Raw genomic sequence first — 58,668 nt, 5'->3', positions numbered from 1 at the left:
CTACTGTTGGACTGACAAAGGCATTCCGTACCCCTTTGTTTGCACGCCTAGAATCACAACTCCAACAATTTTTTGTTTCACTGTACCTTATGCTAAGGCAGGCAACACAAAAATTCAGTCGCTACTTCTCGGTTCTGGACAGGGAATAATTCATCGACTTTGAAAACTGTCAAACGCATCGACTACAGCCTGCTTGCGGAAGTCATTGCAAGACTGCCGGTCGCGTCGGTTCATGGCGCGCGTTCCAGAAAGCACGTGGCGTGCGGCGTGGGCTTCCTTGGCGGGGCGAGGTCCTCGGTACGGCCGGCAATTGACAGCCTCCGAATTCAAAGGCACACAGGTTCCGGCTACACGTGAGGACACACAGTGCCTTAGGCTCTGCAGCGTGCTGAGTCGAACCGTTTATCCACAAACATCATTAATCCCGTCATACACACGCACAAAAGATCTGTAGCAAACGAAGGTTCTTCATAATTCATCAAGGAGGAATAGTATTAAAAACATTGCATTTTCGGTGCACAACACCAGAACTGGATGCGTGCCGGCCGTCGGCCGGAACTTCCGTGATGTGCGGTGTCGTGAGCCACGTGGAGTCACGAGCTTTCCTTGTGGGCGCACCGACTTCCAACGAGCTTCTGAGCAGAATGAGAGAGTGTTTGCCTATGGATGATGATGAGTGTGACGCGGCGACGTCACTGAATCAAGCAGCAGCAGCAGCACTAGCAGGAGCGGTGGTGGCGCGGGCCACACTGCCCTTCGGCTCCGTGGTGGCGGCGCGCAAATTTCGGCCGTCTCCTGGCGCGGCCTTTAGAGCCGCGGCAGCGCAGGCAGGCTTTCTCTTTCGCCGCTGCTGTTGTTGTGGGCTTCTCCGCCGCGGCAGGCACCGGTGCAGCCCTTCGGAGAGAAAGAAAGCGGCCTCCAAAAATAAGACGCCGCCGCCGCCACTGCGGCCGCCGGAGCTCGTGGCACAGCGGCAGCAGAAGCAGAGGAAGAAGCCGTGCGGCGGCTATATAGCCAGGCTGCAGCCGTGAGGAAGGGCGAAGACGCGAGAGGAACCACACCGCTGCTCTGGCCCGGGGGAACCGCCGTCTCAGGGTTCGTCGTCTCTTGCGTGATGTCACTGAGCAGCACCCATCACACACCGGCGGAGCGCGCGCGCGCGCGCCCGCAGCCGCCGGTGACGAGCATCGAAAGGGCGACCATTCGGGGCTTCTGCGTTTTGTTTTGTGCTTCTCTTTTCTCAAGCTTCAACCGCTGTCTCTTTCTCTCTCTCTCTTCTGGAAGAAAACCAGGAAAGAACGCTGAAAAAGAAAGGACTACGAGAAAAAGACGACGTGTGCAGACGTGGGATTCAGACGGCACGCGCATAGAGGCAAAGAGAAAGACTGGATGGGAGCGGGGAGAAGGAAGAGACGACTGTTTGCGTCACGGTCAGACTGAGACCTCTGCTGCCTCCCCTTTCTTCTCAGCTATGGCTTCTGCTTGTACACGTCGGGTCACTGACGTGAGACCGCCCCCGCGGTTGCACCTTCTTTTTTGTCGTCGCTCGCTCTCGAGTCGTTTTAAAGCTTTGCGCATCCAGCGACTGTCGCCTTTCTTTCACCCCCCCCCCCCCCCCCTCACTCTCTCTCCTCGCTTTTTTTTTTTTTTTTGACAGACCGATGAACAAAGTAGTACCTCTGTCGAACCCTCGGTGAGCCTTGAGGAGAGGAGATCCTGGAGAGCATCCTCCACTTCTGTCAATCCCTCAGCCTGCAGAGGCGTTCGTTTTTCATTTTCCTTTCTTTTTCTTGCGGGAGGAAGATGGCTCGGTTGCACATAGGTGCGCGGTCGCCGTCATGGTTACGGCACTGATGCTTCCGCGGAGCGAGCGCGTGACTTTCTTTCACCGATGACTGACACGAGACTGCGGGTGTATTTTTTCTTCGTTTCTCTCTCGTTTCAGCATGACGCGCTGCGCGGCTGATTGATGATCCGAGCGAGAGCTAAAGATTTTGAGAAACTCCGCTGCTCGTAGTTATTCACTCCGCCCACGCCACTTTTTTGTTAGTTTGTTTTATGTTGCTGTTTATTTCAGAGTCCCTCGCCGCGACGATCGCTTGAGCAACCTTTTTGGCATCCACCTAAGGTCTGTTCGCGGTGTTGTCATTAAGCATCGCTGCATTATTTTCACATCACACCACGTTTGTCTGAAACGCATTGATTGCTCGCTGTAAGCCGTGCTCACTCAAATTTGGTGTTTCACAGCAAAATTATTGCGCTAGCCACGTAGATCAGAGACAATTGGTTCCCGATCATACAGTACCAGCTATGCTTTTACTAACTGCAGAGACCGAGCGATTTATGAAATGCAGAGTTTCTCAGGTTTCCAAGTTGTAAACATCTATGTGTGCGGCTGGTGGCCAGCTATTATCATACGAAAGAAGGAGGAGACGAGGTTTTTCTGTTGGTCAAGCGACACTCTCGTCTTGTCTTGAAGTCGTACTGTCGGGCTTAGGCCTGAAAGTTCAGCAGGAGCTGACCGAAGGGCGAGGGCTGCTGCAAGATCCAACGAACTCCCGGAATATAGAGACGTCTCACAAATTTAAAATCCAATAAAGTATGTTCTCGTCATCGGCTCTAGAGGCGCGTGAAGGTGACCAGATAAAATGATTTAAGAAAAATAAGTTCGAATGTAAGTTCAGACACATTCGCTTATCGGAGCCCTTTCCTTTCAGAGACGTTGTACGCGTTATAGCTAATATGGCTGAAAACACAGGAAGTCACGTGCGGTGTAGGAATAAGACCATATGCAGAGGTGAATGAAGAAATCGTTCGCCACCACATTCCGCGATGCATCTTGAATATTTATTTGATTGGTTGAGTAAGTGAGTGAGCCAGCGAGCGAGCGAATGGATGAATTAATGAATGATCGTGTCAAGGAGAGATAAGGGGGCCGTTAATATGGTCAGCGAGCCTACTCCCTGAATCTCGCTATTCACTGGCGCACTAACGAATCGTGACTGAGCTCTGACGCGGACTGCGGAAGGCTGAACCGTCACCACCGAGATTCTAGCAAGGCCGTTGCATGACCTTCTCTCCCATCAGCTAACGTCACGACGAGTGGATGAATGATAAAAGATCAGCCAATGAATCTGCACGTACTGGCTTGGGTAAAGTGGCGAGAGTACACCCCGTGACTCCACTCAGATCAGCGCTCGAAGCTTCATTTGCTGGCACTTTATCGCCCATTCGTTGTCGTGACGTAGGCTGCTGGGGTGCGCTGGCCTTGTCAAAATCTCGGTGGTGACGGCTGAACCCACCACCTTCGCATATCACGTGCGTTATCTTTATCCAGCAATTTATTACAACTTTTTACACAGTACTATTTTACTTTATTCTTGAGTGCGCTCATCGGCATATATACATGATGATGCCGTAAATTTAAATACATTATGCTAGTTAACCGATGAGGCTGGAGTGAGATGGCGAGGAGATAAAAGGAATAACAGTCTTAAAATGCTTCAAATACTATCAGTCAGACAGTGTTACATTAAGGTTTGCATGTCGGCACTCAGTTCTTATCGAAGAGAGTCACTTTTTAGGCAGGAAGAGGTGTGTGACAATTTTATGCAACGCAGACTGGAGGAGGAGGAGGAAAAACTTTATTTAGCCCTATATTATTTGTCGGTTTTTGGAAGTCTTCAGAGATGTCTGCTTGTTGTATCCACAAGAGTCTTCTCCGTCGACTTCGTCCACTTTTTCACAATGGTCGGTTGCCCTCAGTCCAGGGCTCCGCTGGCTGCTGCCGCCCGTTGGGCTCGCTGTACCAGACCTTGCTGGCCTTCGCAGCGGTCGCTGGACAGCAGAGTCTCCCATTGCTCCGCACTCAGGTTTCGAATTTTGGGGACCACATCTATGTTTTGACATGCCCATCTGATGTGATATAGTGTTGGTTTTTCATCGCACCACGGACATCTGTCAGCGTATATGGTAGGGTGCATTTTGTTTAGTATGTGTAGGTTTCGGTATGAACCCGTCTGTAATTGTCTCCATATGACAGTTTCCTCTCTGGTGAGAGAACTGTGCGGTGGGGGATATCGCATTCTTCTTCCTCTATAGTTTTCTAGTATGGCCGAGTATGCCTTGGGTGCTGGCAAAAGTTCCGCGGACCCGTCGGATGCTCGAAAAGTAGTGTATGCTCGAGCTATCCTGTCAGCCTCTTGGTTCCCTGCCACCCCCATGTGCCCCGGTACCCATATAATTTTGTGTCTGGTCTTGTTTTCTTCGTGGTTTTTAATTCTGTCGCTTGCTTCGAGCAGTATACGAAGCGCGTGACGACCAATCCTACCATTCCTGAAATTTCGACAGGCTGTTTGAGAGTCCGTGAGTATCGTTAGCGACCGCCCAGCTCTATAGCCCTCCGCCACCGCTAGAGAAAGGGCTACTTCCTCGGCCTCTGCTGCTGTGCAGTGTCGGATAGAGGCGCTGGTCACTTCGCGTAGAGACGAATTGACCACCGTGGCCACTGCAATTTTGTTCTGTCCTCCTCTCGAGGACGCGTCTGCATACACAGTCGTGTCTTGAGGAGCGTATGTTTTTTGAATAAAATCGGCCCTTGCTTCTCTTCTACCTTGGTGGAGGTTAGGGTCCATGTTTCTCGGGATTGGAGCTACCTTGAGGGACTTGCGAAGTTCGTCGGGGATCGTTACCGTCCTCGCTATTTCTCGCATCTGCTCACAGTATCCGAGTCTCTGTAAGAGCGCTCTTCCAGTCGTCTGCAGCAGCCTGAGTTTTTGCGACTCAAGCTGCGCCTCGCGTAGTTCTTCGAATGTGTTTTGCAATCCAAGCGCCATGAGCTTTTCTGTAGACGTGTTGCGCGGTAATCGGAGCGCCGTCTTATACGCTTTGCGTAGCAGGGCATCCGCTTGTTGTATTTCACTGTTGTTGAGGCACTGGTAGGGCAGGCTGTACATAATTCGGCTCACTACCAGGTTTCTAACTAGTTTTAGTGTGTCCTCTTCGCGCATGCCATGCCGCCTGTTGGTGATGCGGGTGATCATACGTGTCACTTGTAGCGTTGTTGTTTTGAGCATGGTAAAAGTGTGACTACTGCGTTGGTTCGATTGAACCCACATACCTAATATTCTTATTGTTGTCTTTTCAGGGATGGGCATTCCTTCCAGGTAGATGTTGAGTTTCAGGTTCTCACTGGTTGGGACGGTCCGGTTTTGTTTGCCTCTCCACACTCGAAGCAGTTCCGATTTCTCGGTCGAGCATGCGAGTCCTCTTTCTCCGAGATATTTCTGTACACAGGAGGCCGCTTCCTGTAGTTTTTCTTCCTTCTCCCCGAGGGAACCGGTGTTCGTCCAGACTGTTATGTCGTCTGCATACATGGCGTGCCTGATGCATTCGATCTTCTCTAGTTTTCGTGCTAGACCTATCATAGCTATATTGAAGAGGATAGGTGAGATGACTGATCCTTGTGGTGTTCCTTTGTTTGGCGCGTGAATTTTGTTCGATCGAAGGTCTCCCATGCCGATGGTGGCAGTTCTATCTGACAGGAAGGCTTTGACGTACCCGTGGATTCTGCGTCCGCAGTCCAGGTCGTCTAGGCCTCTAAGGATCGCTTCGTGACTGACGTTATCAAATGCTCCCTTGATGTCAAGGACCATTATGACATTTTCACCTGTTCGGGGTACGTTGCGGAGCACATCTTCTTGTATTTGAAGCAGCACGTCCTGCGTCGAGAGTTTTGCTCTGAAGCCGCACATGGTATGGGGTGCATGTTCGTTACCTTCCATGAAATTTTGCAGTCTGAGCATCACCAGCCGCTCGTAAAGCTTGCCGAGGCACGACGTGAGCGAGATGGGCCTGAGATTTTCAATTTGGAGCTGTTTGCAAGGTTTAGATATCATAATTACTTCGGCGTGTTTCCAGTCTTCGGGAACAGTCTCCGCCTCCCAGTGTTTGTTTAGAAAGCTTACGAGCTCTTGTATGAGGTCGTCACTCAGGTTTCGGATCAGGGCATTGTCGATTCTGTTGGCTCCTGCTGCCGTGTTTCTGGTCGTATTCCTTATGACCGCATAAACTTCTTCCACAGTTATTGGGTGGTCGAGTCTCTCGTTTTCGGCTCCGCGATAGTTTCCTTGGTATCGTGAGGGGTTGCGATCACCGAAACATTTTTTTCGTGCCTTCTCTAAAAGGTCGGTGTCCGAACCCTCGAAGGAGTGGATGAATCTGTGGATGCTTTTATTGTTTTCTGATTTTGTTTTGGTCGGATCGATTGGTGCTCTTAGGAGATTCCAGGTTCTGGCCGTACCTAAGGTTCCCTTAAGCGAGTCGTTGAATTGTTCCCAATTTTGTCTCGCGAGTTGCGCTGCGTATTCTTCAGCTTTTGCCGTAACTTCTGCTATCTTTAGTTTTAGTTTCCTGTTGTGTTTTTGCTTCCGCCATCTTTTGGTGAGACTGCGTCTGGCTTCCCATAGTCGCAGAAGGTGCCCGTCTACTTCGGGCGTTGTTGTTGTTCGTCTTACACTTTTTGTGCATTTGCCTCGCGTTTCTGTCAACATGCCGCTCCAGTCTTCTAGTGATTGAATGCCGCCTTCAGATTTTTTGCAAGCCCCGCGGAACGCGTTCCAGTCCGTGAGTTTTGCTTGTCCGATCCGGCATCTTACCCTTTCCGATGCTATTCGCGTCCGGAGGATAAAGTGATCGCTACCTAGGTTTTCCATCATGTTTTCCCACTGTGACTCCTTGCTCTTCCTTACGAACGTGAGGTCCGGGCAAGTGTCCGTGCTCACACTATTACCGATTCTCGTGGGGGTCGCGGGATCTGTGATTAGCTTACAGCCAAAATATTCGGCTACGTCCGCTAATGTTCTTCCCTTGATATCTTGTTTCCGGTATCCCCAACTCGTGTCCATGGCGTTGAAATCTCCCACGATAATGAGTGCATTTTCTTTGGCTAGCTTGTGCGCTCCGTGGAAGAGTTCGAAGAATTTGGCTTTTCTTTGTCTTGGCGGGCTGTACACGTTTAGTACGAATGTGCTCCTTCCCTTTCGCTTTTTCGGAATGATTTCGACAAGCGCGTGCTCGATGTCCGTGTCGGCGATGGTATCGTGCCTGATTGCGGTGATGGCTTTGATGACTAGAACGGCTGCTTTACCTCCGTTTTGGCTCTCGTAAACATTGTACCCCTATAAAGAGGGCCTAGTTCCAGTCTCTTGGAGCGCAACCACATCGGGGGGTGTAAGCTGTGTGTTTATGTATTGTTTTAGTAGGGCCTGTTTTTTGCGGTAGACTGGAAAAATAATTTTCTGTTATCTGCCATATACACTCTGTATTTCTTCTTCTTCTTCTCTATTTCTTTTTTTAAAGATAAAGCCGGTCGCAACTTCCGTGCTTGCTCACCCGTTGATTGGTGTGGCTTTGCCGCAGTAAATCAATGCTTGCAGTGAAACACGTTTTCAGGAGAAATGAATCGCATGGAGATTGTGATGATGATGATGATGATAATAATAATAATAATAATAATAATAATAATAATAATAATAATAATAATAATAATAATAATAATAATAATAAATGGTTCACAGAAATGGAAAGGCGCAGCATCTGTCACACTTGTTTCTGTGGACACCTGAACCGCGCCGTAAGGGAAGGGAGGAAGGTGGGAGTGAAAGTGGATACAGAGAAAGAGGAGCCGTAGTGGAGGGCTACGGACGAATTTCGACCACGGGGATCTTTAACGTGCGCTGACATCGCACAGCACACGGACGCCTCTTCGTTTCGCCTCCATCGAAACGCAGCCGCCGAGGTCGGGTTCGAACTCGGGTACTTCGGCACAATAGTCGGGAGTCTTACCACTGCACCACCCCGGCGGGGCAGATGGTGATAGCGCAAACTGTTATTTGTGAATTGTTGAATGACAGCAGGATAGTCACGGAATAGTGAGAGCAGGAATAAAATTTATTGACCAAGAGTTTACGCGGAGGTGACCTTTTATGTCCAGAGTCACGACGGTGGTCCATGTCATTGAATTTGCGAATCTGACAGAGAAATGAATATTTAGTGACTAATAGAGCAAAAAGCACGAGGTCTAGGGGAAAACACATGAAAAAAGAAGCTGCAAGAAAATTTTCAGCGAAGCGGGACATGTAAATGCTGGCTCAGTGATGTCACAAGGTGTGCGGATGGCGTATGAAAACTGTGTTGCACGTATCATTTTGAATAAGCAGTTATCAGAATGCGTGCCTGTCTAGTCTTCAGTGCGGCAAGGTTGTTCGCGCTCAGCTCTGTATATTCGCTATTTATTTTGAACCGTTTCTGTTATCATTGATACATAATGACTGTGTCTGCGGTTTTACTCTCCAGTCTACGCAGGTAAAAGTACAAGGTCACTCGGACGATATTACCGTTTTCTAGTGCAGATCGAGAAAGCGTTAAAGAAGTGGTTCGAGTTGCAGGCGACTGCTGCAAAAAGACAGGGTGCGAAGTCAACTGGGAGAAGAGCATTGGTTGTTTGCACGGTGAATAGGATAATACACCGGCAATGTGCGGCGAACGACGCTTCCGGTGAAAGACTTGGGTGTACACTTACAGCATTATAAGAGCAGCAAAAAGTTGTGGAACGAAAAAAAAAAAAAAAAAAAGACTGTGCAAAAAGCGAATGGGTGGAAAGGGCGCGACCTCTCAGTGTTCGCACGTGCAAGTGTGTGCAATTTGTTTTTGATTACAAGATTTGGTATTTGCTGCAATTTTTATGTATCTCCAGCCTGAATGTGCAGACAATGCACAGAGTATTTGCAGTTTTTATTTGGAGCTCGAATTGGGAGTGAAGTAGCCGTACTAATTGATTTCCTCCCATAAAAAGGGGTGGTCTTGGTCTTTATAACTTGTTTCTGAGACAAGTTGTGTCAAGATTATTTTTTTTTTTTTTGCGCGATCAAGCAGACCATTTGTTGCGCACAATACTGCAGATGCGCTTAGGTAATGTGATACCGGACTTAGCAGTGTCTAGTTATCCGGCCAGACATCGCGCTGTCACTGGATTTTTACGAGAAGTTGCTTTTGCCTTACAAATTTTGCGTGCAATTTTTTGGTGGAGTAACTTTACACTAGAAAAAACTTGTACAAGGACTTGCTCAATGTCTTTATACCCGTGCCCCTATACCAATAGGCCGAGGACAAGATGTCCTAAAGAGAGTTAGGAATACGCCGCTTTAGCCGACCGTAAAATCGTTTTTCTTCAAGCTTCACTCTGGTACCATTCCTCTATAAACATGGCTTAATGATAAAGCTATATTTGGACCTTGGACCTTGAACTGCAAAATCTGTAAAAAAAAAAAATAAAAAAAAAACAGAGACCGTCGATCACATTTTTATACGCTGCTGGGATCCTGTTTTTCACTGGGATATATTGCAAAGAACCTTAAACAAAGAACTACCCATTAATCCTTACGGCATCAGGTTCCTACCCGTACAAAGTGACGAGGTCCTGTACGACGTGATTTTAATGCTGAGCCTCCACAGCATTTGGAAAACACTGATGGCATGAGGCACAGAGAACAAAATGTACGATCTGTCAGGGACAACTTCATTGAAAGTGTAACAGTTCTCAGAGATTTTCTCCTTGGTCGACCTGAGCAGCGTCAGTGGATGGATGTGATCGACAGATTTGTCAACATGAAAAAGGTTTAATACATCGCTTTAGCCAAAGGTAGGCTAGTGATTTTTATGCCTGTATGTTCTTTGTTGACCGGCAATAAAGAAAAATATCCTGGGCGTGGCGCAGTTGGTTAAAGCGCTCGGCTGGGGATCCAAGGGATTGAAATTCGATTCCCGGTGGAGACAGGATTTGTTCATTTATTTTTACCTAACTTCCTCAGTGTAGACTGCCCGATGACGTCACCAGGTCATAACGTCACAACCTCTCGGTATCTCGTGGAATCTCGCGAAGTGCTGACCCTTCTCGTGGCCGGACGGACAGGATCATGGCCGCGACTGTCAGCCATCAAAGGCCTTTGCCTTAAGAACTTTCTCTGCTGCCCAATTCTTGGCCGATCTCCCTGAGTGGGTATACGTCAAATATGCTTTTTTTGGTAGACAACAACAATAACCATGCGCGCCAAAAACGGCGCAAAACAACCTCACTTTTTTCGAAGGATCTGACCCGAGAAAGCACAAGGCCTCCTGGGTCGACCTACTGAGGAGTCCGAGTCAGACGCCGAGGGGCGTGAGGGTGCTTCAAGTTGAAACTTGAGGATGTCTCCATATCGACCTCCAGCATGTCCGACAACGCAGCACTTGAAGCGGACGGCAGAGATGCGACTTCGGTAGACAATTTTTCTCTTTGACAAGGTGTAATTTCTTCGTCGTCGATCACCAGACGATTCGGAGTCGACGACGATCATCTCCGGCCACTGCGGGAGCCGTGATATCACCAGCAAACAGCGAGACGCTCACCCCTCCCGGAGCGGCGGGTGGCTTTGCAGGCGCTGTTCGTAGCAGCTAGCTTTTCGGTGCTTACTGGGAACGTTTGCAATAGAGCGTCCGACGGATCTGAACCAGTTGGTAGGTCCGCGTCGCACGTTGCAGGCATCTTGTCTGTTGAGGTGGGCATTGCAGATGTCGGAGCCTTTTCATCATTAATTGATAAAAGAGCAGAAACCTGGATGTCTTGAAGGGCAGTCGTGGGTTCAGGAATGCTGTTGAGATCTTTTGAAACCCGGACACTGGGTGCCGCGACGCGTATTACCAAACCATATCCCGTAGGCGCATTTTAGCAGATGACGCTCTCAGCGAGTTAAACGGCGATTGTAGCTGAAAAGTGTCTCTGAATGCAACCTAAAAGTAACATACACTCGCTGAAGGCAGGTGTTTACGGGGAAGGTAATTGCTTAGTGTAACCGCTGTCATACGGGTTGGTACTGAAAGGTGTCTTTGAACGCAACCTAAAGGGCTAAAAAGGTAACATACACTCACTGAAGGCAGGAAATGATTACAGTGAAGGTAATTACTTAGTATAACTGCTGTCATACCGTCCCCTCGTGGCTCTGTTCACGGATGATTTTTTGTGATATTAATAAACAAAAACATCACATAATGCAACCTAAATGGGAACACGCCAGTTGTTGGTGACTTATTGAACGTCGTGAATTAAAACAAAAAACAATTTCGCAACACAGTATCAGTTGCTGAGATGAGTAGTGTTAATCCATTACGCCACAAAAACGACAAGAACAGTGGCCTTTAAATGTGTTCTCATTCGTTTAGAAAATATTTCCACTAAATGTCGCCGGTGACCTTGCTCCGAGGAATCACGTAGATCCCTCGATAATTATCGAGTGACTTTAGAATCACGCACCAGAGCGTACGCTTTGGGGACAGGTGACTCTGACTTCATCTTGATCTTCTGGGACGTACGCGATGTCATGATGCCTCGGTTGATGTGCAAGACCTTGTCGTAAAGAGCAAGAGCTTTGGAAAGGGCTTCGCTCGGCACGAGGGCCGGTAAGAAGAACACAGTCGCCTGAGTCACTTGTCGGCTCAGGGGAACGATGGAGACGCGTTCAATGACGAGTCCACGATGTTAGCCATAGCGGCGTCACTCTTGACGGTCACCTGGAAGTTGCGACCTCCAAAATGTTGTACGCAGAAGACTTCTACAATTCCAATAACAGCGGCCGTCACGTCCACGACATTCTCTGGACTAGCTTCCTCAGGGACAACTACACCAAAAGCCAGCTATGGCCTTTGTGGGAGACTGGCTTGCCATGTTGAGACACCTGCCAGCCAAAGAACGCCTTAACAGCACTGTTCCGAACTGTCCACCAGGCACCACTGGCCACCGACGCAAGCCATCGTTGGCCTGGACACTGCACGAGCTAAACGCGTCCATTCCGCACCTCAGCTCAGCATAGAAACTAGAAGTAATTTATTGAAATAAATTTGTCGCCGCTGGTGTCCGAAACCAGGCCCTCTGAATGTCAGGTCAGCATGCAACGTATAGCCTACAGAGAACTTTTTTTTTCTTTATTGGATTTATTACACAAAAATATGCAAACTGGCCGAATAGTTAGAGGTGAGACAGTTTGCATGCAACACATATAATATAAAATGTTCCGATTGGTCACATTCTCTAATACATTGATAAACTTAAGTACGCATGACTGAGTTTTCAAAAGAATTATCTTTTTGAAAGAATCCCCATAATACTAGATTCCTTTGTATCAAGTGTTTTAGTGAACTCATTGTGGTGCGTATGACCTACTCTGATGTTACAGCAATAAATTTAAAAATTTGATAATGTACAGTTTTTTTTTAATATGCAGAAAGGCGTTGTTAAACGTGCTATTGAGCCTACTCTTAAAGTGAAGCTTAAAAATTTGTGTGCTTGAGATTGCTCCTAAGCATATGATGTTATAAGTCAATCTGAAGATGAACTCCAAGGTACTCCAGTTCTACGCAGGCATTATTATAAATTGTAAAGTTAGCACAAATAACATGGATGAAGGGACGGATAGGAGATATATACAAAAGACGATTGCCAGGAGTTGCTACCGAGTTTTATTCCAATATGTCTCAGAGAATATAAATAAATATATCAGCATGCGCAGGCCGACATCGCAGACACACATATCGCACTCTCCAGAATTAAAAAAAAAAGCAGGTTGTACAAACCATGCCTGTTCCCATCTTCCATCTTTTCTTCTTTCTTTTAAAACTGTGAGCAGCTCTTGTTACTTTCTGTAATTTGCGGAGAGTGATCATCGCGTCTCTTATCAAATGCTATGCCTGTTCTCCCCAGTTTAGTACGTTCTGGAAGGTACCCCGAACTGTTTGAGGATGGGATGTAAGTAATGTGAAGTCATGTCCATTGCATGCTGTATGACAGGTCGTACGGAAGAAGGGGTACGTATGAGTTTGGCGCCATGAATCCAGCCTATTGGCAGCATTAACGGAAAGCACGCGAAGCGAAATGTAGGTGCAGTGCATGTAGTTTGTGAAGAGTAAATTAAATTATTTTATAGTGACAGCAGTAACAGTGGAACTTGGCGAAAATACCGGCATTGTCTGTTTGAAGCCTCGATCAGGGAAGTCTTCACCTTTTCTACTACACTCCTTTAGGTTTGAGGGCTGCAAACCCACAAATTCGCTCACCTCACCCTTATATTTCGTCTCCCTACAGGAGTACCAACCATGCTTTTCCCCTTCTATCCAATTCTGCTTTCCAGCGACCACGACATCGAATTAAAAGACACAGTGTCAAACCCAGCTAGTCTCCAGAAGCACCACTCCTACCCCTAGCAAGGAAGCCGTCCTTTCAACCAGAGTCATCGCCTCACTGTCACCATCTCCACCCCCATTAGCCATAGGATCCATTTTTTCCCCCATCGAGCCTCCAGAAACGTTGTTTCTTGTGTGAAGCCTTAGTTTAGAGCTAACTAATATTTCTTCGGTTTAAAAGCAAAACTGTTGCCGCAGCTTTCTCTCATCAGGTTTCATGGTCGCTCTGACAACTCCTTCCGTATTTATACTGAACTTAAAGGAAGCCTGGAAACTTTCTTTTCAAATAAAACACGCCCGAAGCTATGGAGGAAACAAATGGTAGGCTTCAAGTTAAAAGCGTGTCTAATCAGTCAGGGAAAGAACCTGAATAAACGACATTCTGTGGAAATCAAGAAGAAATGGGCATGGACAGATCACGTAATGCGAAGGCAGGATAACCGGTGGTCAGGGTGACAATCTGGATTCCAAGGGAAGGCAAGCACAGCAGCGGGCGGCAGAAAGTTAGGTGGGCGGATCAGATTAGGGAGTCTGCTGGTCCAGACAAATGGATGTAGCTACCACAGGACCGGGGTTATCGGAGGAATATAAAAGAGGCTTTATTTTGTCCTGCACCTGGTGTAGTCAGGCTGATATTGCTAATGATTAAATAAAACAATGATATCCACTGGTATGCGTTTTTCTTTGCTTTGTTCACCTTACGGTGGGTGCCCCGTACCTCAGCCGCATACTCTGCTCTCTGGCTATTTCTCGCTCGATAAGCATTTTTTATAACTGTAAGGGCGTAAAGGAGAGTTTGCGTGCCTCCGCATCACGGTTGTTCAGCGATTCAGTAGTTCACAATCAGTAGTTTCTCTCACATATTTACAGCGTTTACAGGCAGGTATGTACAATCTGTTAATGGCTTCTAGGTGCGCTAGGCCAACACTTTATCTATCACTTGTGGAAAGACATTATTTGGGTGCGAAAATGAAAACGCACAGGATGCTTTTATAAATTTCGCGCGTAGGACAACTGCTACGACAGTAACGCCGTCTAGCGTGATAAACAGCACATGTAGATGTTAGTTTCGGAATCTTTTTTGTTGGCTACATTCACAACTGAGTCCAAGTCAAGCCAAGTCAGTTATTTTTCAGTTTAGCGAGCGGCGGCAAACCATCCTGGAGGAAAGTTAGGAGTTGCGTGACTTTTGTTTATTATTATGACGTTCTAGAAGCAAGCTTCGTCTTGACTGCAAAATGAGTCAGGATCAGAACAGCTCAGCTGACGTCGAGTACTCGTTCGTCGCCAAACTCGACAACGCCAAGGACTTGTCACAACTTTTGCGAGGAATAAGTATTAAAGATGTGCGTTTGCCGTGAGTTTCTTGTGTGTAACCTAGTAGTTTTGCATAACTCAGTATTATGCAGAGCTGCCCGGTACATTTTTAGCAATTATAGTCCCCTCGCAAGTGTATCCCAGCTTAAAAACCTTAATGACATACAGATACTTGAAATTCGTCGCTCCATTTCACTTCTGTGTTTATTCCATAAATATGTTCACGCCCGTCCTTCGTTGTTACCTCTGGCATCACCTTTCCGCTCTTCACAACGCTTACACAATCAACTCAGCTTCAACCGGATATATGGGCAGACCCTGTCGTTTAATTCCTCTGCATTACCTAGAGCAATAAAACTCTGGAATGATCTTCCTGACAACATAATCTCTTTCATTGATCCTGGTGAGTTTAAAAAACATCTATGTATACATCTATTGCCATAGTGATGTTCGAAATGTACAACAGTTTCATTTGTTCTTAACGTTGTTTTTCGTGTCTCGTGTCTGATGTTATTTTAACTCGGTTTTGTATAAATTTCGTGTTCCTTTCTTGTATTTGACTTGTACCGCGTTCTTGTACGATATTCTTGCACCGATTTGCCCCCCTCACCCAATGCTCTTCGGGGCCTGTGAGGTACTAATAAATAAATAAATAAATATGCCTTGTTGTCATCAGGATACCAGGCAGTAACGTGGCTCTCGCTTATGTCTGACTCGTTTGCAGGTTGCTACGGTGGAAATAAACGAAGTCGGTATCCGAGTCATCGCCCAAGAAGGCAAATGTGTTCAGGCAATCGCATTCGTTCAGAGAGAGCTCTTTGACAGCTATACACTCAAGGAGCCGACGCTGTCGTTCGACATTAGCTTATCTATATGGCTGGTGAGTTGTTAGCCTTTAAATATGAAATGAAGTACCATCGAGTACTAAAGTAATATGTTGTAAGTTTGTAATGTTCTTTAATTCCTGCCGGATGCTTCCGCTTTTACATCGCTATAACTATCGTGTCTTGTTGCTACATTACGTATGTCTGCATGCACCTAGTGTTCCAATTTCGCTTGTCGGGAAAGACTGCTATTAATAGAATTATCAGTTCAAAAAGGAGAGCAGTTGGCTGCTTTGCCTAATTTAATATTGTGCGTCTCACCCCATACAGGAATGTCTCACAATGTTTGGGTCCATGGGTGGACCTGTCTCGACACGGCTCTGTTATGGAGGTCATGGAAATCCTTTGGTGATGTTGTGAGCGTGCATTATCAGTTTATATCAATGGTTATGCATTTCTAATCGAGTGCACAAATGGGCTGGCATGCGGCTGCAGTTCATTTTTTGGAGGTATTCATTCATGACTGTGTATATGCATAGGGAATTTATGGTTCAAGTGATAACACACACTAGAAGGATAACATTATGTAATTTATTCTTAGAAACATTGTCAGTACAGAGCCAAGTTTTGTAATTGCATAACATCAGTGTTAGTTACTAAGTTTCTACTCTTCATTTGGTTGGCTCCTACCTAACTGGCACAGTAAATACTTTTTTGTGTTTGGCAATGCAGTTTGTCCTTTTCTATTTTGCACTTGTTAGATGTCTAGCTTAATGAACTGCATTGTTCAAATAAATGCTGCATTTTTATGTCATTATTCAGTCAGGGAAAGGGAACGTTGAATGTGAGCCTTTTTTCTGTGCTGCCATATTTTTGCTACAGCTAGGGTAGCTAGGGTCTGTGTTTTGCTCTACTAGTTGTTCTATCATATTGTCTAGATTGCATGCAAGTGAGTAAGGGTTCTTGTTAGTTAGCTCAAAGCTTGATTAGGTAGGAGGCTAGTTATCAGAAAAAAAAATCAACAAGAAAGGGGAAATTAACTGTCTGTACTAAAGATTGCATTTTGGTGTTCTAACGAGAGTGTTTAAACAACAGAAAAAAATTGCGTCTTTATTGTCGCAAAATGTACTGAATATGCATCTTGTCAGCAGTTAGATACCTCATCACAAAGATTATTCCTTTTGCAGTTATACACATGGAGATGTCAGCTGTGCAGTGAACCAAAATAATTACCATATCATGAACTATTATTTCTTAATGATGTAATTACCAAGATAGCGATTTTTAATATAGATGTTTTAAAACAAACGCAACAATAAAAGCCACTTACTGCACAATTTTATCTTTTGTAGTTCATTGCACAGCCTAGTATGTGAGGAATAATTGTGCAAGGTTTCATAAAATATCTTTTTGGAGAAAAAAGTTACGAATGTTTGCATCAACAGAAGTGGCAGAAAAATGAATTTTAAGAAAAAACAAACAAACAAAAAAGAATAAATTTAGCTACATATATTATATAGCAATCTCCAGGAGGGTTAAAAGCCACTTTTGTAGCTCTGGTCTTCCTTAGTGTTGCTTTAATTCTTTTCACCCCTGCACTGCTTACTTTTTTCCCCCATGAATTTCTTGTGGCATTGGTAGACTGACAGGAGGATTTCCTTTGCACTGTTTGTTACCTGCCATTCAAGCTTTCAGACAACCTGTCACCTTCCCAATGTGGTTAGAGCACTTAAATAATGAGGTTAAATCTTAGAAGTACATGAGGTACCAAATGCTGCACTGTACACTACTTACCTAGGTAGTCTAAATGTCATTGTGCCCTTCTTGTGAACGTTTCTGTTGTCCAACGCAAACAAAAATAGACATGCATGCTTAGACATAGTTATGATTGGAAACTGAAAAATTAGAAAGGAAAAAAAAAAATTCAAGACCACCTAAGCAGGAAAATATTTTTTCGTACGTGGAAACCAGATTTCCATGCCATGTCGAAATAGCAGAATGCACTAGCAGGTTCAAATTTGGATATCCTTGGAACAGTTATATTTGAAAGCCTAATTTTTTTGCAGATTCGGTTTCGGACGAGCAAAATGCATGGGCGGTCACAAATTTGGCTGTATCCTTGGAACAATTTCACTTAGAAGCATAATTTTCTTGGCAGTCATTCAGAAATGATTGTGTAATTTCATGAAATAAAATTTGAAAAACTGATTTTTTTTTTTCGAAAACATTAAGTTTTCAAAGTGGCTTCCTGCTTTAAAGTTGGGCAGCTATTTTTTCAACATTATTTGTAATTGTTCATCTAGACTGGATTGACTACTTCATTTTCGTCTGCAAAGGAAGCATCGCCAAGCTTTGTGCTTTGTTTTGGTATTTGATTGTACGGTTTGGCATTGAAGTTACAACTTCACAGTGCACTCATAACTTTATGCCCCCTAAATGCTTTGAAGGGAATGGCCTAGACGGTTTAGCGAAATCATTTTGCTTGAACAACCTGCCATGCGTCTACAGATGTCGATCCTTACATAATAGTGTCATGTCGTGCCATTGGGTTAATACTTGAGTTTGTAGTGGTGCATCACATTTTTATTACCGTAAAATAGCAGTTAGAGGAAGTTTATGTAACACTGTAATGCTTATTCTTGCAGCCTTGAAGAAGGTGGTGTTGTCACTGACTGCAAGATACGAACATTGGAGTCCGAAGGTGTCATGAACTTTGATTTATCTAAAGACAATGTAATTAATGTTGTCATACTGAAATCTGAAAGCATCAAAGAGGTGTGGTCAGAGCTTGATGCCTCTAGTGAAGACCTGGAGGTGTTTATATCTCCAAATGAGCCTTACTTCAGGTTGAGCACATTCGGACCAGCAGGCACTGTTGAGGTAAGTTTTAAAGAATGGTTCTTTCATAACCCGGTGGTTTTTGCTTTTACTTGTCATTCACATTTACTTTCACTTTAACTTCTCATTCTAAAAAAAAATTCTCTTGCAAACAATCTGCAGTACTGACATTTAGTGCAAGAAATTTAAAATCTCTCTCGCATGCACTTGCCGAGCTGTAATTGCAGATTGTGTCACATTCTGATTTACAGATGTTTGTTATTTATTCTTTGGTAGAGTATTAACGTATATGATACGAAGTTGTCGTATATCACTGCTTGTGTTGAGGGGAAACTTAAGGCTTCCCATTAACTCTTGTTCATTTTGCTCTGCGTTTTACAAGAATTTTCTGCCCTCTGCTCCCCTGTCCTCTCCGTCACTGCTTATGTTGAGTTGTTTATGCATAACACAGGTGGCTTACTCCAAGGAGTCAGACTATGTGGACTCCTTCCAATGCAAAAAGGAGCAGAAAAATGTGTGAGTTGCACGCTGTTTTATGCTGGACTAGGTGGTTGAATACGTCTTTGAAAACACTACTGTATGCAGACGGTTATCAAACTCTGAAAGCTCAGAGATAAAGCTTGGCAGGTTTTGAACAGCAAACTTAATAAAGCTGAAGAAGATACGGCAATGGCAGTGAAGCTATTGGTCTATTGGTCCATTGGGTTGCCATATTTGCTTTAATAAAGGCCAGAAGTGGTAGTGTCCAAACAGTAACCTTAAGAGAACAAGGTTGGTGCATTGATAGACAGTAAAACTGTAAGGCAGCATGAGTGTAGCATTTTTAGTATGTACATTTGCAGACTGCTAACTGTACTATAGTTCATCTATGTCCTTGGTTTCCTGAAGCCATTTTAATAGCAATTTTGGCTCCAAAGCACGTTATCTAATAGGTGATGAGCACCCTGGAGGAAACTGAAAGTTATTTTGTAGGCAGTAATTATTTCTTGAGCAAAAAAGGAAAATGTGGCAAAAATACTTTTCACTTAAATGCCTCTGGGCAACACAGTGTAATGTATAAATGACCAACAATTTGTACGAGTTAAATTATGAAAAAAAAATACAAGCAAAAGGGGATTCGAAGTGCCGTCATACACATTCAAAAGCAGAGCACTAGCCTATTCCTCCATTGAAGCAACAGTGTTCGAGGCTTATAATTGCATTCTTTACCCATTTTGTCAGATACTTTTTTTCTTCCTCCAGATGATATAATGTATCTCCTGCACTGTACGTGTATCATTTACACTTTAGAAACATGCAGTTTTAGCAAGGGTAGAGAAATGATATCAAGCATAACCCCTTTGGGGAACGGCTTGCCATTTTTGTCTTATACAAGGGAAATTTGTTTCCTCCTAAACAGTGTATGTAGAGTTGAAAACGGCTAGTTAGTATGTTGTGAAGCACAAAAGGCATGCTAATTTTCTGTAAATATGCATACTTCGGTGAATATTATCTCTGGTTGCAAAATATTTTATCTGCCTGTGACAAGTGAAGTCTATAGGCACTGAAGGGACCGTCTAATCGCTTGTCCTTTTCGTAAAAGCCACTAACACGAGGTACTACTAGGCCTGGCATACTATGAGAAAATGGTCCATGTTCACTATTTACATGATTATGTCTATAAGGAGCAATTCCACAGGCTTTTGGGTAGCCCCACCACATGTGCCGTAAGTTCAATGTAAGACCACGAGGAAAGTTTTGGGTGCACTCCAGATGATGGCTCACTTGCAGGGAGTTCCACCACGCTCGCTCTAGCAGCAGGATTAACATCTGAACTTTTGCATTGCTTGTGCTGTAGAACCGCGTTAATTCGAACTTTGATGTAGGAAGCAAATTTATATTAATAGAAGCTAAACTCACAACTTTTGTGCACAAAAGTTTGTGCTAATGTTAATGATACAGTTTAACTGCTTTGTAAACAATAATTTCGGCAAATAAGAACCCTGACTTGGCTTAAGACAACTGCCTAGAATCCCGCCGCGTTTCAAATCTTTGCGCAGTGCATTGTAATTTTTTAAAAACCCTCTCTATTCGCACTTTTATGTTGTCTTCGAGTATCGGACTGCTGCTACAAAACACAAGGAAGCCGCTCAAAATTCAGTTTTCTCCTGCTACACAGCCTGCTCCAAAACGCCCTTGGCTATTCTCACCGCATGCATTTGATGCGTATGGTCACCAGATAAACTGGTACTTTTCCTCTGATCTCCTTTGGTTTAGGTACCGGTTAAATCTCATGAAGCCATGCATCAAGGCACTGAACCTATCCAGCAAAGTGGCCATTCGCACTGACCAGCTGGGGCTACTCTGCTTCCAGTTCCTCATACGCACAGATGAGGGCACCGCCACATTCGTTGAGTATTATGTGAGTTCCTTTTTAGCTTCTTTATCCTCCACCTTAGATACTTTCCCATATATTCGTGGTAGTATTATTATCATTGGTCTTGAAAGATGGCTGGTGAAGATCAGTAAATTTGTGTATGAAATTGAGCCTTGCAACATAGTTAAGGTGTAGTCTGCATAGTTAAGGATCTTGAAAGAATCAGAGGGAAACAGTACAAAGTAACTTTAAGTGAATAGAGGAGTAACAATGAAAAGAAGGGAATAAAGCCACATGAGTCAACCTAATTAAGTCTGCAATGCACAGGAATGCTCATTTTAGTTCAAGAGCAGCTTTGTTGGCACAAAGTTTGAGTTTTGAAATTGAAGGGAGTCATACACAACTGTATAGCGTATGTCCATTCGAGTGAAAGCGCCAAATAGTTTGCTTTCCAAAGTCTGCCTTGGGCAGATTATAAGCACATGATTGGGTATCGTGGATGGTCCACAAACATCACAAAAAATGTTCTATTGCAGTAAAAGCCTTTTGCATGATGTGTATACTAGATGTGTATGAACATTAAAATTTTCAAAAATGAATATGAAAAAAAAGGCCTTCGGACAATCATGAAAGAATCAGAGGCAAACAGTGCAAAGTAACTAAGTGAATAGAGGAGTAACAATGAAAAGAAGGGAATAAAGTCACATGAGTCAACCTAATTAAGCTTGCAATGCACAGGAATGCCCATTTGGGTTCAAGAGCAGCTTCGCTGGTGCAAAGTCTCAGTTCTTGAAATTGAAGGAAGTCATGCACAACTTTATATCGTATGTCCATTCGAGTGAAAGTTTGCTTTCCAAATTCTGCCTTGGGCAGATTATAAGCACATGATTGGGTATCGTGGATCGTCCGCAAACATCACAAAAAATGTTGTTCTATTGTAGTAGAAGCCTTTTGCATAATGTGTCTACTAGAAGTGTATGAATATTGAAATTTTCAAATATGAATATGGAAAAAAAAAAGGCCTTCGGACAGTAAATACCTGATCAGTGAAAGAAATGGAAAATTATAGAGTAGCAAACATTCTTTGTCTATTTTATTTCAGAAGTAAAGTTAATATAGAATTGCACAGAAGTGTATATCCTTCTTAAAAAGCCAGTATAAATATTATACAGCGTTCTGTATACCTGTTTTTGTACAGGAAGGACCTGCATGAAGCGGGATGGGGCTATCAAGTCACTGCTGGATACAGTAAACTAGTTAATTCGGCCTTTGAGGAACCTAAATAATATGAATTAACTGAAAGCTCGAATTATAAAATGGGCCTGAAAAAACTGCCGCGAACCTTTTGCTTCACAATAGTTTTATCTGATAAACACCCGTACTAGAAAGGGCTTGGTTGTAGGCCAGTTGGTGGGACATGGTAAGGAACAACATTTCAGAAAACACAGAGCAGAAGGAAGGAGACAACACAGGGCGCTACTGACAACCAACGTCTATTAAAAACACTTGGCTCATCTGGATGAGATGCCCGTAATGTGCCAATGTTCACATGTGTCCACCCATCCACTTTGTGATTGTTGGTAGAATATGTGCATCTTATCTATATACGCCAAGTATGTTTTTAATGAATGTTGGTTGTCATTACTGTCCTGTGTTGCCTCCTTGCCTCGGTCCTGTGTTTTCTGCAGTGTTGTTCCTCACCATGAACACCTGTACCATGATTGTCTGTATTTGAGAAGAAACTGAAGTGAGAAGTGAAGTGAGAGTCTTTTCTAAAGGGAAGGTGTCTCTCCGCAAAACGACCCCGTCAATTTTGAAGGTGCTTCACTGCACAATTCATGCGGTATGCCATTGTGGTGACGTGAAGAATGCAGTGAAACTGAGTTGAATTCGAAAACTTTTGCCGTAGTATTCGGCAATTTTTGTGTATTAGAAAAGTTATGAATATTGAGTTTTGTCAAATAATACGGATTGAATAACAAACATATTCGATTCATATTTAAAATTTCCCATATTTGCACACACCTAATAATAAGAAACAGGGTATGAATGAGTTAGAGTGCATTTGGCACTTACTTCTGCGGGGTAAGTAGCAGCTTTCTCTATTAAAAGAAATCTAAAAATTCACAGAAATGCCGAATTGCATCATAACAGCCAGAGCCAGGTATCACTTCGGATCATCTGTCCTGTGGTTAGGCGTTTCTTTGAAGGTGTCTAGAGGTGTTGCCATGGACACAGTATAATACACGTCAAAATGCATAGTTATCACTTCCAGCCAGGAGACTCATAGGATCAGCAATGTTTATTTTTCTGTGATGGGGCTGCTAATGCTGTTACGTTAACTTTCTCACTGCATTGTTGTTTACAGTTGGGTCAACATTTATTTATGCTGTGCAGCTAGAAATATTGGGTAACACAGTGAAGAACTGGGAAAGATTTTATTGTGTGGTCCTTCTTCTTAGATCTTAGAATACAATCTTTCCCATAGCTTCATCATATGGGCCAGTATTCGTGATCAAACAGCGAGAATAAATAACATGCCCACTGGTAGCCCACACTGCAGTGAACATGTTAAAACTAATGCATTCCGTTTATACTCACTATACTATCCTTTGTGTACTGCTAATGTGGCCAAGGCTTAAAAGAAAGCCAACAAAAAAGGCTGAGGGTGTTGTAGCAAGCAGTGGAAGAGAACATGACGTGTAGCATCGAGCAGTAAAGGGGTACAAATAGAGCAGTACGGATCAGTGAGCAAATTCCAGTTTATGATATTCTAGGTTATATTTGGAGGAAGAATAGTGCACTTGGACAGTACAGATAATGCGGACAATGAAACAACTCTCAGAATTTTTTCTTGCTTCCCTACTTGTTGGAGTGGACTGTGAGTAACATGTTTTTAGGGAAGACTCTGGAAAGTTGTCTTTCCTCGAGGTGCATCACACTTTTCACAAGCTTGTTATAGCTGCTAACATTCGTCAGTCATGACAATGGATAGCTGATGATGTAGACTATGTTGAGTGGTAGAATATTGCAGCTTTCTTTGTGCATTGCGAACACAGTCGTGTCTCTCTCCTAGTTCTCAAAAATAAAAAAGAGCCATTAGTTTTAGAGCAAGCCTTGTAATTAGTCCTTAGATAACTGTTAACAGGCTGAGGCTGTGTAATAACCAGTGGAGTATATGTACAAACACTTGTTTGCTCTGCGTTTTTTTTTTATGGAGGTGGAAGCTTTGTTCAACAGTTTCGTAGCGAAGGGACACCTTCACAATTAGAGGCAAGCAACATATTCAAAAAGTTTAAGATTAGCACGCAATTAAGTTTCTTTTCTTCGAATTAACCAAATCCAGGAACCAAAATTAGACAGAAAGAATGCAAGAAGAGAAAGCTGCCACATCAGTACTTGTGCCTTTAGAAGCTTTTAGAGAAGTTTTAAAACATTTGCTTGTGTTGACGAAGCACAACAGTGTCCTTCATTGCTTATAGTGAGTGTTTTAATTGTCAATGGTGCTCAGTTCACAGTGTAATCATTCTTAGGCAACATTTCATAAGCTTGAATAATAGTGTAAAAATAAGGGCTTTGGAACTAAAATATGTGAAATCTAGTTTCATATTGAAAAGAGCCAATTCCAAAGCTTACATGATTATATTTAGCAAATTATTTGCATATTATAGGATGCCGTGGTGTATAGTTGCTCTAGCTTATATATATATATATCATTTAGAAGCTTCGATAACACTATGGTTTATGTGGATAAGAAACTTTTGCATTTTTGTCGGTTTCTTTTGTGGCGGACTTGGCTCATTTGAAAGAAAAAAATGCTTCAGACATTCATGTGGAATGCTTTGCTACAGGTCAGTTTTCAAGCAAACCAAATCTGCCTCTGTGGGGTTCTTGATAAGATCATCTTCAAAAATAAAGGAAAGAGCGAATTATGGTTTTGCATTGCTAAGGATATTCAGCATTATTGAGGTTTTTTTTTTCTTGCATGAGTACTTTTACCACTTTTTTCCTACTAAACCACGGCTGTTCTCTTCATCTGTTAGCTGTGAAATTGATTTTAAAGATTTTGTAGCTGGATATGCTAACCCTTGTTTCTGGTATGCATTGACAGCCGAATTATTTATTTTTTTTTCTTTTGCAGGAGTATATATAAGTGAGACTGAAGGCGTCCTGTGATATCAATGGAGCATGTGGCTTTTGTTCTTTGTATACATAGTATGGAACACCAGAATGCCCAAAGAGATTGCTGAAATCGTAATACTATTCAAAATCTGAATCTTCTCCAGAAACACTCGTTTTGTGCATATGGTGCTGAAATGCAGTGGCGATATTTGACTATAAAAATGAGGTGGCAGCCAGATTGAGCACCATCTTTCTGATTGGCTGGTTATTAACCCTGTGACTCTTATTGCCGTATGGGTACTGCGCTAAGCGCATAGCATTTATAAAGAAATTTGACTCTGGGGGTGAACTTTTTTTGGAATATTCGACAGTCAAAGGGTGAACTTGAACTTGGTTGCTTTGTACTTGGGAAATGAACCCAAAATTAAGATGTCTTAATTGTAACCTTCTCAAAAAGGATAAAAACTGAAAAGCAAACCAAGAGTAAAAAGAATAACACTAGGGGAGACACTTTTCATTTATTTTCAAACTTTTATGGAGGCAAATGCAGCTGTTCAAATGGCATTTAGGACGCTGCAAAAATGGGTGAAAGGACTGAAAAGCTGGTTGACACATTGTGACCAAAAATGTGAAGAGAAAAACCAAACAGGAAGTTCTGGGGGAGAGCTGGTGGTAGCGTTGCAGTCCTACCAAGAAAGTATTGTCGAGCTCTCTTTGTTGAGCCAGCCACCCTGCCCTGCCTTCGGAGTGTATGTGAAGGGACGACATCAAAGTGGGTGTCTGTTAACTTCCCTGGCAAGGCGATTGCATGCAATGCTTTCGTTCTGCATGGGCAAGGTTTGAAATCAAGGCATGCCACTTGTATTTAGTATTGAAGATGTGAATTCTTGCTCTGAGTTAATATTTGTATTCATATTCAATTATTGTCACTGCTGGCGTGTTCATTCTGGTCAGTGTATGATTAATTCAGTTGATTTTTTGTTTTGTTTCTCTTTCTTGCAGTGTGTTCCAAACCGAGAGGAGTTGTGAAATGGCCGGTGCACTCGTCATGAGGATTTATTTCTTTGTACAGTTGCTAGTGAGAGTGCAACGCTTTTCGGAAATAAATTTGATATACTTTATCTGCCTGTATTTACTAATTTCGCCAGTTCTAAAAACTGTGCACCACGTTAAGAGATGCCTTTTGTCTATTTTCTGTATATTGTATCTGTTTTGTATACTTAACCTTGAAGTACTTTACTATCAGCGTGAAATTCAACACAAATAAGACAGCTGAAGCAGAAAACAACATTTTGCTTAAGGCAGACTGACGGTTAGTTCATTTGATTTTCACTTTAATGGTGCAGACTAAGCCATATAGAAGTGCTAATAGGACTTGTATCTGTTCCTTCGCCACGAGCTAATATTTTTGAGGGTTTGTTTTGGCAGCGTCATTTTTCTGTTCAGGTCATAAGTTAATTCTGATGGCATTTAAATGTACATAAATATGCATTAGTGATATTTTTAGTAAGCTAGATTTAAACACTTTATGCAGCTTGTTGAACAGCATGTCTAAGTTTGATGACCGTGGTACGTCAAGTTAGTGACTGAGCGGCTTACTCGTGCGTTTGCACATACATGGCAGGCATCGTTCCGAAACCGAAACAAGGCTTTGTCATCACCATCATTGCTGTCGTCGCGCTAAAACGCTCGCCCACGACCAGTTTCGCATCGAGGGGTTTGTCTGTTTTAGTTTAGCGTTTGATTGAGCGATCCTTGGCCGGCCGTCGCTCGCCGGCGCGAAACCGGCACCGTGCAACAAGTTGTTGGTGTCCGACACGCATGTTTCCTCATTTAGCGGTGCCTGCTGCTTTCGATGATATTTCTTTCTCTTCAGAAGCGCTTGCTGTCGCCGCTCAATTGATAATGAGTGGCATGCCTTGACCAGAGGACGATAAAAGTTTTATCGACGGTCGTCGCTTGGTGCCGGCGATTGCTCCGTCGCCAGAGAGTCCTCTTGTGTGTTTTGCACACGTCGGTCGCACCACACCTGCTACACCGCTGACCTCGTAGCGACACGGCGGAGGGGCAGTGCTAAGAAGTGATCTCTCCGTTTTGAAAGTTGCTTTCGTTGGTCGGAACTTCAAGATGTCGCCGTCAAAGGTCGTGAAGCACCCGCTGCACCGTCCCGACCTGGACGAAGTCGCCAAAGGTGAGTACGCATACGTGGCTGTCGTTGGCCTAAGCAGCTCGATCGATCACGATGCTAAATTTAAGGGCGTTCGGAGATGAAATAGCGTTGTTTTCCTAGTTCTTCGGAGGTAGCTAGCGCTGGAAGTCGTGAGAATCCCTCTCTGCGGAATTAACTGCTCGCGTATGCAGTTGTGGTGGTTTAGGTTACATTTTGTAGGCATTACTTACAAATTTAAGATGACAGCGATTTCTGAAGACTGTTCTTGATACCATTCACCGCTCTTGCGAAAGTGTGCACGTGTGTCCTTCACGAAGATTCATTACGCGAGGCCGCACACCGCAACTACCTCTTCAATGGACCGCTGCTAATTGTTAATTGGACGCACGTGAGCGTGTGCGAGTTATGTGCTTTATACCGCTGAAAGAAGCGCAGCTGTCAGCTGATTTGAAACTCGGGTGGCATATGCTAGATGAGTTTACAGGGCTAGTTTCTCTCCTTTTAGAACCGAAACGTCTCAACATTGACTGTCGAAATAAAACGGGATTTGATTAGTACGTCAAGTTGTTCTGCTTGAATTTATTATATACAAACATGTTCAACTTAATGCTATTGTGGCTTCATGTCTACGATTCGTGGAGATATGTCATCATGTTCATTTTTATGCCGTGCAGTTTTGAACGATGGACTGAAGAGCACATTCGAGCATGTTGAAGTTTCAGTTGTTGACTGCCCAAACCTCAAGGAAAAGCCTTTCATGCTTGCATCTGAAGGTGAGACTTTTATTACAGTTAAGCTAGGACCTTCACAGGACACCTATGACACACATGCTTGTTCTTTGCTTGTGCTGTGTGCATTATTCATTCTGTCGATTACTAATGAGGCACCCCTTGTAGTAGTCAGCATGAACAGGTAGGCCTTTAAAACACAGCAGTAGATCATTTCTCTCTGTGAAGCTATTGTGAGGTTGTGAGATTTTGCTTCAGTGATACAACTCTGCTTTCAGCAAGACTCCTTGACAGGCTTCCGTTGGCATTGACATGCACTAATGAGGATCAATTTGGCATAGTGCCAAGGCAGCTGTCGAGGGAGAGAAGAATAGAGAACATCACTGGGGACAGCAGAGTGTCCGCTGCTGCCTTAATTGAATGCAGTGACAAGTTCTAGATATGAGTGAGGAAGGATGGATATCGGCATGTGTGCTCCCTGCTTAGTGGGTTAGGTCATGAAGACAGTAGTGTTGATCAGCATCAAACGTGCAAGATGTTGGCTTGCAGTCTTTATCTTTTCTTTTTTTACAAACGAGAAGTTTGCTGTTAGAACTGTATGGCAGCTTGCGGTTAGGTTAGTTAATGCATTGTCAACTCTGGAGTACAGAGCACTTTTCATTGGGGACACAAGAGAATAAGTGCATGCCTCTCTTATTCTCTTGTGTTTGTTTTTAATGGCCCTGTATTCTGCTTTTGTTGGAACCTTACTATATGGGCACCACACGATTGTTATAACATCTGATTTGTTGCGTAAAGAGCGGAGTATTGTCTGAAAACACCAGTTAGCAAGGTATGTATGAAATCTTCTATGGAAGACCTTTGTATGAAACCTTACAACGTGGACAAAAAGTTAAGCTCTGAGGCAGGCATATGTGGGCATGAAAGAGGTACTAAGCAGCGCTGACTTATGTCTGAAAAATGTCACATTCTGCATGGTGTATGTTGAATGCCCATAGCCAACCTTCAGATGATAGCATGAACCTTTGATGCGTCGTCTGAGATGAAGGCTAAAATGGCAACTGTCAGTAGTAGTCCGATTTCCTATGTTGTTCTTGTTTACGTAGTCATTTGAGGTAATGTGAATATCTGGCAATTTTTTTGTATAAAAATGTCACTTTATTTCTCACTGCTGGGATGAAATTTTATGGTGTAATTCTGAGCATACTTTTTAACCTCAAAATGTTTGTTGAAGTCTTTCCGAAGTAACAATGACAATAACGGTCTTGAGCTGTAAGTTAATGCAGACATACCATTCTGTAAGGTGTCTGTATGAATTTTTAGACTAATACTAACAACTGCAATCTGAAATTAGCTATGCATTTCATGGATTATTTTGAGCATATAAAACCAAAATTCAATAGTTGTTGGTTCTCATGGGCTGAATCATTAGCCACTTTTTTCAGCCTCACAGCTCTTAATTAGAAATTTTTATTTCTTCTGGTGCTATGTGTGACAGAGGATGCAGCTAGGATGCTTTGTTTGAAGCATATGCCAACACAAATTCGGACCAGGTGTATACTAGTTGTACACTAAAACCAGCCCTTCTATGTCTTGCTCAGCTTCTGCAAGGTACACTCTTTGCATGGTTACATCTACCTTGAAACACTTTGGATCCAATGACACAGATACTAATGTGTTAAAAATTACGATCTTCTTGATGACCGGTTTTACATCATTTTCTATTAGTCTAGAGTATTCTTCCTTTTTTGCCTGACATGTAAAGAAAGCGGGGGGACGCTTTTTGCAAAGCTAACACCACCTGCTACTGACAGCTTCCTGGTAATTATATTTCTGTGGCTTGTGGGAATTAGTGGGGACATACAAAAAATAGACTAGCTGTTATGTGCAATGATAACAAAAAGGTGTACTGTAATGTAGTGCTAAAGGTCCAAAGTAGACAGCATGAAACTGTCATAGAAAAGCCAACATTGAATGTTTTAGTTGTTTTTTTTTTGCTTCTGAAGCATCAGTTCAGTGTGCAAGATAATAGTAGATTGCAACCGATAGTTAGGCCACTGTGTAGTTAGCTTGAGTTTTCAGCAAACTTATGGGGTGAAAACTTTGTAAATCAGAATATGTGGGTGTGGGTGGGTTCCTAGTATTAAGTGGTAGTTATTTGGCTATACTGTATGGTAACTTAATTGTAACGGTTCTTCTTTGTGCTTGTTTTGTTTATTAGGAATATGTGGCAAGCCACGGCTGGCAGATGTTGGTGGAGTTCCTTACTTAGTTCCTATTGTGCAGAAAGACAAGGTGAGAGTTCTATGTGGTAAAACTACGGGTTGGACTTTTCAGCTTGTTTTTAGAAAATTTGGTGAACTTATTTTCAGTTTTTTTTTTTATATTTTAATTTCTTTTTTCAGCAAATAAAATTTCTTGCAGAGAAATTACCAATTTTTCTGCATTACTATATCTGGCATCCGTATTTGCTAAAAGTCACTTATAGTAGTTTATCTTGTTTTTGAGCAAGAGCAGTCCATGTACAAGTAATCAATTAAAAAATGATTGTGCTTCGAGTAATGGATGCATTATGGAATACTGTTGCTCGAAAAGAAAGAATGCAACAGTGTGGAATTTAAGTCATTAGGCTGTGCTGTAAGTCAAAACATAATAAGTAGTTTATTTTTATAAACTGTATTGTGCATAAACTCAAATGAGGGATAAAGAAAGTGATAGCAACAGTGTAGCAACAAACATATTCCTGGTTGTAATAAATGCAAGTGCATTTATTGCTTTTGGTGAAATCCTCACTTCATCACTCATGGAATAAACTGTGACAGTGGCAGACGCTTTAGCAAATTTTCAGATTGGAAAAAAAAAAGTATGGTAGAAAATGTTAAATCTGATAAAGCAGACTTGAAGAGAAGAAGCACGATGAGACTATGCTCAACTTTATTACAGGAAGAGCAGGTTTAACATATGGTGGATTGCCCAAAAGCAAAACATAAAACCCTCTAACATAACACCAACGTAACTCTTAGCCATCAGTGCAGTGGAAGTGTCCAAAGAGAAACAATACGAGCAAGCAACACTGACCCGTAAACTTTCCTATCACTATCTGTCGTGATACACAGGCACTGGCTAAGAATTGTAACTCATTCTGGGACACAGCAGTAGATGGATGACTACCCTTGGGGATATGAATGAGAAAAGTGCTCAGTTTTAGCAGAATAAAATATATGATGAGTGAAATGAATCTGATCTTGAAAACTACAACAGGGAAAGCGATACACTGTGGCTGTCCTATTAAACAGACACTTTAAGTGGCAAGTATACAAGAATAAGTTTATGGAGCTGTTTATGCTTACAGGGCATGAGCATCCGCAGTTGTTTGTCTTTTAACACAGTATCGTGCAAATCACGCAACATTGACAATGATAAATTAAGCATTGTCTGTGACTGTGGAGCAGCGTGTTGGGATAAAATTCAAAGCATGTGAAGACTTGCGACAGGAAATAAAACTTGCACGGGGCCCCGCATGCAGTACTTGGTATCCTTAGCTACATATGTACTCTGTGAATGCCTAAAAGATATACCAGTACATCACTGCATGACAACACTGGTTTTAGTGTTTCGGAGACCACCGAAATCATTCTTTTGAGTGTTCATCATACCGAACACTGACTGCAGTCTATACTGTGCTGGTGTATGCCAGGTAAATGGAGGTTTTATGCTTTATTGCTCATCAGCCATAATGTCCTTCTCAATCATATTTTTTCTAGGTGCTAGTATATTTCGTTCTGTCATGCAAGAAAGGGCATTTTTGGTTTGAGTTGAAATTTACATGAACGAATGTGAAAACGAGATTGTTGCCTTTGCGTTGCAGTGCACATGTTGCTGAAGGGTGCTAATGACGGCTAATGCTTCTCTTCCAGATCTACAGCTTAGAAGAAATCATGAGGAAGACCGAAGTATCTGATGGGCTTGCCATTGGTGCTGGCGCTGGCCCCTTTAATGTAGTGGGTGTCAACAGCGAGGTGCGTGATTAAAGTCGGATTTGTTTGCGCTGCAGTGCGTCGCTGTGTGTGTGTGTGGGTGCTACTTTATCTGTCACAAATTTGGAGGTTTTTCTCAGACAGAGTTGTATTTCACCTTTTAATAATTGGACAAAAAGGAAGCATTGACGTAAGAAATTGAGCATGTCTGATTTTCTGTGTAATAACTGATTTATAATCAGCTGCTATGTTGTATCCATACATGTCTTATGGCTGATTACACCTTTACTCACATTGGTGCTCACCCCAAGCAATTTATTACATTACGCCCCGCCTTGTTGGCGCTGTATTGGTTACGGCGCTGTATTATGTCATGAAAGGAGGGGAAAGCACCTTCCATGCACTCCATTTGAGATCATTAGGCAAGCATATGGAGTACTGTGTAATAAATGTGTAGTGTGACCATATGCTTAACTAACCAACCCTCCATGTTAGCTAGCATGTTTAGTGACTTTTTCTAATTAGTCCTATATTACTGAGGTTGCCACCATGTTCTTCGTACTCCCTAGGTGTAGTTCTACAGTGGTATAATTTTTTTTCTTTCTGTTCACTCAGATGATGCATAACACGAAGTATGGGGAGAAGCCTTTCAATAACAGTCACTTTGCCAAGATTAACGAGGTAAGCAGTGGCACCCCTGTCATGGAAATGTATATGTTGGATTTCTTATGTTTGAAAAATATTGATTATTTGTAAGGTACTTACAGAAAATAATTGGTAGAGCATTGCTGCTTTTCGTCCTGCACTCTAGGTGCACATCTTTTCCTTTTGTGTCTGTATTTTCTTGTTACTCAGGGTTAATACTATAATGCTTTATTTTGCAAGTTTACGTTTGTATGCAGCACTTTTCTTGTATATCCAACATGGCTAAGGAAGGTTAGGCATAAAATATTTTTCTTACAATAAAGGCTTACATTATATGTGCTTCTTGTAACATATGTGCAATATTTTTTTTATTACAGTAAGGGAAAACACCAGAAGATAAGCTGGCAGCTTATGTGTATTAAACTAGCTTTTTTTGCTATAGGGACTGTCCCTGTGTCATGTTTTTTAGTGTTGCTGTTTCTTTGTCCAGGTCTCCTTGTTTGTCTCAGTATTGGGAGTGTCCTGGGAAACACAGGAATGGGCCTTGTGCAGCACAGTTAACATTCCTCTCGCTTGACTACCGTTGCTACATTCTAGTGCATCTTTTGTCTTACATTTGCTTTTGCTTGGAAACGGACTACTTGTGGCACTTTGTTTCACATTCATTAACATCAAGATGTAGCACATAAGATGGCATGCGACTAAGCCGCAATAAAAAGACAGCTCTGTTTTAGGGTGCCTTTGAATGGAGCAATGAAGAAGTGCTGTTTACTTTGATGACATGAAAAAAAAGTTGCTTGACAGTAGTCGGTATTCTCATACCAGGCCTATTTTTTGTGCACAGGATGGCAGCTACGAGCTGGGCCGATTCACTACCATGTGTTGCGAATTTGGCCTCATGGCTAACCTACACATTTCCGAAGGCAAGCCTGGAAAGGTGCGTATCCTGAACTTATTAGAGTGAGGATTTGTTTGATGGGTCTGTCATAGCCCGAGTTGCTTCGGGACATTAAACCCCACAAACCAACCAACCTGATTAATTTTGTAGACAGGCATGAGTATTGGCAAGAGATAAGCTAAGAGGGAGGGTCTAAGATTAACCAACTACCCAAGAACTTAGGGGGTTTTGCAGAAACTGCTGCAGAAAACTTCTTGAGAAGGTGGGAGTAAAAACGGAAAGAGAGAAAGGTGTGCAGTACCACCTGGGGATCTTGGTACCTGGGGATCTTGGGGATCTTTAACGCACTGAATTCTTTTTTTTTTACTTTGTCACATATTTTTTTTTGTTTCTTGGCTATTTTTTTGTATTGTTTTTATTTACCGCTATCAGTATTTTCATTTTTTGCAAGGAAGTGTGCATATCCAAGCTCAGTTGCTCACACTGCCGTCAAACCGGAGCTGTCAGAGTCCCGAGGCGGTGCTGTGTCCGTTGCCTGATCTCTGGTTTCATGTGTTGCTTTGTTTTGACAGTGCAAGACAGATGTTGGCATAAGGTGTTGAAAACCAGCCTAAAGCGACCTCCAATATCTGTATAAATAAAAAGACTAGCGCAAATAACATAGACACAGACATAGGAGAAGACAGGACAGGTGCTAAACATCAACAGGAGCTGTCAGTTGATGTTTAGCGCTCGTCCTGTCTTCTCCTATGTCTGTGTCTATGTTATTTGCGCTAGTCTTTTTATTTATGATGACGCACCAAATAGCCCAGCTTTCTGCTTTGACTCCAATATCTGTATCAACGTGTTGTCACGTGTGCCTGGTATAGGCAGCGCTCGGCAGGTTTCACGGGCATCACTGGAGCACGTTGCTTGGCTTGCTGTAAGTTGATTGAGAGCTGTAACGGAAGTCGGAATATATTTGCAGAGGGCTGCCTACATCCTAAAGCTTAAGTGAACTGTAGTCATGCTAGCCGAAGATGCTTGCCAACTTTGTTTTTCAAATGAATTGCTACTTGTTGCGCCTGTCTCGTCGAGATATAACCGCAAAAAGAGGTAGGGTGGTCTTTAGTTTAGATTTTTTGAACCTAAGCGCCCCCCCTCACTTTTGTCATCGCGATTTGGAAAAAAGGGGGGGCTTAAAATTGAATAAATATGTTGTTATTATTATTAATTATAAGCATCACTAATTATCATTATTATTTATTTTTATTATCAACAAATGGCATCCAGCTGCTGTGACCTCATTGCATTGGGGAGGGGGTGTTTACGGTAGGCAGCAAAAAGATAATAAAGAGCTGAGAACATGCCTGAACAGGCTTGTTCTTGGTAGGCTTTTTAAGAAGCTTATCAAAAGCAGCTATGAATTGTGATCGGCCATTCATGCAGCATGGAATTAGGCATGTATTAGTCTTTTAACACAGGAACAGCTTCAATTGCAACATTAGGAACCTAATTTTTGCTTGCATATTTTCTTTTTTCAGGTCATGTGTTTGACATAAGTTTGCATGCATGTTGTGATCTATGCATGCACAGAGTGATCCACGCATGGGGTGACAGTAACTGCACAACATCCTTCTTTTCATACTTGCGTGTGCACAGCTGGTGGAGGGCAAACTAAATTACCTAACTGCCAGCGGTCCTGGACAGTTGTGTCCAGTTACAATCACAACCAGTTGCTCACACTCACATCTGCTCGTTCATACCCACACTCACATCCACGCACAGTCCCAACCATTCATTTGTGCTCACACTCTCAACCGCTCACTCACACTCATGTCCACTCACACTCGCAACCGCTCACTCGTATTCACACTCACGTTCACTCTCACTCACTGCGTATGAGTGCACTCACGAGTGACTGCGCCAACCTATGCAGTTGGCATAGCAAAATCACACAGAAGGGTTGACGCCGTGTAATCGCATAATAATTGCATGATACAAATAGATGCTAAGTATATATCCTAAGCATTCAGAGAGAATTGCAACCAGTCAAATGGATACTTATATCGGTATATTAAAATATGCTTGGCCACCTCACACATTCCTCGGTCACAGGCCTCTGCTGGCTCCATCGTGGCAGTGGCATATCTCAAGGCACCGGCATATGGTGTTATATGAGCACACATTGAAATTATCGTGAGCGAACACCATAAACCAAGCCAAACTTGATGCATTCAGGGATTCCTTCTGTCAGCCATCCACAATCACTTCTGGATTTCTTCTGGCTGTCATCCACCCACAACCACCCACTGTCACTGACTTCTACTCACTCTCACAACCACTTACTTGCATTCGCGCTGATATGCACTTACACTCATGACCACTCACACTCATGCTCTCTAGCTCACGGTCACAACCTCTCACTCACACTCTCAAATTTGAGTGTGAGTGAGTGGATATAAGTGCACTCATGAGTGAGTGCACTGACGTATGCTCGAGAGGCGCATACTTCCCACAACTTGTCAGAGACTACCTTGGCCACCTCAAATAGGTAGACTTCGCATATTGATTGGCCCTAAAATTCAGATTCTGATAATCACTTTCTATAGCCACTTTTTTTTCATGCTACATGGAATTTATACATGTACCCTATTTCTGAATGTGTGAATTATACTGCACTAAATCATAGTATGCCCTGGGTGGCACGAAGCTAAATTTATGCATATAAGTTGCATTCTATCAAGTTTTAAGAGGAGCTTTACAATCGGTATGAAAAAGATTATGCACTGGTCATCAGAGAGGAATTGTTTGAAAGTCCACTCACAAGGTGCAATTCTTTCAGGTGATCCGTGTGAGTGCCAAAAGGCGCACAGGTAATGACAACTTCGTGACGGCCATGCGGAAGGTGCTTGCCGCTCATTATGGTTCTAATCCGGTCGGTCTTGGTGGTGCTTTCCTCCTGGCAAAAGGAAAAGCAAAGCTCCACATCATGGTATGTTGTATATTTTGTGATGCAATGTTGGGGTGTTTGTTTCTAAGTAATAGGAAGCTTGATATATACCCTCCCTGTTTTTTAACCTGAACACGCAAGCGTTGACCACCGAGTCGAGAAGCGCCATATGATGGAGCACAGTGGCGAAATCAACCAGAATGCACGCATATGTGCTGTGAACAGTCTGGTGCAGCTTTCCTCTCCAAGGCAAGAATCAGACCCAGCTTTACCCGCTTTCTTTTTTATTATTACTTTTTTTTTTTTTTTTTTTTTTGTGCATGCCACTGAGATAAGACCAGTAAAGGAAACATGGTACCGCATTCTTTCCTGTAGGAGAGGAAGGTGTGAACTGACAAGAGAAATAATCCGATCAGATGTCGTTGCTTCGTGATATATAGCACCTTTAATCTACATTCTTATCAATGCAAGCGAAGAAATCCTAGTTAAAGCTTTGCTTTTCTTTTGTTGTTGTTTTCTTTTCAAGACAACTAATACATTTATTTTTGTTCAGACACTGGAAAGGCATCTGTGCTATTTTTTTCGAGATGGAAGTTTATAATTAGCAGGAAGTGCAGTGACCAATATTATTTTTGTTACAGGAAAGTGCTGCGTGAACCATAGGGAAAAAAAAGTTTTTAATTCTGATGCGCACCTGGTGTAATCAGTGGGTGTATACAGCATTCCATCTAGCTCAGGACCTACCACTTCACCCTTTGCTTATGACTTTGGTGCTCAAAAGAAGCGGAGGTGGCATCCAGTAGCCGGAACACCCTGGTAGAGGACAGCTCACTAGGCTGCTCATTGTGCTCACACCACACGCTTGCAGTAAAACCTCAGTAATTCAAACCCGGTTAATTCGAAATCCCATATAATTCGAAGGTTTTCTGCGGTTCCATATCTTCGAATGTAAATTTGACCAGATAATTTGAACTGGCGGCCTGCGCCAGCCTGGTTAATTTGAAAATTTGCGGTGCTATGCAGCAAAGCCCAATTCCATGTTTTGCCATGAACCTGGCGAAATGATGGCCCGACAGAGCCGTGAGGCAAAGGTACATAGTGATGGCAATGATTTATAGGAAACGCGTGCCTGCAGAGGAGAAAATGTGCTTCACTGCAGCGTGGCGGGCATGCCGTTCTTGCCACGTGATCTTGCCCCCACTCCATCCCACGGTGTGCTGCACCCTCTCCTCGCACTGCATTAGAGGTGTTCTGTGCCATGACCGCTCTTGCCTCGTGCCTCCAACGCTACTGCGAATGTCTCGCCCTCTCGTCTGTGCCATTTCTTTGTTTTGTGCGCGGTGGTTAGGGGCCAGCTGCTGTGCCGTTGTTTTTTTTGGGGGGCTGTGCAGAAGCGCTAGCTTTGTGACCGTACTAGTGAATGAAATGCTGAAGTATGAGACTTCAACGCTGCAGCAGAAGTTCTTCTTAATCCAAGAAGCAGGCAAGAACGCTTGTTCCAAGACCGAATTGGCTAAAATGCATGGCGTACCCCTCACGACCTTGTCCACAATACTGAGCAACACGTCAAAGATACTAGAGGCCTACAACAAGACATATTCTTCGAAGCGGTCACGAGTGCGGGCTCCCGCATATATCAAGATGTGGAATCTGCTCTGCTTCGCTGTCTGCAGAAAGCAAACACAGCCCACCTTCCTGTCAGTGGAACAATACTGCGGGAGAAGGCCAACGACCTGCCTCTGCAACTTGGGCACAGAGAATTCAAGTCTAGTAATGGATGGTTTAGCCATTTTAAAGAACGTAATAATTTGACGTTTCTCACCGTTTGTGGTGAGAGTCGCAGGGTTAGCGAGAGCGCTGTCGAAAATTGGAAGAAACGCACTTTGGCACCACTCTTTAGTATATACAGTGCAGGCGACGTTTACAACCTTGACGAGGCTGCACTTTTTTAAGATGCTGCCAACAAAAACATTCGCAGTGAAGGACACTGCAGTCTAGGGTAGAAAACAGGCCAAGAACAGGATTACTTTGCTGTTCGGCGTCAACATGTGCTGTACACTAAGCTGCCGCTACTGGTTGTCGGGAAGACGCAGGGAAGTTTCGCTGCTTCAAAAATGCGTGGCTGCCACCAAAGGATGAGCTCGTTTAGGGCGCAAGAAGAAAGCCTGGGTGACAGGTGCAATATTTGAGGAATATGTGCAGCACAGGCAGGAATGTCCTCATCGATAACTGCCCAGCAACACATGGCGACATCCCACACCTTCAGGCCATCAGGATGGTAGTATTTCTACCTCCGAACACCACTTTGCTCTCATAGCCGATGGACCAAGGCAACACAAGGAAGATTTATTGGTACCACCTGCTCAAGCGCATGCTCCTTTGCTACAACAATGGCAAGGAGTACTCCGTCGACCTCCTCGGAGCCATATACCTCATAGTGTACGCTTGGAAAAAAGTGGAGCTCACATTGATTAGGCCGTGTTTTGAACACGCTGGTTTGTCCAGTGAAAGCACTGTTGATGCCAATGCAGACTACCCACGTTCGCTTGACGAAGAAAGAGCAGGGTATTACGACTGCATCAATGCACTCTGCACAGCAGATGGTTAGTCCAACTTAGTCAGCTTGACCGAATATCTGAACTTTGAGAATGGTGAGTAGATGGGCTACTCAGACTTAGAGAGTGAGGGTACTGCTGTTGCGAACATACGTGATGACAGTGACGATAGCAAAGGTGACACCAAAGATCCTCCTCGAGCACCTGCTCTGAGTGAAGTTATCGGATTGCTTAACATTATCCTCAGGTTTGTTGAGTGCCACGGTGGAAGTTCTGAAATGTTTCACCTAGTTGACAAACTCGAGAACATGACCTTCGAAGCCACAAACTACCAAATGTGGCAAACCAGCATCTCTGATTACTTTAAGTAATCAAAAATTTGTTGAATTATGGTAGCGCGTTCCTGCAACAAAGGTTTTTGCCTGAGTCATATTTCTTGGTGAGTGGTTAATTAAAAAACCCGCTTAATTCGATGATTTCTTGTGGTCCCGTTGACTTCGAATTAACGAGGTTTTACTGTATTCTCGCACAGTTCGCCTGCTCTGCTCTGTTATACAGCGCTCACACGTTGAGGTAAAATAAAAATTGGGGAGGTTAACAAACTCAAAGGCTTTACTATAATAAGAAAATTTAGCAGTCTGTTCATGCACTCACTCTCATAACAGAACCTGATTCTATTGCTGTCTTCTTGAGATATTCCTTTGAGACTTTAATGGCTAATGTCATGACAGATTCTGTAAATAAAAGGAAAGGCATTTGTCTTTTAACTTACCATACTCTCAAGAAAGTTTTGTATTTCCTTTAGTCTGATAAACAATGCAAAGTGGATCAGACTTCAACCGTAGAGTTCTGGAGCTTGTATATGTAACATATGTAACATATATAAACAGAATTAGTCTAGCCTTTTTTCTGTGTGAAAAAATAAAAAAAATAATAATTTACGAATGAGAATGTATACAGCAAATTTATATGTGGCCTCAAATTTGTGTCATCTCTTACCTTCCAGCCGAAGTTCTCCACAGCACCTTTGTTAACGAATGAGGCAATGAACAGTTGGCTAAAATTTTTTGAGATGGATGCCCCCTTGGTCTGCCTTAGTGTATTTGTGTCCCATGACCCGGTAAGGACAACTTGCTCTTTTTGAAACTTTTAGCATAGTTTGCAACATCTGCACTGACTCAGTTAATTTATATATGTACAGTGTAACCTCGTTGATGCGTTCCCAGTTCACACAATTTCCTGTTTCGTACACTCAAAATCGCTGCAGTAAAACATCTATAGTTACACTGTTTTTCTCGCGGTTAATACGTTCCCAGATAATGTGATTTCCTGGTTACTACATTTGGAATTTCGTCAAATTATGGTCGTATAATACGTTTTACAATCAAACACACATGTGCTAACGAGAGCTTGAGACATTAAAAACTCATCAGCAGCGCTCACCCGCCACAGCTGCTTTCCTGTTGTGCTTAAGTTCAAAGGGGCGAAGCATCGCAAAGCCATCAAGTCAACATACGAGGTACCCGTTCCCGCGGAAACATGACTTCGTCAGGAGAAGTATGGTGGCTTCTTTGCAGTGCCTTAGTGGAAGAGGGGTGAACCATTTGACAACTAAAACTGTCCGTGTGCATACCAGCGGCCCAGGTCTGGGGGACGCAGTATGAGGAAAAACGCGGCGGCTATAAGTCATTGCGATGGCTTCTCCGCTAGTGATTGGTGTAAGAGGGCGAAGCATCCAGAAACAAACAAGGAAGTGATCCCGACTCGTCATTGCCTTCTATAAACCAGATTTGTTACTAAATCTTTTTGGCGGTTGGGACAACGTAAATACAAACTGAACTCTGCAATAGCTATAAAAAGGAGTTGAAAAAGGAGTTGTGCATACTGTATGTCTATAAATGCTAATCTACACTTTTATGCAGTGGTAGTCTCTATTCTAAATGCCTTTATTACCTCATTCAGCAGTTAATTTTTTCAAAATCAGGTGGTTTGGATAATACGTTTTTCCCCGCATTTTTAAACAATGTATCAATGAGGTTCTACTTATTGGAATGTACAGTAAAGAGTCTGAAACATTACATTGTTGCTACAGAAACATTGCAGTGGGTTGTATGACTGTCACATGAGCAGTTTCAATCCTGGTACTGGATTTCTGGGCACACTCAGCATGGTGCTGCTTAACATTTTCACTTGATCCTGATTGCAGAGTTGACCTGTTACATACCAGGTTATGAGCACGCACCTGTCATTGTGTTCGTTGTAGTAAACATATGAGTCTATAGTGATGTAATTCTGCCTCTACTGTTAAAACGGGCAATTTTTTCACAAGTTCACACTTTTTTAAACCATACTCTTATGAACATTTCATTTTTAATTGGGGTCGAAATGTTTCCTAGCTATGAGGGCAGCAGGCATATATAGTCAATCCAAACTGGATATCTCAATTGCATTTTCTGTAGTATTCTCAGCACCATGACAGCAAAAGAAAGCACCTATCATTGCAAATGATGCATGGATGCTGGAACTTCTCCAACAAATGGGCTGTTATGTTAGCACAGTTTAGAGGTGGTGTTTAGCTTTTGCAAAAAGAGGACCAAAAAACCTGAAAGTTATGATTTACTTTCAAGGAGTCAGTGGTATAAAGTATCAGTATAATCATTTCTATCCTAATGTAGCCTGAGCTGGACACACTTGTGTTCAAAGGGGTATATAGACTGCAGACCAGTGGTGAAATTTGAATGCTTTATATTGCGAAGGTTCATGCCTTCTACCTCACTTCATGCTTTACAATCACTTTCTTCTGCCTGTGCTTCCACCGCTTTCCTATGTATGCAGTCTGGGGTGTGTCGATCAATACTGTATTATGCTTTAGCTACCTGCAGTGTTTAGCCTAAATATTCTGACATCCATCTCTGGAACATTGGTTGACTAAGCTAGGGGCTGCGCTCATAGTTTCGTAGCATAAAGTGAAATTGGACAAGGCAGCGTATGAAACGAGGCCAACGCATTCACTGACTGAGGGGGCACTAGCTTTTACGCTTCACATACCAGAGGTTGTCAAGCATGTTGCCAGACTAGGTAAGTGTGCCTTACAGTTTTAGTGGTTACTGATGCATCCTCGTTTTCTTTAAACATTGAGAAGCTATCACAAGAGGCAGAGAGGGGTATGTTGGACAAGGCTCCTTAATTCTGCTAGCCCACTCGACAAGGAGGCTTTTCGATTCTTGATGACCTTCGGCACAGGGTTTGCAGCGTTGCATGTTTGGCACTCTTTCTGCTCCAGCCACACCTGTCAGTTTAGGGGATGCAGTATAGCGGTGCTCTCCAGCAGTTTCTGCCGCTTCTCCTGTGGATGAAACAGCTGGTTTCTCTGCTGCATGTTGCCTTGGCGACACTCTTAATTGAGCTGCACCAAGCACTCCAGCTAGTGTAGCAGGTGTAGGAGCAGGGCATTCAGTGGCAGCCTTTGCTCCTACTTCTGGCGGGGAGGCTCTAGCCGGTCTGTCTAGGTGGTACACAAGCTTCCTTTCTGCAGCTGTTAGTCTTGCACTCGGTAACGCAGGGTCAAGACTCATGAAGCTCCTCCACTGAGCTCCTGTCACTCCGTGCAGTAATGGATAACTCTTCACGCCTGCAGTGCTATGTCCTGTAGACTGAAGCTGCTTGTGGTCGAGTTGAAAACCTCTTCCATTTCCCTTAACTCTTGACGGTTCCTTGTGAATTCGCTGTCACCCTTTGCTCCTACTCTGCATGATCTGGAGGCCACAAGATACAAACGTTTAGCTAATCTGGATACTGCCTCCTGGTGTGCTGTTCTCTGTGCATATTGTACTTGTGTTTTCGAGGTCCTGAGAGCGCTATGCCCATGAGCTTTGCGACATGTCAGTGGACTGTGACCAGTTCTTTCACAATTCTTCGACAGAAAAAGAGACTCGTTAAACTTGGTAGTACTTGTGAGCGGGCTAGTTGGCTGTACGACTCCGACGACCTCCGGCGCTGCATGGTTATACACAAAAAACGATACACACACAAGAGAATTAAACCAGGACATTAACACAGATGATGCGCTCGCTACCAACTGCCAGTTTTTGTGGTACGAAGAAGAAGAAAGCTTCACACAAAACGTGGGGTTACAATATGAAGAAAAAGTAAACAAAAGATTCAGAAAAAATGTGAAGAAATTCAGAATGAAAACATTAAATGAAAATAAAACGAAAATAATGACAAATTAGGTCTAACTTCTTGTCACATTGTCAAAACGGAGAAATATCACCTCCTTGCTGTTGAGCGTCACCGACGGAACACTCACGCATTCCCCTTCTTCCCCCGAAATCATCTTGAAGGCTTGAATAATCTCTCTTTTAAAACTGTCTTTTGCGCCTGCCAGCACCTTGGTTTCGGTGAACCTTGGTACACAATGGGTGCCCCTCAAGTCCTGTTGATTGTCATTCGTTTTACACTGGGAGCAATGGGTCGCTAGGTTTCCTGGAGCAGACAATGCGGCACATGAATTTCTGTGTTCCCTTAGTCTTTCATTGATGCATCGGCTTGTTTGCCCCACTCGTTAAATTTCTTTTAATCAAACACTACACCTCTCATTGTTCAATCTGTTCGTATCTGCGCTCAGTTCTTGTCTGCAACTTTGAAGCATAACCTATAGGCTGGCACTCGGTGCCTTATGGCGATCTTATTGCTGAGCGAAAAGACAAAAGCATTGTCAGAAAGCTTACATGCTGATTCAGAGGCATTGTTGCTAGCTGTCTACGGCCCAGTGCTTACGTATGCTAACTGCAGGCACTTTGCGGGAATTTACAGCGTTATATCCGCACGTATAGGTTAACGCTGCAGGCATGGAGGGAAAAAAAAAAAACTGAGGGAGTGCGTGGCAATGCCTTTGAAGCCTAGTCATATAAAAAATGAAAAGGAGTGAGTCTGTCCCCACATGATTAGAACTCGTGATGGCATGCGGTGATATCTACTACATCTGCCCGCACGCATGTGCGAATCAGCGCCGTGCGGGTAGCGCTGGGAGGGGGTGGGGAATCGGCGCAGTAACCCATGCCTCGCCACAGCAGACAGCTGCATGCCTGCACCAGGGCAGATGCGTGCACTAAAACATGCCAACATCAAAACATTAAGGACAGACTCTGAGAATGAAAAGACAGGGAAGGGAATGACTTCCTTGGCACTTGGGTTGCAAAGGCTGTCCGCGTGACGTCACGCTCTCTCCTTAGCTTTTTTCTACCTCCATGGCTGCAGGTGAAGACGCAATGATAACTTCACCTTAGTGACGCCATCTGATTTTTAGAATGGGGACTATTTCTGTCAGTAAACCGATACTCTTCTCAGATATCATTTTACATTTTAATATATACCGATGCAGTGTGTAAATAGCATGGATAGGCAATGCTGAGAAAATTTTGAGAGTTCTGACACTGAAATACTTATCCTAATTCCGCATTTGTTAGCTGGGGTAATGACCTGCTTTTACAGAACCAAGAGATATGCATGGGGTCCAGTGTTGCTCCAATTTTGAGTGACCTTTTTTTTGAGGTGAATGTGACAGAAAGCTTTCTGCCTGTTTTGAAACTTTAGGTGTGTGAAAATTCTTGTTTTCTTCACGATTTTATATCTTTCTTGACTCCACTTTTATCACCCTCAGTAAGGCCTTGGAAAGTATTTCAGACAAGATTGTGCTCTGCTTATCGCCACTTGTTGTCACGCATGAGCTCCTTTTTAAATTAACCTTTTAGATCATATATGCTGGATGGATTATCCCAGGGATGAAAAATATGTTTACCTTTCAGCCTTGTGCATTCTAAGATCATCCAATAAAACTTAGCCTGTTTAGGGTTGACCTAGTGTGTAAAAATGTAATGGCCACATGTGACTGAGAAAACCCAGTCTGCGTAGTTAGAAAGGCTGCCAGACTCGCATGCTGTTTCAGTAACTGAAGCACATGTGACGAGGTAAACGTAAATATCCTCATTTCTTCCCCAAACAAGCTGATCATGCGTGGCAAACAAAGCGCCTCAGAAAAAAAAAAAAAAGAAACACTAGAAGGGTCGGTTGCAAACCAAGCTCAAGAAGCCATTTGCAAGATGCACAGAAGGGGTTGTCTGTAAGGTGCCTTTGACCTGTAATAAATATTATACTATAGGTTGTACAGAAAAAAGGCCTAGAAGAAAGGTTAGGTGAACATGACTAGAATGTGGCTACAAAAAAGGAGGGCGCATGCATATTTATTGCCTCAGGTGCAAAAGCAAGAATGCCTGTCACTCCTGTCTTTCACAGGTGTGAAGTTCTTTCTAAAGCAAATGTAAAATTGCTCGAGAAATTGTTGGAAGTTTTGGACAGCACAAGCTAATGGTGATTTCCCAAGTGCTGCATCAATTTTGTCGTTAGAAAAAGGTGTCTTATCTTACATTGGGCTCCAGCTGCTTGATAAGATTCGAAAGGAAAGGAAAAATGTGTATCACTCCGTGGTTGAAGCCTTCTAAGTAATACACAAGCGAATACCAAGAGTATAAATTTTCGTTCCTTGTACGAAATAAAATCGTGAAAGTAAGCACATCATGTGTCTGTCTTATTCTCCTGTCCTTGTTTTTTTTAGCCGTTTCATAATCTTGACATGTTTAAACAACATACTGTTAATTTTATATATGATCCAAATACAAGTGCCCTAGAAAGTAAGTTGGATTTTGCCCAACATATGTTTCCTGTTTGGTAAGCAAACACTGCTGTGTAAATAATTGAAAGACTTCACCTTCTTGCTTCCGAAAGGCTGAAAAACCTGCCACGGTGTATCTGTGGCATTGACATTGGAGTGCCAAGCTGAAGGTTGCGGTTGCATTTTTATAGAGGCAAGTCATAAAATGCTCCTGTAGGTTGCAACGGAAGTGCATGTCACACAACCCCAAGTGGTCAAAATTACCTGGAGCCTATTAATAATACAGTATTAAACCACAAAGACATTTCAGTTCTTCATTCTGTACGTAGCTTTCATAGTAAACTGAATATATCCATGAATTCAGCCAGATGAACTTTAAGGCTGGTGAGTAAACTTGCTTGTGGGCAGCTGCCATGTTATTTTTTTTGTGTGTGACTATCTTCAGAAAACTGACACCCAACCTGCTTTTTGTGCAATTAGTCCACTTGGAGCATGATTCCTTTTTATGTGGCATTTTTAGGGATGGGACCTGCGTATAGAGCACACTCACTGCTTCAGTGACCACAAGCAGGGAGGCCACTACCACTACGACACCACACCTGAAGAGGTTGAATACCTGGGCTACTTTAACGTTGCCGAGTGGATGTATCGTATTGATGCACCTGCGTCAACACATCAGATAGGCAGGGACTAAGGCACTTTCAAAAGAAATGGCTGCCTATTTGTGGAAGCTGTGCCTGGAATAAGTGAACCAGAATTACAAAAAAAATTATTGTGAAAAAAAGGAAGCACCTTTATTAGCAAGTATTCTTCTGTTACCTGGCTATAGTCACTGGTCTGCAACAAGATTTGAAAGGTGTTTTGGATGTGTTTGGTGCATTAGAGACAAAATTACAAGTCTGTGGTCTGCAACAAGATTTGGAAGCTGTTTTGGATGTGCTTGGTGCATTAGACAAAAAATTACAGGTCTAGTTTGCTGTCATGGTTTTTTTTTCTTTGAGAATTGTGGTGAAGTGCTGTCTAATATGTTTAAGAGGCATATATGCGTTGAACGGAAGCACAGTGTTTCAAAGGCTTTCTTTCTTGCCATATTTCAGCAGCCTAACACAGAATGCGTCCAGTGATATAGCATCAAACAAACACTATTGTAACTGGGTCTCTGTTTGTTACTCACTTCTATTTTATTCTGTGTTTATTTTTGCCATTAAATGTTAGCTCTTCTGCTGACCTGAGCTGCTGATGTGTCCATGCATGAATTTATATTTTCGAATAACAGTGGCAACTACTCTACATAATGGGCCTTTCGAGAAATTGTTTGTTCACTTGTGTACGTGTGTTCATAAGTGTTGTAGACTGAAGTAGACTGAACCGGTTGGCGCCTGCTCATATTTGGGTTCAGTGTGAGAGTTGCAAAGGGAGACACAGAAATAAGTTCTTGTGCCCATATTTTCGTGCCACCCAACAAAATGCAAGAATTTCCATCTGCTCTGTGGTTCAGTGCCCATTAAACAACCCCAGATGGCCAACAACAAATTCAGCCCTCCACTACGGTATCTGTCGTAATCCGTGTGTAGATTTAGAATGTGTAATACCCCTGTCACATGGTCATTTTCAAAGGCAATTGAGTTGATAGCCTACAAAATTTTCAATCGCGATTGAACTCGAATGAGTTGTGCTGCTACTACACAATAAAACTCGAAGGCTGTTGAAATTGTTTTGGTGTTCGGTGCCAAGCTTTTATGGCACTACTATCGTTGCTTTCAGTTTTGCTGGGATAACTGAAATCTTTCTGCAAAATGCAAGGTAAAGTAGAACTGTTACCTTTTTTTTTTAGTAACTGCAGGTCTTTAGTTGTTATTAAAGGACAACTTTGTTTTTTCTTGTTCTTATTTTTTAACGACGTTCATACGGCTGTGCTTTTCATTGTTTGCTTCTCTCAGCTGTGCAGTTTAAATTGGTAGAAAGTACAAATATAATGCGCCTTAAATAGGAGCGGTGCTATTTTTAAATTATTGCACCACTAATATTTTACTGTGTCAAATAAAGATATGAAATAACGCTTGTTCGTGTTTTTCTATTCTAAATGCACTGTGCGCGTGGTGCTCCTCGGGTCAACGCAGCAACCTTGTGCAACGTTCGAAGGCCTTTGAGATTTCGATAGTGTTCTGAGCTGTTCAGTGAACTGGATAGACTATCGACTCAGTGGTCATTGGAAACGCTCATGTGGCAGCATTCGAAGGCCTTCGAGTCAATAGACAGTCAGTTCGAGGGCCTTCGAAATGTCCGTGTGTCAGCGGTGAAATGTTTGACCGTTTTTGTGTCTCCTGTTGCAGTTGTCACACTATGCATAAATATGCCTGTTCCACAGAAACATGCATACATTATTGCTTTGACAGGGTAAAAACTTAGAGGAATGTAATATTGACTTTTTGTTTTTTGGTGGAGAAGCATTGAATCATGCGGCATCCGATGTGAAGCTGCATTCCAGTAAGCTTCCTTCAGCCACTAGCACCAAACCTTTCCCTAAAGTGCCATTTTCAGCAACACGTGCGCAATGAGAGGTACAAAACCAACGTGCCTATCTCTGAAGTACATACCTCAGAAAAAAATGTGTGGAGGTGAGTCTTAAAGTAGTTTCTTTACGTGCCCTGTGGGTATGCCTTGATACTAATCTCGAACGATCCATGTACAAACTTTTCTCCACACAGAAGGTGGGTATAGGGTCCAAAATCAAGTGCTTTATTCATGCACTCAGTTTTTACACATGTATCTGCTTCTGAGTGCATAGTTGTAGTTGTGCCTCTGTTGAAGTGATGGGGATTCCACAGTATTTTAACTTAAGAGATTGGTTCCCAACTGGAGATGCAGGTATTCTGCCTAGCGATGAACAAGTGCAGCTCTTAACTTCCTGCATTAGCAGCGTCTCAGAATTATTTACCTTTACCTTACCTAACTACCTTTGTTCCTCAGTTTGTTGCTTTCACTTTTATTGCAAGTTGGCTTCTAACAGACTACGCTGTAGAACTGCACTGCCTTGATAGATGAATGTTCTGTAGCCTGTGCCTTTACCATTCGAGCTCTTTAGGGCCTCATTGTGAATAAAAAGTTGCAGTTGGAGCTGGCTTAGACAAAATGGTACTAGTGGTGGTAGTTAGCTATGCTATCATGTCCATATTTAAGAGGTTGGCACACTTTTACAACTATTTTGCTTTGTTGGGATATTTGTGGTCATCAAAATTATTGCATTAACATATACAATGCTCATCTGTGAAACAGACCATGACAATTCAAGTAAAATAAAAATGTTCAATAACAGGAGGGCCGAGTTGTGTGTTTTTGTAAGGAAAGAAAAAGAGATTTGGAATACCATATCTAATATATAATGGACACTACGGTGATAACTGTGGAGACTCCTTTAAAGGCCTGCTGTACATACAGACGGAGGTTCGAGCCTGATGTGGGCATACCACTGTAGTAGGGCTGATTAGGATTTTAGTTTTTTTTGTGCCTATCCGTGTGCACCTGTGCACTCATGCCAATGGAATTGAGACGTTAAATTTTTAATGAGACTGCATTAGGGCTCCCTTTCTCCAGAGAACAGAAGAGTGTCGGCACTGTCCATCAAAAGTTGTGAGCATGTTCCTGGCAGATGGTACTTGGCAGAGCTAGGCACCAATTGGTCGGTGCATTATGTGATGTCACCAGACCACATGGCTATGTTGGCAGGATCTCGTTATGGAGGGTGAGAGAACCGAAGTTGAGACTTGATTCCATGTCGGGCGTGCTACTCCTAGGCCATGTAGGCACATTCGCACGGCGTTGTTAAAGCTCGGCTTTAAATCTTTCTTAGGCAGTCTTTCATGTAATGTGGTAGCTTATGACTAGATATCAATGACTGTCCGTTATAAGAGAATGAAGGGATTAGTGATAAACCTGCGGAAAAGTTCATGTATAGACCATTTTACGATTCTTGGAGAAACCGGTTTGACTGGGCTGTTAAGGGGGAAAACGGCAACACTTGCCTGTGCTACGAGAGCAGCCCAGCTCTCCAGTATAGCAGCACCCTTTCACCCCTTTGTAAAATCGTGTATACATTAGAAAATGTACACAAGTGGAGCCACAGATGGGAGTCATCGACACTGTCATGTCATACCCTTAAAAGCAGACCAGTATAATAATAATTGGTTCACAGGAAGGAAAAGGCGCAGTATCTGTCACACTTGGTATGTGGACACCTGAACCGCGCCATAAGGGAAGGTGTGAAGGTGGGAGTGAAAGTGGAAACAGAGAAAGGGAAGCTGTAGTGGAGGGCTATGGAGTAATTTTGACCACCTGGGGATCTTTAACGTGCACTGACATCGCACAGCACACGGACGCCACTTCGTTTCTTCTCCGAAACGCAGCCGCCGTGGTCGGTTTCGAGCCCGGGAACTCCGGATAGTAGTCGGGCGTTTTACCACTGCACCACCCTGGCGGGGCAAGACCAGTATGCCCAAAATCTTTTTTTTTCAATCACAATGTGATATTTGCGTATAAACGGGGAATAATTTATCTAATTTCTTGCCTGTTGTTTTCAGCTGCAGGCTACGATGGCAAAGGTCAATATGAGTCGTGAGGGACAATGTAACCACTGTTTTATCATTTTAATTCCCTACAGCATTAAAGCCAGCCTGCCTCAAGATCTGGAATTGCAACAATTGAAACAATGATTGTACTGCCTTCATACTGCATGTGACATAATTTCTCTTTCATCTCCGGCACCTTGAAGTCGCATGGGACATAACCTCTCTCTCTCATCTGTCAGATATAGCAGAAGCACATGAGAGATGTAGTTCAGTTATAAATTATTTAGCAGTTGTAGGCTAACATCACATGTTGATCGATGTAATGTCTTATACGGTGTTAGAAACAAGTGAACATGCAACTGAAATTTCGTTCCTGTACCTATTTCAGGGCAGCTCGTGATATTAGAATTTGATATGTTTGAAGAGGTCAAATGTATAAAATGTGCATGCGAAATATAGTATGATTATAATTTCAAATGGTGGCATAATTTCAGGTTTAAATCGCAGCAGCTCTCAGGCTTCTTCATAGCATGCAACGCTGGGTACAGAAAGGAGGGAATTATGACGTCATATGCAGTGGCTCTACATTTGTAGCATAGAAACACTTGCTTTCAAGGAGGAAAATGAACACCACTAAAAGCAATGCCAAGGAGCGTTCAATGGCATTTGAGGGTGCATGGCAGGTTGTGGGTGAAGACAGCAGAATTTTGGCATCTCGCAGTTCGTGAAGTCATTAGTTTTTTTAATTTCTTTAATTTGAAGACTTGCCATGTGGCATAGAATGGGGCTGCCTTTAACTTAAAGTAAGTCGTACAGTCTAATGTCTTCAAGAAACTTAAGACGCTGTGAGGACTGGTTTATTTGCAACCAGTCCCAGTACAATGGCATCTTGAATGCTGGCCCAAATATAATTGGCATGTTTTGGCCATGAGCTGCAGGGCATAGATTGGAATCCTTGAATGTAGTCCAAGTGCCAGTTTTATCACGTAGCTTAGAAGAGCATCCAAACTGAGTATCCGCGCATAACATGGAATGCAAGACCTCGGCTCCGTTTGGTACGTATTCGACTGCTGCCGGAAGCCTGTTGGTTTACATACTGTTTTGCACTTGGTGTACTTTTTTTCTCGAGTTTACTTTTCAAGTTTTGTGTATCGATTCATGTAATAATTGTTCTCTATAGTAATATTGATGTGAAATAAGTGTTTGGCAAATAGGGAAGGGGGATACAAGTATAAAAAAAATCTCGAGATATTTGGAAAGGGATATGGTGTTAGGGTTTTTGTTCAGGGGTTTTATAACTAAGGCTAGAACTTTATTCAGTGCTAGAAATCAGTCTGGAAAGCTGAGGACAAACAGATCTAGGCTTTCGAAACCAAATAATAAATTAAGCATGGGTACAATATACTATGTAGGGTGACCTTCGTTTGAAACCTGGTCATTGCGGACCAGCTCCAAGCACCGTACATAGAGCCATCCAACAATCGGACCAAGGGGAATGTAAGCTGATATTTACAGATATTAGGCACACCTCATTCATTTTTTTTTTGCGTAGCATACATGGTCGCGAAATCAGGAAATCGGGTAATGATGCTTCCTTGCACAGTACGTCGGCAGTAACTGCGCTCATGAGCCTCACCAGACGTCACAGTTTTCTGTGGGAGCAGCAAAGATTGCTGCGCAGGGCATAAAACAATCATATTCCCCTTTCAGTGCTTTCGGAAAGCATTTCACTCGTGGCCGAGCACCAGCAAAAGCACATACGTACCGCTTGAATATTTTTTCACCCAAAGTAAGGAATTGACATGACGTAACGAATGCGCATGCTTGTGACATGGCATACATCGTAGTGCGAAAAAATTTATTAACTAACGGTTGAAGTGAACACCTGCGTTACTGCTCGACGCCTCGTGGTGAAATTTGAAACTGGTGGCGCTTAGTGGCATGCCTCCGAGAAGCATGCTAAGCTTTCAGTCGTCTGCTTCAACTTGAAGCTGCGAAGCCATGCCGCTGGCTTGGGCCACGGGCCGCCGCTTGGTTGCCCCACCAGGAGCCGGCCGGTGGGATATTTCGAAGGAGGCCAGACATATCTGCGTGGAAAACGTCATTACTTGCTATTAAGGCGAAAGTCTTTATGGCTCATGCTGTCGTGGACAAAATGTGTCCCTCTTTTGCGACAACTCTGATTGGCCAAGGCGGGATGACGTCATAGAGGTCTCGACCAATCACAGAGCACCACCACAGTATGCGCAAATGCGTGCCTTATATGGCTATCTTCCGAGCAATGGTTAATCACTAATTAACAAATATTTACTAATTGATAACTAATTGAATAATTCATTGCAATGAACTAATTAATGACTAATACATAAATAATGACTAATTAATTACTAATCAGTACTAGTTACATAGCAGAATGCGGCACTCGGGCTTTCGCCTTTCACTACTTTCGTCGCTAAAGTCCCTCATAATTTTTGTGTGCATACTCTAAAATTTTGTAAAGCTAACCGAATATCCTCATATATAATTATTCGGTTTGGTTTATCCGTCTTAACGTCCCAAAGCGGTTCAGGATATGAGAGACGCCGTAGTGGAGTGCTCCGGAAATTTCAAGCACCTGGAGTTCTTTAACGCGTACTGACAATGAAGAGCAGACGGTCCCCATGCTTTTCGCCTCCATGAAAAAGGCGCCGTGACCGGGATTTGATCGCCACTCCTTGGGCACAGTAGTCGAGTGCCGTAACCACTGAACCACCACCGCGGGTTAATTCATATATGTAATTATTTGAGCGAATGAAACAGTGTATGTTGAAAATTGTTCAAACCGAACCGAATATCCCATAACCTTCTCGAATAATTGGCACAAAGTTCGAATAAGACACGGCGTAGATATAGGAAGAATGGTGTTACGTCCGTCCTTCCCCTCTGAAGAGATAGGAACTGTTTTGACAGTGGGACATCCAACATCGAGAAGTATTACATATTGCAGACGAACCTGTTGTAGCTGTCTCCGGCAGAAGTCTCCCTTGTAACCAACAAAATCTTTAAACACTGGAGACAGTGCTCAGATCCCATTCCAAAATGTATCATTTGGTCATCAGGGTCTTGAGGAGACGTGGCTGCTGATGTAGTAGAATATATATATATATATATATATATATATTGTATGAGGTATAATCGAGGACCGTGGACGCTGATATTAATCTTAAATTTGGCTATCTAAAATAAGCCATCGCCATTTGCTGCGTCAATTCGTTGCAAACTACAGGCAATCAGGATATCTCAAATGTCAATAAGGCGATTATTAACTTTAACACATCATCGTACGAATAAATGTTAATTTTCTGTGGAAGAGTATATATATATATATATATACATATCCACTGATGAGCAGTGCGATTCGTACGGCTGATATGCGCTAGCACAGCTGACGTATCCATACCGGGCGAGTTGGCGTGCTCTAATCCACCAAAACCATGTCACACGTTGCACCCCCTTAACTCTACCGATCCAGTCCAGCAACCACAGTGGTACGCCCAACCTCCCCAACCCTCGACTGTGATTAGTGACCGCAGCTCACTACCCGTCAACTCCCACTCTCCTCTCCCACATTCCTTGTTCGTAAGGGAGGGGAGCAATTGCCTTTCTCCACTTTGACTCCTCTTCCCAGAGGCTCCACACGATAGAAACTTTTCACTAATTGACGAATAATGCCAACACATAATTTCAAATTATGCCTCAAAGCGATGCTCGGTGAGGGACGCCATAAATTAGGACTTCAGAATAAGCTAGGACACCTGGGCCTTTGTTCAAGTAGGCTAAGAAAACAGCACACTGACACCTTTTGTGTTTCCCCTTCATCGAAATGCAGCCGCTGCCGCGACCGGAATTGATCTCAGTGTCCTGGCTCAGTAGGTGGGTGTACTCATCACTGCGCCGCCGTGATGCATGGGTGCCTCTTGTGTCTTCGTTTCATCTCTTAACACTTTATTTGTCCCTTCATGATGGCAAACTGATACATAGTTAACGAGTTCTTATGGTACTGAAGCTACAATGCAAGTTCAGGGATCGTTTAGCTTCGTTATCAGCGACGTCAAGTATGGCGTCGTACCTGTTGGGCTTCCAGTGGCCGTTCCAGATCCAGCGTGTCGCTTAGCAGTTGAGGGCTCAGGGGGGTGACGGGGCGGGACAACCTGCTGCGCAGCCGATGACGTAGCCAGGACGCGCATGCGGATAAGCAATGCGAGGCACTCGCCGTTGGTCTCATCTCTATCCAACGGTAGTACGATCTGGAAAAGAGCAATGCAGAGAGGGCTTTCGTCAACCTGGCATCAATGTTTAAAACAATTCCTCTCTCTGTTTATTGAAAGCGGGAACGGCCTTGCCGCGCTGCTGCAGGGGTTAGGGCGCTCGACTGCTGGGCCCAAGGATGCGGGATCGAATCCCTGCCAAGGCGGCCGCTTTCCGATGTAGGCGAAAAGCAAGGCGCCTGTGCGATATCAGTGTACGTTAAAGAACTCCAGGTAGTCGAAATTTCCGGAGCCCTCCACTACGGCATCCCTCATAGCCTGAGTCGCTTTGAGACGTTAAACCCTATAAACCAAACCAAAGTGTGGACGGCTTTTAGACAACAATTCAGCAATTGCAACACAGACCTCCAGCTCAGCATTCAAATGTCCTCAGGTCTCAGCCACACGGATCATGCGGTGAAGTATGAGGTAGGCGGGGATTTGCTTTCCGTATTCATAAGTGAGGCTGAAGCAATGCGGGACACAATGGCGAATGCACGCTGGAAGTTACCTGCAGCTAATTGCACAAGGCAGTGCTGCGGTGTTCGGAGCGGCAGACTGCACTTTTGCTGGGCGCGAATTAACTACGGCCTCGAGCAACCTCACCCCCACCCCCACCCCCATATATATGTCGTGCTGTTGTTTTGGCCCTTGTTAATTTCACAAATGCTTACGTGCTTGAAGGCGAGGGTGTCTGATGAGGGAAGCAGGTGTACTACATGTCTTTGTCGGTTTTTAAAGTATGAAATCCTTTTAGGTCCTGTCCGCAGCAAATTGAGAGAACATCGCCCGGAAACTGCCGAACTTGAAGGCAACTATTCCGAATCTTTCCGTCAGAATGGTACCTATAGCCATCACACTTTCGGGGTTTAAGACGAATGATAAGCTTTATAGAATATGGTCTTCTACAGTGTGCACTGCACGCCCTTTTTTGGTTTTGTATTCATTTTTCGTTCATTTTACGCTGATGCCGAATATATCTATCGAGAACCAATCACTTACGCGAGAGTGGCGACGTGGTAGACGATGATAACGAGGGAGACTAGGATTGAGTCTGCGTAGCAGCTGGCGCCGTCCTGCGTCAGCGCCGTCTCTGGATCCAGCCTGTCACGTGGGCAGCGCAGTATCGCCACCACATTCATTGCTTCCCACGTGCAGTGCGCCGCGTGGAACAGCATGTCCAGTAGGTAGACGAGCTTTGTAGGTAGCAGGCTGTACGCCTCGGCGCGCCTGCGCGGTGAAGACCGGGCTGTATAGCGCGGCAAATTTTCCATCTACTCGTTGCCTACCCTCGCCGCAAACGGCGGGGCTGTACCCATTCCCAGCTTCGTAGGGCCAGGACCAGCTACCCTCCCCCTTCAGTAAGAGGGGCAGCGACACCGCAGTAGTTATGCTTATACAGCCTGGAATGAAACATAAACTAGACACCAACGAAACGACAATGAGATGCAAAAACCGCTCAAACGGTACAGAAGATGCCCAACTGCTGTGCCGGAATCCCTGGGTTCAACCCCGACCACTGGCGGCTGCGTTTCGATAGAGGCTAAACGCTGAGGTATCCGTGTGCTGTGCGATGTCAGTGCACTAAAGATCCGCAGGTGGTCGAAATTACTCCGCAGCCCTCCACTACGGCTCCTCTTTTTCTCTTTCTACTTCCGTATATCCGTGTTGCCCTACCTACCTCCCTTCCCCTTACGCGCGGTTCAGGTGCCACAGAAACAAGAGTGACAGATACAATTCTTCCTGCCAACAATCATGGCTGTCGGCGCTGTAGAAGAGGAACTAGTTGGTATATCGGAAAAAAGAATGGTACCACATAGGATAGAGCGTCAAGGAAAGGTGTGCAAGTGGCAAAATGGTTGATGTGGTTTAATTAGGTAATTAATTAGAGCCAATATCAATAATGGGTCCACAGAAAAGGAAAGGCGCAGTGTCTGTCACACTTATTCTGTGGACAATTTACCGCGCCGTAAAAGAAGGCAGGAAGATGGGAGTGAAAGGGGTGCCGTAGTGGAGGACTGTCAAGTAATTCCGACCACCTGGAGATTTTTAATGTGCACTGACATCGTTGTTGTTGTTGTTGTGGCTGTAAGAAGAAGGAAAAGAAAATGCAGGGACCTGTTACTGGCTCTGTAGCTGAGCCACCTCCGCTCTAGTGCTCTAGAAAATTGAGCAATGTGTCGACCGCGCCGCGAAATGCATGGGAGCGGGGCCGCTTTTGCGATGACGGAGGACACACCAGTTGCTGGTGGCGCCCTCTGCGCTGCCACCAGCAACTGGTGTGTCAGCCGTCCGGACGCCCACGTAGGCGCGCTGTGCGGCGGGTGGCAAGGAACGCCACGCGACAGGAGCGATGGTGTACCGTCCAAACTCACACTTGCCGGAGAAAGTGTGATAGATACTGCAATAACTCATGCGGTGAACTTCAGAATTTTATTGTTTACTGGGCTGGTTACATGACGCAAAATAAATTGGTTACAATATGACAGTCTCCAGATTTCCAAGCAACAAAAAATACCGTTTACTGGGCTGGTTACATGACGCAAAATAAATTGGTTACAATATGACAGTCCTCAGATTTCCAAGCAACAAAAAAAAAAAAAAGTGCCACACTCACAAGGTGTGATTTTGCAATGTACGCAATTGTGTACAAAGCGAAGACTCATAATTCTTCGATTTTGCACTCGCGTTTGGCGCATGATAGTTTTAATTGCTTACGCAACATTAATTCCAACGCTACCCATAGGTCTGTCGAGTACAACTCACGATAAAAAGGCAGAGTGAAAGACGAAGAGCGCCATGCCAAAGACGACGTTGTTGAAGGGGTGCTTAGGCTTGACGCCATAGTAGGTGTCCAGCATCAGATCGTAGCCACACCACGACGCCATCGCGAAGTGGTACACTTCCTCGATCATCACGGCCAGCGTGTCAGTCAGTCCCAACCGTGCGGCACACTGCAAATAACCGAGGCGCCCGTCATGCATGACTTGCGAACGAGACTGCCGCTAAATTCCCTAGCTACCTGACACCCCTGGAGCCCGTCAACTTTTCCCCTGACGTGTTAATGCAGACTGGTAATCTGTTTTCACACAAGTTCACGAGGGGTTGAACTCAAATTCAGCCTTTAAAGAAATGCAGTTTTTAACTGGAACCAGATTAAGAGCGTATGTGCAATGGCTGCTAACGCCTTCAGGGTTTTGCATTAATCGAGTTTTAATTTGCTATTTTGTTGGCAGTGTCGGTGGCGATCTACTTGGTAGCCTTCTGTCTCGGTCCTTCTGTTCGTAAGAAAAAAGAAAAAAAGAAAGCCTTGGCCGCTGCCTCGGCTTTAACTGGCTCGTCGTACATTGACAGCTAGGAGGGAGTGCCGCATTGGTAGCTAAGAGCCACTGCCGAAATAATTGCCTAATCGTCCCACGAGTGATGTGATGGTTCGTTCAGGCCGCTATGTAATATTTCCGCACTCTTAGAAGCTTTGGGAAAATCGAAAACTGAGTGCATGCATTTAAGTAAATGTTTTCTGAGAGGTTGGTTTATTCCAGTACGAGGTTCAGCGCTCAATCACAGAAATCCTGTACAGTTTGATAGCACGAAACGCCGCTCAAATCGTACATGCGGAACAAAGTGTTTAGCATTAGCAAAGCAGCAGCGCAAAAAGAATCTACTTTGGCGAAAGATGAAGGACGCACGGGCTCTGATTGCGTCTCGCGTCTTAACCCTGCGTTGCTCTTCAGTAGCAACAGCCGTTTTTGTGGCGACAACAACCCTAAGACAGCCAAAGCGAGGCCTCGGGTGGTCGCAGCTACGTCGTGAAGAGGTGTGAAGAGGCATATGCCGTGAAGAGGCGTAGACGGTCTCCTCATAAAAAAATCAGCCTGCCTTGACATTTGAATTCACGTTACCCCTATGCCATGGGCAAGAGCTGCCAACTCGGGTCGCTCCTTTCATGCTTTCATATGGGAGGATGATATCAGAATCAGCCTGCTATAACAGTTTGCATTCTCGTTACCCCTACAAAATGCAGCCACGTCCGTACGGCTTGGTTTAAGCGTGGCTTTATATGTGGGCTGGTAGCTTACGCTCTCTCGTCATATCCTTAAATGATGAGCTTAAGTGTCCCCAATAATGTAGCACCTACATTGATAGGGCATGATAGTAAAATAATGTAGCAGGCAAAAAAAGCCTCCGCGGTTGCTTTCGCAATTCAACTAGGGTTAACCAGAGCTAAACCACAACTAATTTTTAGTCAGGCGGACTGTCTGTTCCTGATGACATTCTCCTTCCCAGATTAATGTTGCAATTAAGCTACTGAGGCCTTGATGTAAACAGTGATGTTAGTGCCTTATGGTGTATATTTCTCACACTCAATCGACTACGGACAACATTCACTTGCGCACTTTTCTCCTCTGCCTCCGCTATCAATTCTCTAGTTTCAGAAATCGTCCCGGTCCGTACTCATGCTAACAATACAATTTAGTTTTCTACATAGGTTAGTAGTACCTGAGTCATCTGCCGC

The 58,668-nt window shown here is 43.6% G+C and overlaps 3 protein-coding genes across 3 annotated transcripts; 2 read left to right on the top strand and 1 right to left on the bottom strand.

The window, feature by feature from the left end:
- The first annotated feature begins 14,370 nt into the window (after nt 1-14,370).
- Nucleotides 14,371-25,866, top strand: Rad1 (Radiation insensitive 1). Its single transcript, XM_084599165.1, has 7 exons — nt 14,371-14,615; nt 15,311-15,466; nt 15,741-15,826; nt 18,056-18,290; nt 18,700-18,764; nt 20,505-20,649; nt 25,729-25,866. Exons 1-7 carry the CDS (start codon nt 14,508-14,510, stop codon nt 25,753-25,755), a joined length of 822 nt encoding a protein of 273 aa, XP_084455291.1. The 5' UTR covers nt 14,371-14,507; the 3' UTR covers nt 25,756-25,866.
- A 571-nt stretch (nt 25,867-26,437) lies between these two features.
- Nucleotides 26,438-48,619, top strand: LOC146197341 (beta-keto L-gulonate decarboxylase-like). Its single transcript, XM_084599164.1, has 9 exons — nt 26,438-26,917; nt 27,571-27,669; nt 29,846-29,919; nt 31,542-31,643; nt 32,217-32,282; nt 33,091-33,183; nt 35,969-36,118; nt 39,638-39,751; nt 45,822-48,619. Exons 1-9 carry the CDS (start codon nt 26,854-26,856, stop codon nt 45,993-45,995), a joined length of 936 nt encoding a protein of 311 aa, XP_084455290.1. The 5' UTR covers nt 26,438-26,853; the 3' UTR covers nt 45,996-48,619.
- Nucleotides 48,620-51,705: 3,086 nt separating this feature from the next.
- On the bottom strand, nt 51,706-57,136 carry LOC146197340 (uncharacterized). The gene is made up of 4 exons (XM_084597170.1): nt 56,919-57,136; nt 55,155-55,382; nt 53,975-54,152; nt 51,706-51,953 (listed from the first exon to the last, which is right to left on the bottom strand). Exons 1-4 carry the CDS (start codon nt 57,134-57,136, stop codon nt 51,834-51,836), a joined length of 744 nt encoding a protein of 247 aa, XP_084453296.1. The 3' UTR covers nt 51,706-51,833.
- Nucleotides 57,137-58,668: the final 1,532 nt, after the last annotated feature.

This window comes from Amblyomma maculatum, chromosome 3, assembly GCF_055883805.1.
Source record: "Amblyomma maculatum isolate TAMU_Amacu chromosome 3, ASM5588380v1, whole genome shotgun sequence".
In the NCBI taxonomy this organism is placed as follows: domain Eukaryota; kingdom Metazoa; phylum Arthropoda; class Arachnida; order Ixodida; family Ixodidae; genus Amblyomma; species Amblyomma maculatum.
The sequence above is the reverse complement of the archived record's forward strand: the minus strand, read 5'-3'. Positions and strand labels throughout refer to the sequence as shown.

Excerpts from the sequence above, each read along its gene's own strand:
- LOC146197340 (XM_084597170.1), bottom strand. The coding sequence starts at position 57,136 with ATGCATGACGGGCGCCTCGGTTATTTGCAGTGTGCCGCACGGTTGGGA. Across the intron at positions 55,383-56,918 it reads TTTCACTCTGCCTTTTTATC|GCGCGCCGAGGCGTACAGCC; the intron begins GTGAGTTGTACT and ends TTCACCGCGCAG. Across the intron at positions 54,153-55,154 it reads TACCACGTCGCCACTCTCGC|ATCGTACTACCGTTGGATAG; the intron begins GTAAGTGATTGG and ends GCTCTTTTCCAG.
- LOC146197341 (XM_084599164.1), top strand. The coding sequence starts at position 26,854 with ATGTCGCCGTCAAAGGTCGTGAAGCACCCGCTGCACCGTCCCGACCTG. Across the intron at positions 29,920-31,541 it reads CTATTGTGCAGAAAGACAAG|ATCTACAGCTTAGAAGAAAT; the intron begins GTGAGAGTTCTA and ends CTTCTCTTCCAG. Across the intron at positions 33,184-35,968 it reads CCGAAGGCAAGCCTGGAAAG|GTGATCCGTGTGAGTGCCAA; the intron begins GTGCGTATCCTG and ends CAATTCTTTCAG.
- Rad1 (XM_084599165.1), top strand. The coding sequence starts at position 14,508 with ATGAGTCAGGATCAGAACAGCTCAGCTGACGTCGAGTACTCGTTCGTC. Across the intron at positions 18,291-18,699 it reads GACCAGCAGGCACTGTTGAG|GTGGCTTACTCCAAGGAGTC; the intron begins GTAAGTTTTAAA and ends TGCATAACACAG. Across the intron at positions 18,765-20,504 it reads AAAAAGGAGCAGAAAAATGT|GTACCGGTTAAATCTCATGA; the intron begins GTGAGTTGCACG and ends CCTTTGGTTTAG.